Here is a 72,089-nt window from a genome sequence, read left to right as displayed (position 1 = left end):
GATCCCAGCACCCTTTGAAAATTACCAGTGGAATTTTGATCGGAATGGTATTAATAGTTTAGATTGCTCTAAGCAGTATAGACATTTTAACAATGTTTATTCTTACGATCCAAGAGCATGGAATGGTCTTCCATCTTTTTGTGTCTTCTTCAATTTCTTCATGAGTGTTCTGTAGTTTCTCAAGTACAGATTCTTTACCTCTTTGGTTAGGTGGATTCCCAGGTATCTTATGGTTCTTGGAGGTATAATAAATGGATTCGATTCTCTAATTTCCCTTTCTTTATTTTCATTGTTTGTGTATAAGAAAGCCATTGATTTCTGCACCTTGACTTTGTATCCTGCCACGTTTCTGAATTGCTGTATGAGTTCTAGTAGTTTGGGGGTGGAGTCTTTTGCGTTTTCCATATAAATAATCATGTCATCTGCAAAGAGAGAGATTTTGACTTCTTCATTGCCAATTTGGATACCTTTTATTTCTCTTTGTTGTCTGGTTGCTGTTGCTAGGACTTCTAATACTATGTGAACAAGAGTGGTGAAAGTGGACATCCTTGTCGTGTTCCTGATCTCAGTGGGAAGGCTGCAAGCTTTTTCCCATTGAGGATTATATTGCTGTGGGTCTTCCAAAGATAGATTTGATGAAGTTCAGGAATGTTCCCTCTATCCCTATACTTTGAAGCGTTATAATCAGCAACGGATGCTGGATTTTGTGAAATGCATTTTCTGCATGAATTGAGAGTACCATGTGATTCTTCTCTCTTCTCATATTAATTTGTTCTATCACATTGATTGATTTGTGAATGTTGAACCATCCTTATAGCCCAGGAATGAATTCCACCTGGTAATGGTGGATAATCTTTTTAATGTGCTGTTGGATCCTGTTTTCTAGGATCTTGTTGAGAATCTTAGCATCCATATTCATCAGTGATATTGTTCTGAAATTCTCCTTTTTGGTAGGGTCTTTGCCTGGATTGGCGATCAGGGTAATGCTGGCCTCATAGAGTCTGGAAGGTTTTGTTCTGCGTCAATTCTTTGAAAAAGCTTCAGGAGAATAGGGGTTAATTCTTCCTTGAACATTTGGGAGAATGTCCCAGGGAATCCGTCAGGTCCTGGGCTCCTGTGTTTTGGGAGGTTTTTGATCACTGCTTCAATCTCATTACTAGATTTCGGTCTATTCAGGTTGTCAATTTCTTCCTGGTTCAATTTTGGGAGTTCATAGTTTTCCAGGAATGCAACCATTTCATCTAGGTTGCTTAGCTTTTTGGCATATAACTGTTGATAATAACTTCTGATGATTGTTTCTAATTCCTTGGTGTTCGTTGTGATCTCTCCCTTTTCATTCATAATTTTATGAATTTGGCCTTTCTCTCTTTTCTTTTGGGTTAGTGTGGCCAATGGTTTATCAATCTCATTGATTCTTTCAAAAAACCAGCTTCTAGTTTCATTGATACGTTCTACTGTGTCTCTGGTTTCTACCTCATTGATCTCAGTTCACATCTTGATGATTTCCCTTCTTATGTGTAGAGTTGGTTTGATTTGCTGTTTATTCTCCAGCTCCTTAAGGTGTAGAGACTGCTGCTGTGTTCTGGATTTTTCAATTTTTTTGAGGCAGGCTTGGATGGCTGTGTATTTCCCCCTTAGGACCGTCTTTGCTGTATCCCATAGGTTTTGGACTGAAGTGTCTTCATTCTCATTGGTTTCCATGAATTGTTTTAGTTCTTCTTTGATCTCCTGGTTGATCCAAGCATTCTTAAGCAAGGTGGTCTTTAGCTTCCAGGTGTTTGAGTTCCTTTTGTACTTTTCCTTGTGATTGAGCTCCAGTTTCAAAGCATTGTGATCTGAGAATATGCAGGGAATTATCTCAGTCTTTTTGTATTGGTTGAGTCCTGATTTGTGCTCCAGTATGTGGTCTATTCTGGAGAAGGTTCCATGTGCACTTGAGAGAAATAAGTATTCTGTTGTTTTAGGGTGGAATGTTCTGTATATATCTTTGAGGTCCATCTGGTCCAATGTGTCATTCAATGCTCTTTTTTCTTTATTGATTTTCTGCTTCGATGATCTGTCTATTTCTGAGAGAGGCATGTTAAGATCTCCTACGATTAGTGTATTCATATCAATATGACTCTTTATCTTTATTAACAGGTTTCTTATGCAATTGACGTGTATCCTTAAGTTCAAAATGGGTCTCTTGTAGACAACATATGGATGGGTCCTTTCGTTTTATCCAATTTGCAACCCTGTGCTTTTTATGGCGGATTTATGCCATTCACTTTGAGAGTGATTAATGATTGACACGTTTATATTGACATTGTGTTACCTTTAAAGTCTTTCTTTCTGTAGATTGTTTCTATATTTCTGTTCAATGCTCTTCTTAGGATTTTTCCTCTTTTATAGGACCTCCCCTTAATATTTCCTGCAGTGTTGGTTTGGTGGTTGCATAGGCTTTTAAGCCCTGCCAGTCTTGGAAACTCTTTATCTCTCCATCCATTTTGAATGTCAGTCTTGCTGGATAAAGTATTCTTGGCTGCATGTTTTTCTCATTTAGTGCCCTGAATATATCTTGCCAGCCCTTTCTGGCTTTCCAGGTCTCTGTGGACAGGTCTGATGTTATACTGATGGGCTTTCCTCAGTAAGTAAGGAGTCTCTTTTTCCTAGCGGCTTTCAAGATATTATATCTACACTTATGATTCCTCAATTTGACTATCAGGTGCCTTGAAGTTTTCCTGGAATCTATAATCTTGGGTGGAGACCATTCGGCCTCTAGTACATGAACGCTGGTTTCATTCACGAGATTGGGAAAATTTTCATGAAGAACTTATTCTACTATATCTTCTAGACTTGTTTCTTTCTCCTTCCCTTCAGGGATTCCAATAATTCTGACGTTGGAACGTTTCATGGCATCATCATATGGTTTCAATCATATGGTGAAGTGAAGAAACAATCGAGCAAACTAACAAAGAAACAAAGCAAAACAAAAAACCACACAGACAGAGACCAACCAAGAAACAGACACTTAAATCTAGAGAACAAAGTGATCGTTGGAGGGATGGGTAAACCAGGCCATGGGAATTAGGGAGTGCACATGTGATGAGCACTGGATATTGTAGAAAGTGTTGAATCACTAAATTGTATATGTGCAACTAATATTACACTCTTTGTTAACCATTTGTTAAAATATTATCTTTGCCCCAATGCTTGTCTTTGTCAAAGATTGGTTGATTATATTACATATTTATTATGTGTTTTTAAGAACCTATTTCTGATCTCTGTATTTTCTTCTGAAGGTCTGTTTCATTCTTTTGCAAATACCATGTTGTCTTGATCAACAAAGATTTATAGGAAGTCTTGAATTCAGGTAGCACTAGTTTTCCAACTTAGTTCCTTTGATAATTTTCTAATCATATGATTCTGTTTTATAGTTCTTGAGTTGTAGGGTTTCTTTATAGATTCCAGATATCATCTCCTTATATTTTGCAAATATTTGTTTTTCAAATATTTTCTATTCTTCCATAGTTTTCCTTTTCACCCTGGGTGTTTTCTTTCCCGTGAGAAAAATTTTTCACACTTGTCAATTTTTGCTTTTTAATCCTTGTTCTTTTTGGTGTCATGTCCAAGCAATTTTTTATTAACATATAATGTGTTATTTGTTTCAGGGTTATAGGTCTGTGATTCATCAGTCTTACACAATTCACAGAGCTCACCATAGCATATACCCTCCCCTATATCCATTACCCAGTCACCCTATCCACACCACCCTCCTCTACTCCAGCAACCCTTAGTTTGTTTCCTGAGATTGATTCTCTTCAGGTTTGTCTCCCTCTCCAGCTTTGTCCTGTTTTGTTTGCCCTCCATTCCCCCTGTGATCCTCTTTCTTGTTTCTCAAATTCCTCATATCAGTGAGATCATAAGATAATTGCCTTTCTCTGACTTATTTCACTTAGCATAATAGCCTCTAGTTCCAACCATATCATTGTAAATGGCAAGATTTTGGGGTTTTTTTGATGGCTGCATATTCCTATATGCATCATATGTGTGTATAAATATGTATATATATACATATATATACACATATATATGTATGTATGTATCTCACATCTTCAATATGCATTGATCTGTTGATAGACATCTAAGCTCTTTTCATAGTTTGACTATTGGGGATGTTTCTGCTATAAACCCTGGGGTACACATGCCCCTTTGGATCACTAAATTTGCAGCCTTAGGGTAAATATCCAGTACTGTGATTGCTGGGTCATAAAGTAGCTCTATTTTCAACTTTTTGAGGAGCCTCCATGCTGTTTTCTGGAGTGGCTGCACCAGCTTGCATTCCCACCAACAGTATAGAATGGTTCTCCTTTCTCCGCCTCCTTGCCAGCATCTGTCATTTCCTGAAATGTTAATTCTAGCCATTCTGACTGGTGTGAAGTGGTATCTCACTGTAGTTTTGATTTGTATTTCCCTGTTGCCAAAGTGATGTGGAGCACTTTTTCATGTGTCTGTTGGCCATCTGGATGTCTTCTTTGCAGAAGTGTCCATGTCTTCTGTCCATTTCCTGATTGGATTATTTGTTCTTTAGGTGTTGAGTTTGAAAAGTTCTTTAGACATTTAGGATACTAACCCTTTATCTAATATGTCAATTGTGAATATCTTCTCCCATTCTATCAGTTTTCTTTTGGTTTTATTGACTGTTTCCTTTGCTGTGCAAAATTTTTTGATCTTTTTTAAAATTAATTTATTTATTCTCAGCATAACAGTATTCATTACTTTTTCACCACACCCAGTGCTCCATGCATTCCATGCTCTCTATAATACCCACCACCTGGTACCCCAGCTTCCCACCCCCCCGCGACTTCAAACCCCTCAGATTGTTTTTCAGAGTCCATAGTCTCTCATGATTCACCTCCCCTTCCAATTTACCCCAACTCCCTTCTCCTCTCTAACTCTCCATGTCCTCCATGCTTTTTGTTATGCTCCACAAATAAGTGAAACCATATGATAATTGACTCTCTCTGTTTGACTTATTTCACTCAGCATAATCTCTTCCAGTCCTGTCCATGTTGCTACAAAAGTTGGGTATCACCAAACTATGGAAAGAGCCAAGATGCCCTTCAATGGACGAATGGATAAGGAAAATGTGGTCCATATACACTATGGAGTATTATTCCTCCATCAGAAAAAAAAAATCTTTTGATCTTGATGAAGTCCCAATAGTTCATTTTTTGCCCTTGCTTCCCTTGCCTTTGTTGATGTCTCTCAGAAGAATTTGCTGTGGCTGAGGTCAAAGAGTTGTGGCCTGTGATCTCCTCAAGGATTTTGATGGAATCCTGTCACACATGGAAGACTTTCATCCATTTGACTCTATTTGTGTGTGTGTGTGTGATGTAAGAAAAAAAGGTCCAGTTTTATTCTTATGCATGTGCCTGTTCAATTTTCCCAGGACCACTTGTTGAAGAGATTGTCTTTTTTCCAAAGTACATTAATTCCTGCTTTGTCAAAGACTAGTTGACCTTACAGTAGATGATCTATTTCTGGGCTCTCTATTCTGTTCCATTAATTTATGTGTCTGTTTTTGTGCCAGTACCATACTGTATTGTTGATTACAGCTTTGTAATAGAGCTTGAAGTCTGGAATTGTGATGCCACCAACTTTGGCTTCTTTTTTCAACATTCTCCTGGTTATTCATAGTCTTTTCTAATTCCACATAAATTTTGTGATTATTTGTTCCTTTTCTTTGAGAAATTGGATGGTATTTTGACAAGGATTGCATTAAATGTGTAGATTGCTTTTGGTATCATAGACATTTTTACAACATTTGTTCTTCCAGTCCATGAGCATGGATTGTCTTTCCATTACTTTGTGTCTTCCTCAATTTCTTTCATGAGTACTTCATAATATTCTGAGTATATAATCTTTCCCTCTTTGGTTAGGTTTTTCCTAGGTATCTTATGGTTTTGGGTGCATTAGTAAATTACATTGACCCCTTAATTTCTCTTTCTTCTCTCTTGCCTTTGGCATATATAAAAGCTATCCGAACTGGCAAAGAAGAAGTCAAACTCTCACTTTTGCAGATGAAATGATACTTTATGTGGAAAACTCAAAAGGCTCCACTCCAAAACTGAGAGAACTCACACAGGAATTCAGTAAAATGTCAGGATATAAATCAATACACAGAAATCAGCTGCATTTCTATACATTCAATTGTTTTTATGTCCCAATTATATTTTTATTTACTACATAAAAGTATGCAACTTTATTTCTTATGTATGTTTTCTTTCATTCTTGACTAGTTTATATGCCTCTGATGGCATGGATTAGATATATTTTCTCAGTGAATCAAAGTACATACAGAAAATAAGTGTTGGTAATATCTTTTTTGAAAAAAAATAATGTATTTTAGATAAATTTGTATTTTATAATTTTCTTACATATATATATATATATATATATATATTTACTAACTATCTGAAGTAGTTACCACAGTTCAGCTTGATAATCAATAATCAGTCTGATATCAATAATGATCTATCTTCTATGGTTTTTGTAAAGTTAAAAAAAAAAACAGCACTTTTTAGAAGAATCCCTAATACAAAGTGAGTATTAAATAAATGTATATGGTGATTATGGTGATGAAGAGGATGATGATGATGATGATGATGATGATGAAGATGAAGATGAAGATGAAAACATATACCATGATATTTTATTGCAATTAAAGGACTGGTTCCTGTCAATAGCGTCTGCAATGACTTTACTGATTTCTTTTTGATTTTTTAGGCTCAATCTATTTCCTATAGAAGTTGTGTTTACAAGTTCTTTTCTAATTTGAGAAACTTATTTTAATTAGAATTGTCATAAATTATTCTCTGGAGTGTTGTTTCAGAAGAAGCTCTGTCCCTAGAGAAGCAGAAATAATGAACTTAACCTTCCCTCCTGTTTTTATATTACAATAATCTGTACATGTGATTATTGGCACACCATAGTATTGATTCATTCATTCCTACACAGAGTCCTTATACAGTGTCCTATAACCATAGTCATATACTTCTCTGCCTTGTTTCTTAACATTCTGAGACTTTCAGGAGAATTCAGTCCATAGAAATGATTCTAATCATAAATGACACCCAAACCATGCAGTTATAAAGGAGGAATACTCTGAAACCATGCACTTGCATGTTCATAAAAATTCTGAGGTACCCTCCAGCAGGTAAGCAAAGAATTGACAATATTATCTTCTTTCAACTGATGGTCTTTCTTTCTCCTCCATTTCTCACTTACTGATAACATTATGTAAAATTTTGGAATTGACTGAAAGGATTGTTATTGTCCTAACTTGGGTCTTTAGTGTTTATCTTATATTACTAGTGTTCTCAAGGCATCCATTGATCAAACCAATTATTTAGCAGATCACAGGAAAGATTCACAAATAAAACACCTTACTCCACAATTATTTTTTTCCAACTAAATCAATTAATATTTCCTTTCCCATCTGTGATTAAAGGAAAGTAAACTGTGTCCCTTCATAATATATAACCACATTAAGAAATTTATTACCTACTAACTAAACTACATAATTTGTGTTATTATATTAGAAATAGTCATTATAATGAATCACAGTGCAAACTCCCAACATTGATTCAATTTTTTCTCTTCTATCATAAAATGAATAATACACAAAACTCAGAAATTTATCTGAATAAATTCTCACTTGCTTCCTCATTGTGAAGTAAATAAATAAGAATAAAAGTCATCAAAAGAAAAAAATAAATATTTTAGGTCAGAAAAAAATGACCAAACCTAAATTAAAAGACACAAGATTTTGTCTTATTTCCAACTTTGACCCTTCAATGATATAAATTTTAGCTAATCTCTACAACATTCATCCATTACATCTATTGAAGAGCAGCGGTAGACATTCCTAATTAAATTAGCATTTCCAACACCAATCAGTAAGAACTTTGTGTTTCTTGTAATCTGAAATTTGAAGTCACTCCCTAATTCTAACTTTTAACAAAACAAACAAACTAAATTAATTAATTAATTAAAACAACAACAAAACAATTTCCTCTCCATGAATGGTGTGGTTTCCTCTGTCCTTTTTAGTTTTGATTTGCAGTATGAACTGTACAAAATTAGGCTTTGCTGCTTCTCTTAGTCAAATTCAAAATCATCAATTATTTTCTCCTTCTATCCTAGTGTTTTCTGTGTTTGAATTCCAAGATAAATTTAATCACAGTGATAAAGTCATATTTTGATTTTTTTCTCTTAAATGACCTCTGAACATCTTATCCACTATGAAATGTGATTCTATATAGAGATTACACGAGACTGACTTTATTTTCCTGTATTTAACTGTAACAGACATTAGAACCAGTAACTCAGGAGTCATGAACCTATTACTGATCATGTATATATTTGTTGTTGTTGTCTTTCTTGTTGTTCTTTTTAATACTTTTTCTTCCAATGAAAATAAAATAGCTTCTAAAAGCTATTTTTGTACACATATATTAATATAGAATTAGACTTGACTGCAACTCTGCCAGCACTCTGAAAGAATGCCTTTACATCTGAAGGGATTAAGGTCACTGTTTTATGTCTATATCAAAGGGCACACTACTCATCTGTTCACATATGCAGAGCTAACTTTAGTCTCAGAGTTCCTATACAGAGGGGAGCCTCACTGGCCTTTCAAAAGAGCACTTTTCACAATCTTACTGTAGTACTGTCTTCCATAGGTCATCTTAGGACTTATTTGTATATGGGGAAAATGTAATTTGTTTAATTTTTTCCATTATCATTCCTCCACAAAAAGAAACACGACTGATAGCTATAGATAGGGTACTTCTTTTTTTTTTTAAGATTTTTTATTTTATTTATTTGATAGAGAGACATCACAAGTAGGCAGAGAGGCAGGCAAAGAGAAAGAGAGGAGGAAGCAGGCTCCCTGCCCAGCAGAGAGCCCGATGTGGGACTCAATCCCAGGACCCTGAGATCATGACCTGAGCCGAAGGCAGAGGCTTAACCCACTGAGCAACCCAGGCACCCAGATAGGGTACTTCTAATGTTGAGTTGCAAAGACGAACCTTGAACGTATCTTTTTTATTATGTCAGGTGGAAGTGGCAACATTATGGATCACAGAAACAAGACCAGAGTCACTGAGTTTATTCTTCTGGGGTTTCAGAATGAGAAAGAAATAGAAGTTCTTCTTTTTCCTGCCTTCCTGCTCATGTACATAACATCTCTGATTGGCAATACCATGATCATCCTTTTGGTGTGTGGTGACTACCGTCTGCATTCACCCATGTATTTCTTTGTAGCCAATCTTTCTTTCCTTGAAGTTGCCATCACCTCCACAGTGGTACCTAAGATGCTAGCTAACACATTTTCCCTAACCAAGAGAATATCCTTTGTGGGATGTCTTACTCAGTCTTTCTTCTACTTCCTTCTGGGATCCACAGAATTCTTCATCCTGGCCGTCATGTCTCTTGACCGATATATTGCCATTTGCAACCCACTGAGGTATGCCATCATCATGAATAAACAGACATGCATATTCTTACTTCTAGGATCTTATGTGGGTGCATTATTGTCAATTTTAGTGCCATCGATCTTAACTGCTCCTCTTCCCTTTTGTGGGCCAAATATTATCAATCACTTTTTTTGTGACAGTGGCCCAGTGCTAAAGCTGGTGTGTGCAGACATCTCTCTGGCTGAGGTGGCTGACTTTATCTCCTCTGCTGTGTTGCTTTTGGGCTCTTTGCTCCTGACAGGAGTGTCTTATCTGTACATTATTGTTACTATCCTTAGAATTCCCTCTGCCCAGGGACGACAGAAAGCTTTCTCCACCTGTGTTTCACATATCACTGTAGTGACACTTTATTACGGAAGCTCCATCTTTATCTATGTCCGCCCAAAAAAGGAAAATGTGATGGATGTCAACAAATTTGCCACAGTGCTGAACACCATTGTAACACCAATGCTGAACCCTTTTATCTATAGCCTTCGAAATGAGAAAGTCAGAGAATCCCTGAGTGATGCCTTCAAAAAATGTGTAGGGATGATGACAAATTCAAGAGCTTTAAGATCTGAAAAATAATACCTCTGCAACAAAGATGTCTTCATATGGCGAAAAAAATGAATTTATCATGTAACTAAAAGTTACTATTATGGCAAAAGGAAGAAATTCAGGTGAACATAGATAACTTCTTAGCCATATCCAGGTTTACTGAAGAGTAATGCACATAGATCTGAAAATGTGTAATCATTGTTTCCATTTGTTTTTGTAACTCCAGTGTTTTAAAAATAAAATCCTAAGGGTGCCTGGGTGGCTCAGTCAGTTAAGTGTCTGCCTTCAGCTCAGGTCATGATTCAAGGGTCCTGGGATCAATTTCCACATCTGGATCCTTGCTCAGGCAGGGACCCTTTTTCCCTCTGACATCCACTCCCCCTGCTTGTGAACTTGCTCTCTCTCTCTCTCTCTCCCCCTTTCTCTGTCTCTTCCTCTTCCATTGACAAAAATAAATAAAGTCTTTGAAAAACACACTACTATCTAGTGATTTGAATTCAAACAGAGCTAGTATTAGGTGTTTCTGCCTTTGATATGCTCTTAGATTTATTACACAGTAGGAAATTACTTTAGCTAATGAACTTTGGACATATTTCTTGAAGACGTTATTGACTTATTTGTTAGAGAGAGAACGAGCACAGGCAGACAGAGTGGCAGGCAGAGGCAGAGGCAGAAGCAGGCTCCCTGTGAAGCAAGGAGCCCAATGTGGGACTGGATCCCAGGATGCTGGTGTTGTGACCTGAGCTGAAGGCAGCCACTTAACAAACTGAGAAACCCAGGTGTCCCAGACATAAAATAATTTATAATAAGAGGTTTGTTTTTTGTTTGTTTGTTTGTTTGTTTGTTTTTACCCTTGCTTCCCTTGACTTTGTCAATATTCCTAGGAAGAAGTTGCTGCAGCTGCGGACAAAGAGGTTGCTGTCTGTGTTCTCCTCAAGGGTTTTGATGGATTCATTTCTCACATTGAGGTCCTTCATCCATTCTGAGTCTCATGTGTGGTATAAGGAAATGGTCCAGTTTCATTTTTCTGCATGTGGCTGCCCAATTTTCCCAACACCATTTGGTGAAGAGACTGTCTTTACTCCACTGTACATTCCTTCCTGCTTTGTCAAAGACCAGTTGACCATAGAGTTGAGGGTCTATTTCTGGGCTCTCTATTCTGTTCCATTGATCTATGTGTCTGTTTTTGTGCCAGTACCATACTGTCTTGATGATGACAGCTTTGTAATAGAGCTAGACGTCTGGAATTGTGATGCCACCAACTATGGCTTTCTTTTTCAATATTCCTCTGGCTACTTGAGGTCTTTTCTGGTTTCATATAAATTTTGTGATTATTTGTTCCATTTCTTTGAAAAAAAAAAAAGATGGATGGGATTTTGAAAGGGATTGCATTAAATGTGTAGTTTGCTTTCAATAGCATAGACATTTTCACAATATTTTTTTCTTTCAATCCATGAGCATGGAACAATTTTCCATTTCTTTGTGTCTTCCCCAATTTCTTTCATGAGTACTTTATAGGTTTCTGGGTTAGAATTTGTGCCTCTTTGGTTAGGTTTATTCCTAGGTATCTTATGGTTTTGGGTGAAATCATATATGGGATTGACTCCTTAATTTCTCTTTCTTCTGTCTTATTGTTGGTGTAAAGAAATGCAACTGATTTCTGTGCATTGATTTTATATCCTGACACTTTACTGAATTCCTGCACAAGAGCAAAAATGAACTATCACGACTTCATCATGATCAAAAGCTTTTGCACAACAAAGGAAACAGTTAACAAAGCCAAAAGACAACTGACAGAATGGGAGAAGATATTTGCAAACAACATATCAGATAAAGGGCTAATGTCCAAAATCCATAAAGAATTTATCAAACTCAAGACCCAAAGAACAAAAAATCCAATCAAGAAATGGGCAGAGGACATGAACAGACATTTCTCCAAAGAAGACATCCAGATGGCCAACAGACACATGAAAAAGTGCTCCATATCACTGGGCATCAGGGAAATACAAATCAAAACCACAATGAGATACCACCTCACACCAGTCAGAATGGCTAAAATTAACAAGTCAGGAAATGACAGATGCTGGAGAGGATGCGGAGAAAGGGGAACTCTCCTGCGTCATTGGTGGGAATGCAAGATGGTGCAACCACTCTGGAAAACACCGTGGAGGTTCCTCAAAAAGTTGAAAAAAGACCTACCCTATGACCCAGCAATTGCACTACTGGGTATTTACCCTAAAGATACAAATGTGGTGACTGAAGGGGCATGTGCACCCGAATGTTTACAGCAGCAATGTCCATAATAGTCAAACTATGGAAAAACCTAGGTGCCCATCAACAGATGAATGGATAAAGAAGATGTGGTGTGTGTGTGTGTGTGTGTGTGTGTGTATATATATGTGTATATATATATATATATGATGTGGTATATATATATGTATATATACATATATGTATATATACATACATACACAATGGAATGCTATGGAGCCATCAAAAGAAATGTAATCTTGCCATTTGTGATGATGAGGATGGAACTAGAGGGTATTATGCTTACCGAAATAAGACAATCTGAGAAAGACAACTATCATATATTCTCCCTGATATGAGGAAGTGGAGAGGCAACATAGGGGGTTTGGGGGGTAGGAAAAGAATAAATGAAATAAGATGGGATAAGGAGGGAGACAAACCATAAGAGACTCTTAATCACATAAAACAAAATGAGAGTGACTTGGGGTGGGGGTGGGGAGGGAGAGGGTGGTTCTGTTATGCACATTGGGGAGGCTATGTGCTATGGAGAGTGCTGTGAAGTTTGTAAACCTGGTGAATCACAGACATGTACCCTGGGGCTAATAATACATTATATGTCAATAAAAAAATTAAAATGAAATTTAAGGAGGAGCCCCAAGATGGCGGGGAAGTAGGAGGAGGCGCCTTTTCAACTTGTACCCCAAAGTGAGCTGATTACCTACCAAAGAACTCTGATCACCCATGAAATCAGCCTGAGATCAGAATTACACACGTCTGGATCTCTACAGAGGGAGAAGATGCCAGTGGGAAGGTAAAGCTGAGTGGGGACTGATATTGGAAGATAAACAAAAGGGGGAGGGAGCCACGAGAGGCGACCAGTTGGAAAGTAATACTCCAATACGTGCGAGAGTGCCCTGCATCTGGGGACCAGCATTAACTTGGAGACTGGTTGAAAGCACTCCAAAATAGCAAAGGATCGCGGGGGGGGGGGGGGAGGATTGTGGGAATCAGGACAGCTAGGGACAGGGGCTTAAGTCCCTGGTCCTAGGACAGCCTCCCCTGGTGCTGAGGCAGATAGAGTGCCCGGAGAAACCAGCTCTTGGTCCCAAAGCCGCCAGCACTCCTGAGAATGCTTGGGGTCCATTTCCTGTGAGGGGATGGGAGCCACGCCAGCAGTGGAATGTGAGAGCCCTGCTATAGAGCCTGAGATACTGCCCTGAGAGAGGTATAAAGGCCCAGCTGGTGCCCTTTGATATGTGCCATTGTTTCAGAGCCTGCACCAAACTCTCCCCCCAGAGAGGTGCATTAAGGCCCAGCCTGGTGCTCTAGGACCTGCGCCCCGTTCTCAGAGCCTGAGACCCACACGTGAACCTCAGCCTCCCCTAAAATTGGTGCGCACAAGCCGGGCCCTAGTCAACCCAGAAAGACCAGGCACTCCCAGCCCGGGCCAGCGGGAAAATCTCACTGTGCGATTGCTGCTTGGAAACTTTCTGGCGGTCTAGAGCTGCCCAGACAGCGGCCATTGCCTTGGCTTTGGGTACAAGCAAAAGATCCTGCGTCCCCAGGGACCGCGACTTGGAACCTGCTCTGCCAGAGGCCAAGGGGGAACTTATTTAGGTCCTGCAGCAAGACTCAGGCTTCTCTCTGAGAGGGAGGGAGATCAGGGTTCAGTTTGTTATCTTCTAAAATTACAAAAACCATCAAAAGCGGTTAAAGTGAGAGAAAAAAAAAGTGAACAAGCATAAAAACCGCCAGAGAACAAAAGTGTGAAAAAAAAAAAAAAACAGTTTCCTCAGAGCCCACCCCCTTGAGGGGGGCAGGAGGACTTAAGTCAGGGAACATCATTGACTGAAAACCCACGTGGCAGGTCCCTCCCCCAGAAAACAAACCAAGAAAGAAAAAAAAAAGAGAGAAGAAAAAAAAAGGACTACAAGAGAACAACCACTACTTGATAGGCAAACTTATTTTTCATTCATTCCCACTATCCTGGTTCATTTTTATATATATATATAGGTAATTTTTTTTAAATAACCATCACAGCGAGCTGTCCAGTACATCCAATTCCATAATAACCTAACCTGACCTTTTTGATACATACACCTGTGTTTTTCTTTTGCATTTCTATTTTTTGAATTCCTTCTTTTTTTTTAAATTTTAGTTTAGTTTAGTCTAGTTTATTCCTTTTTATTTTTATCTTCTAATATCCATATAGAGTTAAACTTCAAAGTAATCCCCTTTCTCCAATCAATACTACCCTTATAGGTAAACTATTTTTTAATCCCCCTTTATCTTAGGAAGGTTGAGACCTTTAACAAAGATATCAATATACATCCAGGAAGAATCAAAATAACCTTCCTCGCACACACTGAGAATTTATTACCACTCTCCCATCTTTTTGTTCCACAAGTGTTTCTGTGTTTTTGTGTTTGTCCTGATAGTATATAAATCTTACACTTGGGGTTCTTTTTGACGAGGTTCTTCCTTTATTTGCATATTTTTTTTCCTCTTGTCGTATACTTTTATCAGTCTTTTTGTTTGTCTGTTTTTGTTTGTCTACTTCATAAATCTTACCTTGGGGCCCATTTGGGCTGAAACTTCTCTTTCATCTTCCCTTTCTTTCCTGTCTCTCTCTCTATCTCTCTTTTTTCTTTTTCTTTTCTTTTGTCTCTCGTTTGGGTGGGGAATCCTGATTGCTCAGAAGTGTTCCAGGGTGCACCTTGACTGCACCACAGTTAATACATCCAGCTACATCTGTTCAGTCATCTCCCACCAAAATTACTAGAAGGAGGAATGCCCAACAGAAGAAAAATACAGAGGATGGACCTTCTGCAACAGAGCTAAAGGATATTGATGAAGTTCTTGAACCTAGGTGAGGTCCAGTGGGTTGAGGTTTGGAGACAATGGCTAAGAAAGAATTCTTTAGACATCTTTGGTGCAAAAAGGTGGTTTATTAGAGCACGGGGACAGGACCCATGGGTAGACGGAGATGCTACTGTGCCAGGCATGTGAGCAGTGGCTGGTTCTATACACAGGTGTTGGGTAGGTGAGGACAAGGGGGTGTTCAGAAGGGCTATTGGGGTAAAGAAGACTGTCAGGATATTGAAGGCCTGGTTACTATCAAGACAAGGCCACTTTCCCTCTAATGAGGCACTAACATAAAGACAATTGGGAGTCTCCTGGTGGAATGTTACATTCCTGCTATCAAGTGTCCTTGTTAGTGAGAGTTAGGTTTAGAAGAAATTTAACTTTATTTATTTTTCCTTCTACCTCAGCCTTCTTCAGTTTTTATGGAGGGGAGGGTGACATTAGGGCTTGAGGAATTGAGTTATGTGCCTTTGGAAATTGGGCTATTGATAAGGTAACTTCTTTGTTGTAAATCTCAAGGACATTTGTAAGCCAAGGAAGACTCCTGCCTTGCAGGATTGTGATCTCTGCAAATTAACTATTTGTTTTCCTTCTAGGGTAGTCAGGGGTGCCTGAGGAATGTGTTACTTATTACTGAGGGGAGCAGGTGGAGAGGGGTGCAAGGTGCCAGCTTTTGTTTTGTCCTCAGCCAGCCTCCTGCTCCCTCATCATTACCCCTTGAACAATTTTGACCCTTAAATCTTTAAGGTAGTTGAAGGTGGACGGTCTCATCTTCTGTAATGTCTTCCTCGGGTCAACATTGATCAGTTGAGGAATGTATAGGGGAGTTAGGAAAGGTGGAGGCAGCTGAATCCAGCATGGACAGTGAAGAGGTGTCTTTGCGCGTGGTAAGGATCATCGGTCATTGTGAATTCATTGCAGCAATGGAGTCTTGGCACCAAGTAGAGAAACATTAAACAAAGCAACACATTAAGATTAATAAGGTGATAAAAATGAGAACCCCAAGAAAGAGATTTTTAATTGTTGGCCATAGTCCTCCTCCAAACTAGGAACTTAACCACTCACTGAGAGAGAGAGAAGGATCTTGTAGAAACTTAATCTGGGTATTCATATCTCTTATTAGTCCTGTGACATTTTTGTGATAGTCTGGGATGTACACACAACACTCTGTTTTTGATAATTGCGCATGCATCACCCTGTGCTGCTCGGCCATTCCATTTCGTAGGACTGCCTTGAGTATCTGTGAGATTTCGATATTAAGTAGGGAGATGCTATTTAGTGAATCATTGGGTGCCTTTGTAGTATATTTATTAAGGGCTTCTACATACCACATGACATCCTCTAGTCCCACAGATGGAACAAAAATGGATGCTAAGTGATCATACCATTTAAAAACAGATCGTGTCTAGTTTTGCTTTAAATCAGGGAGATTAGCTGGGGTGGTAATGATTTTAGTAATGTACCCATGAATCCAGGCAAATCCTAAGGTACAGCGACCTAAGCACCCTGGAGGAAGGCAGGGCCATAGGTTAAGTTCCACATATCTAGTAGGTTCCGTTTGGAAATGACCATCTAATGCCAGGTCATCTTACCCAATCAGTAGCAAACCCATCAGTAGCCTGGAGTACTATTACTTGGGAACACATTTCTAGTGATAGCCATCCTAGATATCATGTGTTATTTGCCCAAGTATCATACATATGATTTCTTTGTTCCCAGCATAAAACTGCCTTTTGACTGAGCTGTCCAATCATGGGTCTGAGTCACAAATACGTATCCCAGATTTGATATATGCCATCCTTAGTATAGCGATAAGGAGGGTTTTGGAACTTAGGCCCATATTTGATTGGGGAGTTATGGCTTGACAGCAATCCCTTTCCTTCCAAATAGCTCCATGGGCATGTAGTACCAGGAAGGCATATTTGGAGTCAGTGTTAATGTTTACTTTTAGGCTTTGGCAATTGCAAAGTGCTAGTGAGCACTACAGTATACTTAGCTTTTCTTTTTTTTTTTCATGAAAACTACTGTCATTTGTATTTTTAACAGAGACATCTTAAATCTGGCCAAATAGAGTAAGCAAGATCAATAACCTCTGAACAGTTTTGCTCTATAGAGAAAGAAGTACAGTGGTCAGGTTTAGGCATACAGGTAACTAGGTTTAAAGTTTGACAACTTTTAAGTATTATTTCTGGCATATCTGTAACTGTAGCCCAGTATTTAATAAGTCGGCCTCCATTATTCATTGGTGGCCTTTGGTTTCTAAGACAAATCTGGACCTGATGTGAAGCCATTACGGTCAGGGACTGTTCCATAGTGAGCTTTGAGGCTCTTTTTATGAGGAAGGCTGTTCTATGCTTAGCTAAAGCATCTATTTGTAATTGCACCTCAACAGAGGTAGCTTCTAGGATATATATGACTAAAGGATGAAACCATTAATTAGCCCTTTGAGTGGTCCAGCCTTAACAATATCCTGAATACAGAGGATCACTGGCAAGTGGGAGAAAACTTGTCAAGAGATAAGGGGAGTCCCACATGCATCATCCAATCCAACCATAGGGGAATCAATCCTATTTTCCAGTTGTTTAATCAAGTGCCATGGGGTCTTGTTATTATCCCCATGAAATAAAAAGCAAGAAGATCGTCTAAATGAGCTATTGTGTAACTTATCTGAAGTTTACCTCAAATTGTTTAGCTTAGGTAAACAAACATTTAAAGACAATCAAATCTAGAATTTAATATCCATAACGGTGTGTTACTAAACATAATTTTTTTCTCTAAAATAACCCTAATTTCTAGAGATAGCTAAATCAGGACTAATTCATTTGAAAAAAACAAGTCCAGTTTTAACAAACTTGGCCTAATTATTTACATAAGCTCACCAAGAACAGTGCATGATCATATAGATCTTTCAGAATCTGCTTTGCTGGAACTTTTTATAAGGAATCTCTAGGTTGAATGTTTAGTAGCCTCTCCGGGCCAGAAGCAAGCCACGTACTTGCCATCAGGCAAGCCTGCAATACCTGTTGATTTGGGCGAATGCTTCTTAATGAGACTCTGCACCTACCAAGGAGTGACATTCTTTACTCACCTGGTGAGTCTGCTGGGAACTCTGTAAGCAAGGTATCAGGCCAACAGTCCCAAGGGGCTTTATGGCTCCAGGTTTCATATAGTCAACCTTAGCTCCTTAAAGCTCTCTGGTCATATCTGAGTCTATGTATGTCTTTCTCAAATATGACATTCCAGTCAAAGCCTTGGTAAAATAACCCATGTTTCCTATGGTGTCCTGTTACAAGGAGAACAGATTCTTATTGAACTTATGCAAACGACTGATTGCCATGGAAGAAAGAATACTTACTGAGACCTTTTGGTTTCAGAGGGTTCAGATAGAGAGAAAAGTTGAATGCCTTGAGCACTTTTACATCTCTGTAAGTTACAGATAACTTAAGAAAAAGTGTCCCTAGTCTGGAAGAGCAAACATTAGAGAACCAGCAATGTCTAAAACAAGACAAAACATTAAGAGACACAACACTATAATCTTGTAGTTCATTTAGTCCCATGTTACTAAATCTGGTGAATGCAGTTTAGTTAGTTCTGGAAGTGCTTACCCATTTCAGTTTTAGGATTTTAAAGTATATCAAATATCTATTTGTACTGAAAGTCCTTTAAATGAATCTTCTTTAAGATAAAACTCATTTTAGGTCACTGAGGAGTCAAGATGGCGGAGAAGTAGCAGGCTGAGACTGCTTCAGCTAGCCGGAGATCAGCTAGATAGCTTATCAAAGACTGCAAACACCTGAAAATCCATCGGCAGATCGAAGAGAAGAAGAACAGCAATTCTGGAAACAGAAAAACAACCACTTTCTGAAAGGTAGGACCGGCGGAGAAGTGAATCCAAAGCGACGGGAAGATAGACCCCGGGGGAGGGGCCGGCTCCCAGCAAGCGGCGGAACAACCACGCACAAAATCAGGACTTTTAAAAGTCTGTTCCGCAGAGGGACATCGCTCCAGAGGCTAAACCAGGGTGAAGCCCACGCGGGGTCAGCGTGGCCTCAGGTCCCGCAGGGTCACAGAAGGATCGGGGGTGTCTGAGTGTCGCAGACCTTGCGGGTATTGGAACAGGAAAGCAGGCTACAGAGACAGAGCTGACAGTAAGCTCGCAGCTCGGTGTTACCTTGAAACGGTTGCAGGCTCGGTAAGCTCGGAGCGCGGCCGGAGGTCAGGCAGACGGGAGTAACTGGGTGCTATTCTCTGAGGGCGCACTGAGGAGTGGGGCCCTGGGCTCTCGGCTCCTCCGGGCCGGAGACCAGGAGGCCGCCATTTGTATTCCCGTCCTCCGGAACTCTACGGAAAGCGCTCAAGGAACAAAAGCTTCTGAAAGCAAACCCGAGCGGATTACTCACCCCGGCCCCTGGTAAGGGCGGTGTAATTCCGCCTGGGGCAAAGACACTTGAGAATCACTACAACAGGCCCAGAAGATCAACAAGAAATCCAGCCGAGACCAAGTTCACCTACCAAGGAGTGCGGTTTCAATACCAAGGAGAGCAGCAGAATTCCAGAGGAGGAGAAAGCCAAGCACGGAACTCATGGCTTTTTCCCTGTGATTTTTTTTAGTCTTGCAGTTAATTTATTTTTTTTTTTCATTTTTTGTTTTTTTTTTTTTTTTCTCGCCTTCGGGTAAAATTTTTTTTTTATTTTTTAACTGTTACCTTTTTCTTTTTTAACGATTTTTTACTAGTTTATCTAATATATATATTTTATCTTTTTTACATTTTTCTTAGGTGTTTTCTTTTTTTTTAATTCTTTTCTTTTCTTTTTTTTTTTCTTTTTTCTTTTTTTTTTTTCTTTCTTCCTTTTTGAACTCTTTTTATCCCCTTTCTCCCCCATCACGATTTTGGATCTCTTCTAATTTGGTTAAAGCATATTTTCCTGGGGTTGTTGCCACCCTTTTAGTATTTTACTTGCCTCTTCATATACTCTTATCTGGACAAAATGACAAGACGGAAAAATTCAACACAAAAAAAAGAACAAGAGTCAGTACCGAAGGCTAGGGACCTAATCAATACAGACATTGGTAATATGTCAGATCTACAGTTCAGAATGACAATTCTCAAGGTTCTAGCTGGGCTCGAAAAAGGCATGGAAGATATTAGAGAAACCCTCTCGAGAGATATAAAAGCCCTTTCTGGAGAAATAAAAGAACTAAAATCTAACCAATTTGAAATCAAAAAAGCTATTAATGAGGTGCAATCAAAAATGGAAGCTCTCACTGCTAGGATAAATGAGGCAGAAGAAAGAATTAGTGATATAGAAGACCAAATGATAGAGAATAAAGATGCTGAGCAAAAGAGGGACAAACAGCTACTCGACCACGAGGGGAGAATTCGAGAGATAAGTGACACCATAAGATGAAACAACATTAGAATAATTGGGATTCCAGAAGAAGAAGAAAGGGAGAGGGGAGCAGAAGGTATACTGGAGAGAATTATTGGGGAGAATTTCCCCAATATGGCAAAGGGAATGAGCATCAAAATTCAGGAGGTTCAGAGAACGCCCCTCAAAATCAATAAGAATAGGCCCACATCCCGTCACCTAATAGTAAAATTTACAAGTCTCAGTGACAAAGAGAAAATCCTGAAAGCAGCCCGGGAAAAGAAGTCTGTAACATACAATGGTAAAAATAAATATTAGATTGGCAGCTGACTTATCCACAGAGACCTGGCAGGCCAGAAAGAGCTGGCATGATATTTTCAGAGCACTAAACGAGAAAAACATGCAGCCAAGAATACTATATCCAGCTAGGCTATCATTGAAAATAGAAGGAGAGATTAAAAGCTTCCAGGACAAACAAAAACTGAAAGAATTTGCAAACACAAAACCAGCTCTACAGAAAATATTGAAAGGGGTCCTCTAAGCAAAGAGAGAGCCTACAAGTGGTAGATCAGAAAGGAACATAGACCATATACAGGAACAGTCACCTTACAGGCAATACAATGGAACTAAATTCATATCTCTCAATAGTTACCCTGAATGTTAATGGGCTAAATGCCCCTGTCAAAAGACACAGGCTATCAGAATGGATAAAAAAACAAAACCCATCTACATGTTGCCTCCAAGAAATTCATTTTAAGCCCGAAGACACCTCCAGATTTAAAGTGAGGGGGTGGAAAAGAATTTACCATGCTAGTGGATATCAGAAGAAAGCAGGAGTGGCAATCCTTATATCACATCAATTAGATTTTAAGCCAAAGACTATAATAAGAGATGAGGAAGGACATTATATCATTCTCAAAGGGTCTGTCCAACAAGAAGATCTAACAATTTTAAATATCTATGCCCCCAACGTGGGAGCAGCCAACTATATAAACCAATTAATAACAAAATCAAAGAAACATATCAACAATAATACAATAATAGTAGGGGACTTTAACACTCCCCTCACTGAAATGGACAGATCATCCAAGCAAAAGATCAGCAAGGAAATAAAGGCCTTAAACGACACACTGGACCAGATGGTCATCACAGATATATTCAGAACATTTCATCCCAAAGCAACAGAATACACATTCTTCTCTAGTGCTCATGGAACATTCTCCAGAATAGATCACATCCGCGGTCCTAAATCAGGACTCAACCGGTATCAAAAGATTGGGATCATTCCCTGCATATTTTCAGACCACAATGCTCTAAAGCTAGAACTCAACTACAAAAGGAAGTTTGGAAAGAACCCAAATACATGGAGACTAAACAGCATCCTTCTAAAGAATGAATGGGTCAACCAGGAAATTAAAGAAGAATTGAAAAAAATCATGGAAAAAAATGATAATGAAAATACAACGGTTCAAAATCTGTGGGACACAACAAAGGCAGTCCTGAGAGGAAAATATATAGTGGTACAAGCCTTTCTCAAGAAACAAGAAAGGTCTCAGGTACACAACCTAACCCTACACCTAAAGGAGCTGGAGAAAGAACAAGAAAGAAACCCTAAGCCAAGCAGGAGAAGAGAAATAATAAAGATCAGAGCAGAAATCAATGAAATAGAAACCAAAAAAACAATAGAACAAATCAACGAAAGTAGGAGCTGGTTCTTTGAAAGAATTAATAAAATTGATAAACCCCTGGCCCGACTTATCAAAAAGAAAAGAGAAAGGACCCAAATAAATAAAATCATGAATGAAAGAGGAGAGATCACAACTAACACCAAAGAAATACAAACTATTATAAGAACATACTATGAGCAACTCTACGGCAATAAATTTGACAATCTGGAAGAAATGGATGCATTCCTAGAAACATATAAACTACCACAACTGAACCAGGAAGAAATAGAAAGCCTGAACAGACCCATAACCAGTAAGGAGATAGAAACAGTCATTAAAAATCTCCAAACAAACAAAAGCCCAGGGCCAGACTGCTTCCCGGGGGAATTCTACCAAACATTTAAAGAAGAACTAATTCCTATTCTCCTGAAACTGTTCCAAAAAATAGAAATGGAAGGAAAACTTCCAAACTCATTTTATGAGGCCAGCATCACCTTGATCCCAAAACCAGACAAGGATCCCACCAAAAAAGAGAGCTATAGACCGATATCCTTGATGAACACAGATGTGAAAATACTCAACCAAATACTAGCCAATAGGATTCAACAGTACATTAAAAAGATTATTCACCACGACCAAGTGGGATTTATTCCAGGGCTGCAAGGTTGGTTCAACATCCGCAAATCAGTCAATGTGATACAACACATCAATAAAACAAAGAACAAGAACCATATGATACTCTCAATAGATGCTGAAAAAGCATTTGACAAAGTACAGCAACCCTTCCTGATCAAAACTCTTCAAAGTGTAGGGATAGAGAGCACATACCTCAATATCATCAAAGCCATCTATGAAAAACCCACCGCAAATATCATTCTCAATGGAGAAAAACTGAAAGCTTTTCCTCTAAGGTCAGGAACACGGCAGGGATGTCCATTATCACCACTGCTATTCAACATAGTACTAGAGGTCCTAGCCTCAGCAATCAGACAACAAAAGGAAATTAAAGGCATCCAAATCGGCAAAGAAGAAGTCAAATTATCACTCTTCGCAGATGATATGATACTATATGTGGAAAACCCAAAAGACTCCACTCCAAAACTGCTAGAACTTATACAGGAATTCAGTAAAGTGTCAGGATATAAAATCAATGCACAGAAATCAGTTGCATTTCTCTACACCAACAGCAAGACAGAAGAAAGAGAAAATAAGGAGTCAATCCCATTTACAATTGCACCCAAAACCATAAGATACCTAGGAATAAACCTAACCAAAGAGACACAGAATCTATACTCAGAAAACTATAAAGTACTCATGAAAGAAATTGAGGAAGACACAAAGAAATGGAAAAATGTTCCATGCTCCTGGATTGGAAGAATAAATATTGTGAAAATGTCTATGCTACCTAAAGCAATCTACACATTTAATGCAATTCCTATCAAATTACCATCCATCTTTTTCAAAGAAATGGAACAAATAATTCTAAAATTTATATGGAACCAGAAGGACCTCGGGTAGGCAAAGGCATATTGAAAAAGAAAGCCAATGTTGGTGGCATCACAATTCCGGACTTCAAGCTCTATTACAAAGCTGTCATCATCAAGACAGCATGGTACTGGCACAAAAACAGACACATAGATCAATGGAACAGAATAGAGAGCCCAGAAAGAGACCCTCAACTCTATGGTCAACTAATCTTCGACAAAGCAGGAAAGAATGTCCAATGGAAAAAAGACAGCCTTTTCAATAAATGGTGCTGGGAAAATTGGACAGCCACATGCAGAAAAATGAAATTGGACCATTTCCTTACACCACACACAAAAATAGACTCAAAATGGATGAAGCACCTCAATGTACGAAAGGAATCCATCAAAATCCTTGAGGAGAACACGGGCAGCAACCTCTTCGACCTCTGCCGCAGCAACATCTTCCTAGGAACAACGCAAAAGGCAAGGGAAGCAAGGGAAAAAATGAACTACTAGGATTTCATCAAGATCAAAAGCTTTTGCACAGCAAAGGAAACAGTTAACAAAGTCAAAAGACAGCTGACAGAATGCGAGAAGATATTTGCAAACGACATATCAGATAAAGGACTAGTGTCCAGAATCTATAAAGAACTTAGCAAACTCAACACCCAAAGAACAAATAATCCAATCAAGAAATGGGCAGAAGACATGAACAGACATTTCTGCAAAGAAGACATCCAGATGGCGAACAGACACATGAAAAAGTGCTCCATATCACTCGGCATCAGGGAAATACAAATCAAAACCACAATGAGATATCACCTCACACCAGTCAGAATGGCTAAAATCAACAAGTCAGGAAATGACAGATGCTGGCGAGGATGCAGAGAAAGGGGAACCCTCCTACACTGTTGGTGGGAATGCAAGCTGGTGCAGCCACTCTGGAAAACAGCATGGAGGTTCCTCAAAATGTTGAAAATAGAACTGCCCTATGACCCAGCAATTGCACTATTGGGTATTTACCCTAAAGATACAAATGTAGTGATCCAAAGGGACACATGCGCCCGAATGTTTATAGCAGCAATGTCCACAATAGCCAAACTATGGAAAGAACCTAGATGTCCATCAACAGATGAATGGATCAAGAAGATGTGGTATATATACACAATGGAATACTATGCAGCCATCAAAAGAAATGAAATCTTGCCATTTGCAACAACATGGATGGAACTAGAGCGTATCATGCTTAGCGAAATAAGTCAAGCAGAGAAAGACAACTATCATATGATCTCCCTGATATGAAGAAGTGGTGATGCAACATGGGGGCTTAAGTGGGTAGAAGAAGAATAAATGAAACAAGATGGGATTGGGAGGGAGACAAACCATAAGTGACTCTTAATCTCACAAAACAAACTGAGGGTTGCCGGGGGGAGGGGGTTTGGGAGAAGGGGGTGGGATTATGGACATTGGGGAGGGTATGTGATTTGGTGAGTGCTGTGAAGTGTGTAAACCTGGTGATTCACAGACCTGTACCCCTGGGGATAAAAATATATGTTTATTAAAAATAAAAAATTAAAAAAAAAATTAAAAAAAAAAGAGTATAAGAGAGTTCCCTTTGTCTACAAATCCTCGCCAACAATTGTTGTTTCCTGTCTTGTTGATTTTAGCCACTCTGACTGGTATAATATTGTATCCCAGTGTGGTTTTGATTTGAATCTCCCTGATAACTAATGATGAGGAATGTTTTTTCCTGTCTCTGTTAGCCATTCGTGTGTCTTCTTTGGCGAAGTGTCTGTTCATGTCTTCTGCTCATTTTTTACTTACTTGTTTTCTGGGTTTTGAGTTTGATAAGTTCTTTATAAAGCTTAGATACCAGCCCTTTATCTGTAATGTCATTGCAAATATCTTCTCCCTTCCCATGGGTTGCTTCTTTGTTTGGTTGACTGTTTCCTTTGCTGTGCAGAAGCTTCTTGGCTGTGTGGACACAAAAAGATGGAAAAACATCCACTCATGTATGAAAAGAATAAATTTTGTGAAAATGTCTACGTTATCCAGAGCAATGTACACTTTCAAAACCAAACTCATCAAGTTTCCACTGGCATTTTTCAAATATCTGGAACAAAAATTCTAAAACTTGGATGGAACCAGAAAAGACCTGAATCGCCAAGGAAATGTTGAAAAAGAAACACAAAACTGGGGTAACCATGTTGCTTGATTTCAAGCTTTACTACAAAGCTGTGATCACCAAGACAGCATGGTAATGGCCCAGAAACAGACACGTAGACCAATGGAACTGAGGAGAGAGTCTACATATGGATTGTAACTCTATGGTCAAATAATTTTCAACAAAGTAGGAAAAAAATACCCAGTGGAAAAAAGACAGTCTCTTCAATAAATGGTGCTGGGGAAATTGGAGAGCTATGTGTAGAGGAATGAAACTCAACCATTCTCTTACACCATACATAGACAATGATAAACTAAAAATGGATGAAAGACCTCAATGTGAAACAGAAGTCCATCAATATCCTAGAGGAGAGCATAGGCGGTAACCTCTTTGACATCGGCCACAGCAACTTCTTTCAATACATGTCTCCAAAGGCAAAGGAATCAAAAGCGAAAATGAACTTTTGGAACTCCATCAAGATAAAAAGCTTCTGCATTGTTTCTGATTTCTCATTCCCTCTGTTGTCCACTTGTAGAACTGTAGCTATAAAGCGGTTCTAGCAGCTTCCAAATTCTGCTCCAGGCCCCATAAGCACTCTTAGTGAAGCTATACAGAAACCAGTCCCAGGACTCCCCCAAGACAAGGAGAATATTGACTATACAGTCCTTTCTTTCTTTTAATCCCAGGGGAGGAATTTTGCTATGGGAACTTCCTCCCAGTTTCAACTGCAAGCAAGTTTCATGGAGATATATGCAAATGCTATGAATTTCCCTATCCCTTTTGTTTCAATCCCTTTGTAGTTTTTCATTGGCCTGTGTGCTGTAGCTACTCTACAAAGCATTTTTAGAGGGCTCCTTTTGGGATCACAGACTGAGAACACTTGAAAAATATGTTTCCTACAGGCCATGTTCTTGAGTCTTGAGAATTAATGGAGAGAAGCATCTGTTTCTCATTCCCAGAAGCCTTATCAATTTAATGAAAAGAGAGGTCAACAACTCAACAAAATAATTTTCCACATGCACCCCAACCTTTGGCCTCTTTTAATTTGAATTCAATAGGGAATTATCTAAGAGACTTTAAAAAAGATTTTATTTATTTATTCATCAGAGAAAAAGAGAATGCAATCATGGGGAGGGGCAGGCAGATGGAGAAGCAGATCCCCCTGAGCAGGGAAACATTTAAACAACTTAGCCACCCAGGCATCCTGTAAGAATCCTTTTTTTTCCCAAATACAGTGGTGCATGCTTATTAACCTAGTTTCCAGACAGAAGCAGATGAAAAGTTAAGGAACAGAATGTGTGGTAACATTGAGCCACTGCAGAAAAAGAAAAATAAACATGCCAAATGTGATATAAGATAGAGAAAAGGAAAAGCACACAAGCTTTCCATTTTGGAAAAAGGGGAAATTTGGAGATAATTTTTTTTAATTAATTAAATTTATTTATTTTCAGCATAACAGTATTCATTATTTTTGCACCACACCCAGTGCTCCATGCAATCTGTGCCCTCTATAATACCCACCACCTGGTACCCCAACCTCCCACCCCCCCACCACTTCATTCCCCTCAGATTGTTTTTCAGAGTCCATAGTCTCTCATGGTTCACCTCCCCTTCCAATTTCCCCCAAATCCCTTCTCCTCTCCAACTCCCCATGTCCTCCATGATATTTGTTATGCTTAACAAATTTGTTAATTAAATTATCTCCATGATATTTGTTATGCTTAACAAATTTGTTAAGCATAACAAATATCATGGAGATAATTTAATTTAGAATTTCTCAACATTCTCCTGAAAGGCACTGATTACCTCAATTTTTGTTGGAACAGATTTGGTATATAAATAGCTAATTAAAGTTAAAAATTATTTAATTTCAAAAATTAACTGAGGAAATGACTTCTGGTTTCCAGGTGTACATAAGAAGTTTAGAAGTGACCACTGCTTGCTAACACTAAGTAAAAAGCTGAACAGACTGGAAAATCAACAAGATTCTCTAATCCAGAGAAGAGTGAACATAGGGCAAACTATTGCCCCCCAAGACAGAAGAGATAGGTAAATATGTAGAGTCATAACTTACCAGACCAGAGGCTCAAAAGCAGAAACTACTAAGGGAACCAGTCTGGATAGGGAGGGCTAAAATGCTAATTTATTAGTTGCTGGAGTGTTAATGCAGACAGTTAATTAACTCTAAGGACATTTTGTCTTAAGAATGGCACTGAAATATCATGAGATTTACCTTCAGGAGTTCAACCACATTCCAATACTAAATATCTGAGAAAAGTCCCTCTCTACTTCCAATAGGGTGAGAAGAAAAAAGAGAGAGAGAGAGAAGAAAAGAGGTACGCCAAAGAGCTCACCAGTCGCAGTGGCACCAGTAGTAGTGGTGCTGATGGAGGCAGCAGCAATGGCAGCAGCATCACAGGTGGAAAATTAAAGTGGTAAGTGAAAGTCTGTCAAGCTGTGTGGGCTGCAGTTGGAGGTCCCTTTGCTGTTCAGCAACACCCAGATTTCTGAGAAAAGACCTCTGTGACAAGGACACAGCAAGGAAAAGGAAAAAGGCAGACCCTGACAAGAGAAAGAACATGATTCCTGCCATCAGTATGAGCAGATCAGATGGGAGACAGAAAAGTGATCTGGAAGAGAGGATTTAAATAATGCAAATAGAAGAGGAGAGACATAAATTTAAAAGAAGTGAAGAAACTCTGCAGTAGTTATCATAATTAATTATAAAGCCAACACAAGAATCACAGATATCAAGGAGGGTACGTCTTATGATGAGCACTGAGTGCTGTACTCAAGTAATGAATCACTAAATTCTACTGAAATGAATATTGCACTATATGTTAGCTAAATGGAATTTACATAAAAACTTGAAAAAATAAATTAAATTAAATTAAATTAATTAAAAATAAATTAAATAATTGTGGGTACCCAAGAAGAATGAGAAACAGAGAAGGAGGCAGAAATAGGGAAATAGAAGACAGGAATTTCCCAAATTGGGAAAAGACTGGGCATACAACTCCAAGAAGCTAATATAACACCACGTTATGTCAATGTGGAAGACCTTTTCTAAGGTCTTCTGTCAAAAGCTACATGTTATTTTTCTCTGCCTGGCTTATTCATCTTAGCATAACACTCCTTAGGTCAATACATATTGTCATAAATTGCAAGACATTATTTTTATGGCTGAGGAATATTCCATTATATTTATACATATGCCACATCTTCTTTATCCATTTGTCTATCAATGGACACTTGGTTTTTTCCATATCTGCTGAAATAGACACAGGAGTGTTGAATCCTAATTAAAAAAAAAAAAAAAGCAAAAGAATAAGCAAATGAAAAGCATAATGAGACCCACAAACACAGAGAACTGATGGTTGGCAAGGGAGGTTTTGTTGTTTTCTTTTAAGATTTTTTTTATTTGTTTGTTTGTTTGTCATAGAGAGAGCACGCACAAGCAGGCAGAGTGGCAGGCAGAGGCAGAGAGAGAAGTAGGCTCCCTGCCAAGCAAGGAAGCCCAATGCAGGACTCGATCCTGGGACCTGGGATCATGACCTGAGCTGAAGACAGCAGCATAACCGACAGAGCCACCCAGACATCCCTGGCAAAGGAGGGTTTTAAGGGGTTAGGCAAATGAGTGAAGGCAGGAGGGAGATACAGGCTTCTAGTGCAACAAATAAGTCATGGCAATAAAAATTATAGCATGAGGAATATAATCAATGGTATTTTAATAATGATTTGTGATAGGAGATGATAGTTACACTTGTGATAAGCATAGCATAACTTATAAACTTCTTGAATCACTGTACTGTACTATACTGTACCCCTGAAAACAATGTAACACTGTGTGTCAATTATTCAAAAAAAAAATCCTCTCAAAAGTCAATGACAAAGAATTTTAGATGAAATTATCAGTGGGGAATCAAATAATTACAAAGGGAATCAAGTAATTACAAAGGAACCACTGTTAGGCTATGAGGAAATTTCTCCATGAGGAAATTTCTCCATAGAAATTCTAAAGGCCAAAAGAGCCCGGAATTGCATATTCAAAGCATTGTACAATAAAAATTGCAATCCAAGAATACCTTACCTGGCAGTTATCCTTTAGATATAAAAAAAGGAGTAAAGCTTTCCTAGACAAACAAAAGCTGAAAGAGTTTACCACCATTAGACATGCCTTATAAGAAATACTGGAAGGAGTTCTTCAACCTGAAGTACAAAGGGAAAAATAGCACAAACTGATTACAGTGATGAATGGACAATTAGAATTTGAAAACAAATTCTATTTTAGAATAGTGCATTAAATAATTATATAATGCAAATTAAAGGAAAAATATAAAAAATAATCCTAGCTCGTAAATTTGGTAACAAATTCACAACAGGAAAAGAGCTAATTTGTAACTTCAAAAGATAAAACTAGAAGAGTACAAGGTTGGAACCTTTATAGGTGAATACAAATAAGTTACTATTACAGGTTTCATGTAAACCTCATGGTTTCCACAAAGCAAAAATCTACAGCAGAGCAGAAACATGAAATATTAAAAAGGGAGACTTCACAAATCATCATGGAAAACCACCAACTTACCAAGGTACACAGAAGTAGAAGCAGGGGAAAAGACAATGGAGTTATAAAATAACCAGAAGGCCCAAGATGAAATGGTAATAGTAAGTCCTTCTATATCAATAATCACTCCAACTGCAAATGTATTGAACTCACCAATCAAAGGCACAGTACCTGGATGGATTAAAAAAAATAAAACAACTCAACTATAAGAAGAGTGATTTCAGCTCTAAAGAAACAGTCTCAAAGCAAAGGATGGAAAGGGAGCAAAGGGAAACCCAAAATATGTAGGCCTAGCCATACTTGTATCAGACAAAATAGACTTGCTGCCCAAAAGAATAATGGGCAAAGAAGGCATTATATAATGATAAAGGGATCAATAACATCAAAAAGATTTAGCAATTTCAAATATGTTCAGTGCTCAACACCAAAGCACTGAAAGACTTTACGCAAATACTGTCAGATCTTAAGGGAGAAGTAGAAAACAATATTCCACCATGAACAATGAGTAGATTGTCAAGGTAGAAAATCATCAAAAAACCACTGGAATTGAACATTTTAAAACAAATGGACCTTATGAACACGAGCAGACTATTCAAAAGCAGTAGAACACATATTCTTCTCAAGTGTCATGGACCAGAACATTGCTTTTTCACCAATCTTGGACTATGTCTTCTGTGGTTGGCATCCACTAAGATGAAACCAAAGAATGTTCTCTCAGAGAAGAACTTCAATTTGTAGTCTTTACCACCCAGAGACTGAATAAGCAGTAAAACAAAGTCCATCTACTCATCACAGAATCAAAAAGGTAAAAGATGAGCTCCCCAAAGGTAATCAATAATTTACCAATTTCATACATCAATAAAACTCTTTTATCAGTAAAGCATAAAATACACGCTATTTTTGTTGAATTAACTCACTTATCAAACCCAATCCTTCATTTTATGTATGAGAAAACTGGAGGCATTTACAGACCACTGTGTCACCAAAGTGACAGAGCTGAGATGGCAATCCAGAACACCTAACTCCCAGGATTGGAGTCTCTTTCTCTGCTACTGTGTCTGTCTAAGGCTGTGACTGTCATGACTTAAAATGCAGTGCCAGTAATATTCATATTCAGCACCTATCAACTGGGTCAATATTACTTCTATTACTTAATTTTAATTGCCCTAAAATCATAGCAGTAGTTTCCTAACTCCTTTTTTTTTCCTCATCCAAATAAACCTATTGTGGACTCATCTACTTTAATATGCTAACTTAGTTGTCCAAGCCAATAACTAAGGTTATTAGTTAAGGTTCATTTGTTTTAAAATGTTCAATTCCAGTGGTTTTTTGCTGATTTTCGACCTAGACAATCTACTCATGAAGATTGTCCATGAATTTGTGGCCCAAAATACCCAAGAGGGTATGGCTTGGCCTTCATATTCTATGCTCACTGCATGAGCTTTTATTGACATTAATTTGTGTAATATAGATAAATATTTCAACAATAATTAAGATTTAGTACCTATTTCCAATACTGAAAAGGTCAGGTTGTTACCCTATGGAATTTCTTGTCCTGATAATCATGTTCTGCAATAAAATGAAAGACTGAAAATTTCAAGAAACTGTAGTTTTTGTTAAGGGATTGATCCTTTTACCCAATGCATTGTTCTCAGTTTATTTTTCTGAGGAAATTAATAACAGTAATTGAATGTTTGGTGCTAGTCTAATTCCCTGATATCTGACAAGGAAACAAATGACCCTCCAACTCCAAGGAACAAAATACAGCATACATAAATTATACAAGCAACCCCCTTCCTTTTATCTTTCCTCTTAGATCAACATATGACCTGATTGTAATATTAACTGTTCTCAGATTATAAAATAATACAAAAACTATATTTCATAGATCCTCCTGTTAGATTGTCCTGAAATTAATCCTTACTTGTATTTTTTTCTTAAATAAAACATCCACTGAAAATTTCTGAGAAATAATGAGAAGTTTTATAAAATATTATAAAGTAATCACTCATTTTATGACCACATATCTTAATTTTATAATTAGAACTACATCCATTGTTTTTCAATATTTTTTCATTAAGTCCACATCTTTAAAAATATATTTGACTTTCACTTTGTTGAGCCAGATTTTCTTCCCTGGGTTAAGCCATGTGACCTACTTGGGATGACTGGAAGTTAGTGGAAATTATGCAGAGACTGGGAAATTACTTTGCAAGTGATCTTGTCCACTTTTGTGCATTGATCATTGTTATAAATGACTGCAGGTAAGCCTGCTGGACCCAAAGATAACTGGAAAAATGCAGAACAATGTTTCCACAGAAATACTGCTCTAGCCAGGCTCAGAACACATCAGAGTTTAAAATCAACTCACAGATGCATGAGAAAGTCAACCATGATAGCACATGGCTTAGCCCATTATAGATTGGAAGAGTCTACCAACCATAGAACTTAGCATAACTTAACTTAGAACTTAGAACTTAACTTGTGGGAGTCTTTGGGTTCATCTGCCATCATCAGCTTGTGGTTTAGCTTGTGGGGTTATACCACTCCCTGTCCCAAACTTGCTTATAGAAACAGGCCCAATTTGCAACAAGAGTGGTAAATGCAGAACCCAGCCTGGCTGACCTAATCACCAACCCATACCAAGAGGCAACAGGTGTACCCCTCTTCTTGCCTATATTCCCTTTCCAGGTGTTTGACCTGAAAAACATGCTTGTCTACATCCAGTGACCAAAAAACAGTAAGGCACTAGTGTGTTAGGCTCTGCACTCAAAGGCAGAGTGCCATGCAGACCCACACATGCCTATATCTCCATCTAGCAACAGAATATGATCCAGGCAAGGGATTCCATGGCATTCCACCAACCACCAGCCATGAACTAGGACTAGGTTCACTCAACTGTCCACCTAGACCCTGTGTCTCCTGCCCTATATCTAGTAGCAGATGGGAATACAGGTCAGGACTTCTCTCCTTCAGTGACACCAAAAGAGATAGGGTGAAAAGCTCATAAGCACTGAGTAGGTGCAGATCAGATAAGCAGGAATAATCTCCATTTTATAAGTTCAGAATTCCTCAAAAATCATGTAATATCACCAAATGATAATGGCAGGAATCCAAAATATGTTTCAGATGCTAAGATTAAATAAGGTATAAATAGCTAGAAGACTCAAGTAGGTACTAGCATAAGCCCAAAATCCAAAATCCAAGTATACACATATAAATCACTCATCATATCAAGAACAAAGAAAATCAAAGAAATGAGAAGTCAGTCAACCAGTTTCAATACTAAGATGGCTGTTGGAATTATCTTCAGGTATTATAAATCAGGTATTACAAAAACATGCCAATAACAAATTATAAATAACTATAAAATGTAAACAGTGAACTTCAATAAGGAAATGGACATTATAAAAATAAAACCAAAGAATTACAAGACTATGCAAAGTGAAATAAGTCAAGCAGGTAAAGTCAATTATCATATGGTTTCACTTATCTGTGGAACATAAGGAATAGCATGGAGGACAATTTGGAGAAGGAAGGGAAAAGTGAAGTGGGGGAAATCAGAGGGGGAGTCAAACCATAAGACACTATGAACTGCAAAAAACAAACTGAGGGTTTTAGTGGGGAGGGAGATCAGGGAATGGGTTAGCTGGGTGATGGGTATTAAGGAGGACACATATTGCATGGAGCACTGAGTATTATAGGTAAACAATGAATCTTAGAACACTAAATCAAAAAAATCAAGGTACTATATGGTGACTAATATGATAAAAAATAAAATTTATTTTTATATCTAAAAAAATTATGGCATAAACAACAATAGCTGAAATAGAACTATAATTATGTCTAGTAGAATCATGACTTAAGACTAGTGAACATTATGGCAGATCAATAGGATTTACTCAATCTAGATAACAGAGAGAAAATAGAGCAAAAGATAAAATGAGCAGAGCTCAGGGATCTGTGTCACAAAAATAAAGTTCATAAAATTGGCATGAGTGAGGTACTGAAAGAAGAGGACACAGAATGAGGGACTGAAATCATTGCTAAAAATTCCCCAAATTTAGTGAAGGCCATAAACTTATAGATAGATAGAAAAAAAGAAAGAAAGAAAGAAAGAAAGAAAGAAAGAGGAAGGGAGGAAGGAAGGAAGGAACAAATCTCAAATAGGAATAACCAAAAGAAATCCATGCCAACACATAACATCATAAAAGTTCTAAAAATCAATGATAAAGAAAAAAAAATCCTATACAGGAAAACACATTTGAATCTAAGTGGATTTTTCATCTAAAACCATGGAAGTCTCTAGAGCGTATCATGCTTAGCGAAATAAGTCAAGCAGAGAAAGACAACTATCATATGATCTCCCTGATATGAGGAAGTGGTGATGCAACATGGGGGCTTAAGTGGGTAGGAGAAGAATCAATGAAACAAGATGGGATTGGGAGGGAGACAAACCATAAGTGACTCTTAATCTCACAAAACAAACTGAGGGTTGCTGGGGGGAGGGGGTTTGGGAGAATGGGGGTGGGGTTATGGACATGGGGGAGGGTATGTGCTTTGGTGAGTGCTGTGAAGTGTGTAAACCTGGTGATTCACAGACCTGTACCCCTGGGGATAAAAATATATGTTTATAAAAAAATAATAATAAAAAAATAAAACCATGGAAGTCAGAAGAAAGCAGCACCTTTTTCAAGTGCTGACAGAAAAACTTGTCATTCAGGAATTCTACACCCAGCAGAACTATCAAAAAGTAACATGGAGGATAATCTAGAAAATTTGCCCCTAGAAATCCTACATTTAGATAATGGCTGATAACATCACCATCTCCGTCCCCATTTTTAACAATGAAGTAGGCCTTTGTCCACAAGAGTGCCACCTGGGGAGCTGTGGGATGCAGGGATTCAGGGACCCTTGAAGAGTCCCAACCACTGTGCACATGGTAATCAGAGGGCAGACCTCAGTCTGGGCTGCAGTCAGGGAAAAACCCAGGGAGCATTGACTCAGGCAGGCTACCTCTAATGAAAGAGACTCTGCAGAAGTTCAGGCTTCAGAGATGAAATGAGAGAGTTCTGATGGAGTGAGCTTGCATACACTGGACAGCATAAGAGAAATTTCTCTAGGACTGTCCTTTCGTACATAAGCATAGCATGAGGCTGAACCAGACACAGATAACTTTTCCCACAGTGGGGGTGGGTCCTAGATCACCCACTGAGTGGGACACCGCTCCAGAAAACTGCTTCTGTCCTTCAAATACCCAAGGCATGGAGACCAGGCGTGGAGGTGATTGGAAGGAGGGAGGACATAAAGAAAGATGCAGGTAAGAATGTTGAAGAACATTAAAGGGACACAGTTCCTGTTGACTGGGCTCCTCATTTGGAAGCTGATATGCGAGCCCCTGACTTAACCTCACATAAGGATCCTAGGCAGGAAGATGATGTAAGGCCTGGGAGTGATATTCTGGTGAGGATTCTCAGGGGACGAGCCTCTCAGTGACCCTCCTGTGAGGATCCTCGGCAGGAAGGGCCTCTGAGTGACACTCATGTGAGGATCCTGGGCAGGGAGGGCCTTTAAGTCAACTTCCTGTGTGAATCCTCAGGAGGAAGCCCATGCACCAGGCCCTCAGTGAACTTCAGGCCTCCCCAGGCCTGCCAGTCTGCCCAATGCCCCATGTGTACACACACACCTTCCTTCATTCTGAGGCAAGCTCCCTCCCTCTATGTGCTCCTGAGTGCAGTAGTGAGAATGAGCTCCAGGAACATCAGACCAGGCTCTGTAGGAGGTTAGAAACTGCAAACTACACTGTGGAAAAAGGAGAACTTTCCAGACACCAGGTGGGTGAACAACCAGAAAAGATATAAAATGCTTACCAATTCTACCACAAGGGGAAGCAAGAAGTGTGGTGCAGTCCATCCATAGAAAATCAGAGAAAGCCAATATCTAGCAGGACTAACAGTGTATCCCACTGCCCAGGAAAGTACTGAGAAGATGTCTGCTCCTTCAAAGGAAAAACAAAAATGAAAACAAACAACCGCAAGTCACATGAAGAATCAAGGAAACCTGCCAATGCCAGAAGCTAACACTAAGCCTCAAATAATTAAACTCTGAAAGACAGAAAATGTAGCTATCTGACAGATACAGAATTTGAAATAGCTATTTTGAGAGGCACCTAGTGGCATAGTTGGTGGAGCATCTGACTCTTGGTTTTGGCTCAGGTCGTGATGTCAGTGTCTTGAGATTGAGCACCTTGTGGGACTCAGTACTCAGTGCAGAGGATGCTTAAGATGCCCCCTCCACTGCACCCCTCCCATGCTCTCTTTCTCTAAATATATAAATCTTGGGGGGAAAAAAACATTCTTAGGGAACTCAAGAGCTACAAGAAAGCAAAAAGAAAATTGAATGATATCATGGAAACAATATACGGAAGAATAGTACTTCTACAATGAAATGGAATTCATAAAAGAGAAACAGAAATTATGCAGCTGAAGATTTTACTAAATGGAATGAACAGTGAAATAAACAGCATCAAAATCAAAGAATACCAAATGGAAGACAGAATTAGTGAGCTACAGAATAGGAACTTGGAAATAAACCAATCAAGAGAAAATTAACAATAAATACATAAATAGAAAAAAATAGATAAATAGAGAAAAGCAGTGGAGAAAGACTAAAGATGTATGGAACACTAACAAAGAAAATGTACAAATAGAATCACTGGAATTCCAGAAGGAGAACAGAAAGGGGCAGAAATTTACTTAAAAATATGTGTTATTTTGTATTTTGTTTTACTTAAAAATATGTGTTAGTGGGGCACCTGGGTGGCTCAGTGGGTTAAAGCCTCTGCCTTCAGCTCAGGTCGTGATCCCAGGGTCCTGGGATTGAGCCCCAAATGGGGCTCTCTGCTCAGGAGGGAGACTGCTCCACCCCCCCTCTCTGTCTGCTTCTCTGCCTACCTGTGATCTCTGTCAAATAAATAAATAAAATCTTTTTAAAAATATGTATTATTTCTGAGAGCTTATCAAACTTGTGAAGACAATTGGACACCCAGGTTCACAAAACTAATATATCATCCTATTATTGCAATTCAAAACAACCTTCTCTAAGACATAAAATGATGAAACAGTCAATTATCAATGAAAAAAAAAATCCTAAAAGCAGCCAGAGAAAAATATACTGAAACTCCTGAGGCTATCAGTGGATTTTTGGCAGAAACCCTAATGTCAAGGGGGAATTGAATGGCATATTCAAAATGTTGAAAGAAATCAACTTCCAGACAAAACTGCTATAACAATGTTATCCTTTAGATACAAAAGGCAAATAAATAATTTCATGGACAAAAGTTGAGGCAAGTTCACCACTAGGTGTGCCTTGCAAGAAATGCTGAGGGATTTCTTCAGGATGAAATTAAAGGACAATATTCAGTGACATGAAAACATATCAAAGTATAGAACACATAGGTGAAGGTAAGTATATGGTTACATTTAAAAACCACTAATACTGTAATAGGATTTTGGGTTATTAAATTAAATTGAAGGAAAAAGCATTTTTTTTCAATTCTTGTTTTAAATTCAATTAGTCAACATACAATGTTGTATTAGTTTCAGATGTACCATAAAGTGATTCAACACTTCATGCAACACCCAGTACTCAACACAAGTCAACTCCTTAAGTACCATTATCTACTTAGCCCATCAACCACCCCTTCTCTCTGGTAACCATCAGTTTTTTCTTTACAATTAAGAGTCTGGTTTCTGATTTGTCTCAATAGTTTTTCCCCTGGCTCATTTTGTTTCCTAAATTCCACATATGAGTGAAATTTCAATGGAAATAGTGTGAGTGAAAAATAGTATTTTATTTAAAGTACTAAATTTTTAAAAATATATATGGAATACTTGATCTAGCAAAACTTACCCCAAAAAGATGCAAATACAGAGATTATTCTGTCATATAAATGCTAAAATAATTCATCACACCTGAAATACAAGAAATTTTAAAAGGTGTTCTCCAAAGGGGAACCTTCTTTCACAGCTGGAGGGAATGCATCCTGGTGCAGCCACTGTAGAAGAAGTATGAAGTTTCATCAAAAATTTATAAGTAGAACTACCCTGTGATACAGGAAATACACTATTAGGTATTTGAACAAAGAATACAAAAAATGATGTATATGACAGCATTATCTACAATAGCCAAGGAGCCCATCAACTGATGAATGGATAAATGAATGGAATATTACTCAGGCATTAAAAAAGAATTAAAGGGGAGACAAGATGGTGGGGAAGTAGGAGGAGGCTCCCTTTCAACCTGCACCCTAAAGTGAACTGATTACCTTCCAGAAAACTACGATCACCCATGAAATCAGTCTGAGATCAGAATTATACATGTCTGGATCTCTACCGGAGCAGAAGAAGACAATGGGCAGGTAAAGTGGAGTGGGAACGGTGGACTGATATCGGAAGATAAACAAAAGGGGGAGGGAGCACCAGAGGCGACCGGTTGGAAAGTAATACCCCAATACGAGCGAGAGTGCCCTGTGTCTGGGGACTAGCATTAACTTGGAGACTGGTTGAAAACACTCTGAAAGAGCAAAGGATCATGGGGGAAATTGTGGGAATCGGTGCGGCTAAGTAAAGGGGCTTAAGTCCCCAGTCCCAGTACGGCCTCCCCTGGTGCTGAGGCAGAGAGAGTGCAGCTCTTGGTCCCTAAGCCAGCAGCACGCCCAAGAAGGCCTGGGTTTGAGCTCCTGTGAGGAGATGGGAGTCACGCCGGTCGGAGAATGCCCGAGCCCTGCTACAAAGCCTGAGATATGCCTGCACGTCCCTCATACTCCCTTGTGAGAGTTACAAAGGCCTGACCTGCACTCTTTGACCCACGCCATTGTTTCAGAGCCTAAGACGTGCGCCCCAATCTCTCCCCTGATAGAGGTGTGAAAAGCCCAGCCTGGTGCTTTCGGACATGCGCCCCATTCTCAATGCCTGAGAAGCATGGGCACTACCCATAGCCACCCCTGAAAGATGTGTGCTCAAGTCTGACACTCTTAGACCCAGAAAGACCAGGCACTCCCAGCCTGGGCCAGCGGGAAAATCTCTGTGTGTGATTGCTGCTTGGAACCTCTATGGCGATCAGGAGTTTCCAGAAGCTGCCACTGCCTTGGCTTTGGGTACAAGCAAAAGATCCTGCATCCCCAGGGACCCTGACTTGGAACCTGCTCTGCCAGCAGCCAAGGGGGAACATATTTAGGCTCTGCACCCAGATTGAGGCTTCTCTCTGAGAGGGAGATCAGGGTGTGGTTTGTTTTCCTCTAAAACTACAAAAACCATCAAAAGCGGTCAAGGTGAGAGGGAAAAAAAAAGTGAAAATACATAAAAACCACCAGAGAACAAAAGCCTGAAAAAAAACCAGTTTCCTCAGAACCCACTCCCTTGAGGGGGGCGGGAGGACTTAACTCAGGAAACATCATTGACTGACAACCCACGTGGCAGGCCCCTCCCTGAGAAAAGAAACCAAGAAAGAAAAAAAAAAGAGAGAGAAAAAAAAAAGGACTGCAAGAGAACAACCACTACTTCACAGGAAAACTTTTATTTTTCACTCGTTCACACTATTTTGGTTCATTTTTTTTTTCTTTTTTACACATAGGTAATTTTTGAACCTATTTACCATCACAGCGAACTGTACAGTACATCAAATTCCATAATCCCCATCTAACCTGAACTTTTTGATACATACACCTATGTTTCTCTTTTGCATTTCTATTTTTTGAATTCCTTTTTTTAAATTTTAGTTTAGTTTAGTCTAGTTTACTCCTTTTTATTTTTATCTTCTAATATTCATATAGAGTTAAAATTCAAGGTAATCCCCTTTTCCAAATCAATACTACCTCTATAGCTAAACCAATTTTTAATCCCCTTTATCTTAGGAAAGTTGAGTCCTTCAACAAAGATATCAAGATACACCAAGGAAGAATCAAAACAACCTTCCTCGCACCCACTGAGAATTTATAACCACTCTCCCATCTTCTTCTTCCATCAGTGTTTCTGTGTTTTTGTGTTTGTCCTGATAGCATATAAATCTTACACTTGGGGTTCTTTTTGACAAGGTTCTTCCTTTATTTGCATATATATTTTTTTCTCTTGTCATATACTTGTATCAGTCTTTTTGTTTGTCTGTTTTTCTTTGTCAACTACATAAATCTTACCTTGGAGCCCATCTGGGCTGAAACTTCTCTTTCATCTTCCCTTTCTTTCTTGTCTCTCTCTCTCTCTCTTTTTTCTTTCTTTCTTTTTCTTTTTCTTTTCTTTTGTCTATCGATTGGGTGGGGAATCCTGATTGCTCAGAAGTGTTCCAGGGTGCACCTTGACTGCACCACAGTTGATACATCCAGCTACATCTGTTCAGTAATCTCCCACCAAAATGACTAGGAGGAGGAATGCCCAACAGAAGAAAATTACAGAGGATGGACCTTCTGCAACAGAGCTAATGGCTATCAGCATAGACAATATGTCGAAAAAGAGAATTCAGGCTAACAATTATCCAGGCAATAGCTAGGTGGGAGAAAGCCATGGATGACCAAACAGAACTGATTAGGGCCAAACTGAAAGCGACCAGACAGGATGTTCACAATGTTAGGGCAAAGGAAACAAAAGCGAAGATGAACTTTTGGGACTTCATCAAAATCAAAAGCTTCTGCACAGCAAAGGAAAGAGTCAAGAAAACAAAGAGGCAACCCACGGAATGGGAGAAGATATTTGCAAATGACAGTACAGAGAAAAGGTTGATATCCAGGATCTATAATGAACTCCTCAAACTCAACACACACAAAACAGACAATCATATCAAAAAATGGGCAGAAGATATGAACAGACACTTCTCCAATCAAGACATACAAATGGCTATCAGACACATGAAAAAATGTTCATCATCATTAGCCCTCAGGGAGATTCAAATTAAAACCACATTGAGATATCACCTTACACCAGTTAGAATGGCCAAAATTAACAAAACAGGAAACAACATGTGTTGGAGGGGATGTGGAGAAAGGGGAACCCTCTTCCACTGTTGGTGGGAATGCAAGTTGGTGCAGCCTCTTTGGAGAACAGTGAAGAGATTCCTCAAGAAATTAAAAATAGAACTTCCCTATGACCCTGCCATTGCACTCCTGGGTATTTACACCAAAGATACAGATATTGTGAAAAGAAGGGCCATCTGTACCCTAATGTTTATAGCAGCAATGGCCACGGTTGCCAAACTATGGAAAGAACCAAGATGCCCTTCAATGGACGAATGGATAAGGAAGATGTGGTCCATATACAGGATGGAGTATTATGCCTCCATCAGAAAGGACGAATACCCAACTTTTGTAGCAACATGGACGGGACTGGAAGAGATTATGCTGAGTGAAATAAGTCAAGCAGAGAGGGTCAATTATCATATGGTCTTAATTATTTGTGGAGCATAACAAATAGCATGGAGGACAGGGGGTGTTAGAGAGGAGAAGAGTGTTGGGGTAAATTGGAAGGGGAGGTGAATCACAAGAGACTACGGACTCTGAAAAACAATCTGAGGGGTTTGAAGTGGCGGGGGTTGGGAGGTTGGGGTACCAGGTGGTGGGTATTTTATAGGGCATGGATTGCATGGAGCACTGGGTGTGGTGAAAAAATAATGAATACTGTTTTTCTGAAAATAAATAAATTAATAAAAAAAGAATGAAATCCTGCCATTTGCAGGGACATGGATGGAACTAGAGAATATTAGGAAAAGCAAAATAAGTTAGCCAGAGAAAGACAAAAACTATGATTTCACTCATATGTCGAATTTAGGAAACAAAACAAATGAGCAAAGGGGGAAAAAGAGAGAGAGAGAGGCAACCTAAGAAATAGACTCTAAAATATAGAGAACAAACTGAGAGTTAGTGGAAGGCTGGCGATGGGGAGATGGGTTAAATAGGTTATGGGGGCACTCTGTTGTCTGCCTTCAGCTCAGATCATGATCCCAGGGTTCTGGGATCAAACCCTACATCAGACTCCCTACTCAGTGGTGAGTCTGCTGCTCCCTCTCTCCCTGCCCTGCTTGCACTCTCTCTCACACTCTGTTTCTCTAAAATAAATAAAATATTTTAAAAAAATAGGTGATAGGGTTTAAGGAATGCACTTTTTGTGATGAGCATAGGGTTCTGCATGGAAGTATTGTATCACTGTATTGTACACCAGAAACTAATTTTACACTCTGTTAACTAACTGGAATTTAAATAAAAACCTGAGGAAAAAATAGGCTTATTTTATTAAATGTTTTATGTGCACTTGAGGTGAATGTACATTTTGTTGCCCTTGAATGGAATATTTAATAAATGTCAATGAGGTCAATTTGAGAAAACCAAAAAAATGTTCTCTGATTATGAGGAAACTAGCAGATAGAGATCAGGATCTACAAAAGGAAAAGATGAAAAACAAGAAAAGTAGAGATAGCAATATTTTAATATTTACATATCTTCAGAAAATAAAGGAATGCTTAACAGAAAATGAGTAACATAGTAGTGATGTGGCTTTTCTAATTTAAGTGAAAGGGAAATATATATCAAGTATAGTGCAAAATCTAGAAGATGGGGAAATGGATGTAAATTTCTGCATGGATTTTAGCTGTAACTGAAGTAACGTAGTGCCACTTGAAATTAGACTAATTAGTCTAATTAGAAATATGTTTAATTAGTCTAATTAGAAATATGTTTAATTAGTCTAATTAGAAATATGTTTACTATAAACATTTTACTTAAGAATCTATCAGGCTGGGCGCCTGGGTGGCTCAGTGGGTTAAGCCACTGCCTTCGGCTCAGGTCATGATCTCAGGGTCTTGGGATCAAGTCCCGCATCAGGCTCTCTGCTCAGTGGGGAGCCTGCTTCCCTCTCCCTCTCCCTCTCTGCCTGCCTCTGTGTCTACTTGTGATCTCTGCCAAATAAATAAATAAAATCTTAAAAAAAAAAAGAATCTATCAGGCAATAAATGTAATTACACAAAAATATTTAATGAAAAATGAGGCCAAAATAATAGATAAAAAAGAAACACAAAACACATAGGTCAAATAAAATATATAATATTATATAATATATAGAATAGATATATATATATCTATAGAATAGATATATAGAATATAGAATATAGAATATTATATAATATATTATATATTATTATATATTATATATTATATAATAATATATTATATATTATATAATATTCTATATTCTATATGACCTATGTGTTTTGAGGAAACATGCTAGTTTCCTCATATATATATAATATATTAATATATATTATAGTTATATAATATATAATATATATTATATATATTATGTTATAGTTTCCTCATATATATGAGGAAACTAGCATGTTTTACCAAATAAACTCATATATATATATATATATATATATTTATTACATTTAATCGCAAATATATCACTTATAAATTAAACAGAACTGGCCCAAGTGACTCACCTAAAAGACCCCTGGGTGGCTCAGTCAGTTATGTGCCCACCTCTTGATTTTAGCTCAGGTCATGATCTCAGGGATCTGGGACTGAGATGATCTCAGTGTGGAGCCTGCTTATGATTCTGTCCCTTCCTCCCTGCTCCCTCTCCCTCAAAAAAAAAAAATTTGTTAAATTAGATAAAAATAAACATAAACATGATCTGGAGTTCCTGGGTGGCTCAGTTGTTTAAGCATCTGACTCTTGGTTTCGACTCAAGTCACAATTTCATGGGTCATGTCATGGAGCCCTGCTCTCAGCTCTGTGCTCAGTGGGGAGTCTGCTTAAGATTCTCGCTCCCCCCTTTCCCCTTCCCCTACTTGTTTGCTCACTCTCAAATAGATAGGCAAATATTAAGGGAAAAAAATGTTTAAAAAATAAAACAAATTAAATCAACAAATAAACATGACCCAACTATATTCTGTATTTAAGAAACTCACTGTGGAGAAACAAACTTACTAAAAAGAAAAGGATGGGAAAATATAGCATGCTAATACTAATACCCAAACAGCTGGTCTGGCTCTATTCAAATCGGGAAAATCAGATTTCAGAGAGTAGAATATCATCAGAAATAAAGAGCGCCATTTTAAATCATCAAAGGAACAATTTATCCCAAAAAAGAGAGCGATCCTAAATGTTTATGCATCAAATAGGCAACCTTCAAAATACATGGAGGTAAAACAAAATGAAACATAAAAGCAAAACAAAACTGATGGAACTGGAAGGCAAAACAGACATATCTATGATTACTACTAAATATTCCAATCTCTATCAATTGGTAAGAGTACAAAGATGAAATTTTAACATAAAATTCTGATACTTAGTAAACATTGCACAAAGCAATGGCAGAATACATATTTCTCATAGATTACTTACAAATACATGTTTTACCATAAAATTAAGTAAAATATAAACTAAATAAAAGGCATTGATCCAGTTTTGATCTTATTTACCATGACCCTACTGAAAATACCGTGAGATGATTAAAAAAATTTGACTAGTTACCAAAATATTAAGGAATCACTGTTAACTTTATTGGCAATAAAACTGTCACAGTGGTTTTATAAATTTTATTTATTTTGTAGATACACAATGAAATGCTTAAGGAAAATATATTGAAGTACTTAACAAATATTTACTTATTTTTTTTTATTATTATTATTATTATTATATTATTTTAATCTTCTGGTTTCTCTTAGCCTGTACTCAAAATAAGCCTGAAACCCAGAACTTCACATTGACAACTGACAGACAGAAGTCTAAGAGAAGCTATGCACTTCTGTACGGAGAAGTAAAATACAGTACTTTTCAGGTTAGAGTGAGTGGTGGAAATTCTTTCTCTCTTTTTTTCTGTTCTGTCCCAGAGCCTAGGCGATCCTGTAGCACCAGTGCCAACAGTGCACATAAAATGGGATCCAAGCAGAACACTTCTCTTTGACTACAGGCTCTCTGATCCCAATCATATGGGAAGCAAGCATCCTGTTGGTCTTTCATTCAGGGAGACAGACATAGTTGTGGGAAGTGCCCATAAGAGCAAGGTAACTAAGTCCCAATGACTAGTAAGAAGACAAGGAAAAGGCCCCCTTGGAACATAAAAATGTTGCAGACATAGCTGAGATACACAAGCAATCCCATGAATTTGTATATAAACTAAGCTCCTATACAGGCTGCAGATGCCTGAATCTAAAAGTAAAGAGCATATCCAAATCTTTGAGGACAAAAATGTGCATTAAACTGCCACAGACACTCCAAATCATCCACACTAATGCCTGTGTGGGATAGATAATAATCACACCAGAAATATTTTTAAATCGCATTGATGTGCAAAGGAAAACCAACAGGGGGCAGGTAGGACCTATGGCTGAACCCATCCAGGTCATATAAAAACCCAAAAATCAGCTTTATCCATAGGATGTATTCAAGATCTGGAGTCCCATATTACTCCGTTAACCAGAATATAATGCCACAGTGTCTGACAAATAAAAGGAAATGGAAAATCTTAACATCTCCAAAAAAAAAAAAAAAAAGATAGTTAACATAGGTCATTAAAATATAATTTAAAAACATATATATAATTTTAAAACCTCATGGAAAATGAAGAGGTTCATCTCAACAAAGTGGTACATCTACCAGTAATATTAATAAATTATGCATCCTTCTCTAATTGTCCTCAGGCAGTAAGAAGCCAAGGCTATTGTGGACATGGGGAGTCTTGTTCCCAATTAAATTAAGGTCATTAGTAGGGAAAGTAAGAATGGACAATGAGTGGTGAACTAGTAGTCTTTGCCTCAATTCCTCATATTTCCCAGTCCTGTGGTCCTAAATTAAAGTTATCTGTATCTTTACAAAGATGAAGGTAGGAAGACAGACAACAGATTCTTTACCATAAAATATATATATATGCAATAAAGTGTATATATATGTGTGTGTGTGTGTGTGTGTGTGTGTGTATATCATACATGTATAGATTAAAGCAAAAATCAGTATTTCACTTGAAGGATAATACTATCAGTTCCAAAGATATTATTTTATACATCATAACAAAGAAAAAATGTTGCCAACTAATACAATGATTTGTTACTGATTTGTATTCCATACTCATTAAAAGTTATCCTTCAGTCTAATTTTTGACACATATTACTTTTGTAAGTACATGAAAACCAAAGCTGCTAAAATAAATCATTTATTTCTAAGGCAATGATAACAAATGTCACCTAGAGATCATCCTTTCAGAAATGTTAAAATATGAAAATTAAATATTTGTCTATCCAAAACCTTATTTACGAGACCGGACAATTTCCATCATTGTTAGGTCTCTCATGTATATTTCTCAGGATGCCTCTTTTGCACCACAGAGATAACTTTCTCAAGAGAAACAACCAAATATGCAGTCATATCTCATTTTCTCTCATTTTCAAGCCATTCTGTAAATGAAATTCTCATTTTTGACTTGTTTCTTTTTTTATTCCACAGTGCCATTCATCCCTGCCAATGTGCATAGCTGCCCATATGGTGCAGTACCCCCCTGTACATATATACCCTAACTTATCAATCCTTCATTTGATGAACATGGGATCTATTTCCTGTGCTTTGTTCCAGAATTCTCAGTTTTCTTCTGCAACACAAGTAGGAGTTTCCTCAGGGTATTGACCTGGATGTGAAATTGCTCACTCCAGATGGTCGTTTTTCTTCTTCTTACTGAAAGATGTAGCTGTTCTCTTCCTCCCCGGCCCATGAATATCCTGAGTGGACACAAGTCCCATCCCTCCTTAATCTAATGGATGTAACATCTCTGATAGTTGACCTTCAGAGGGAAGGGAAAGAGGATGGAGAAATGGAGTGCCTCCGAGCCAACAGAATGTGACTTTGAGGACAGCCCAAGGAACCAAAGGCAGACAGGGCTTAAGGCAAGAGGCACCACTCCCATTGGCTCCGTTGAGCAAAGGTGTGAGCAGAGCTGAGAAGGAAGCTAGGGTCTCAGGCGACAGCTTACCTGATGTCACAAAATTTTCTGAGGTCATTTCCATGGAACATGTAAATGAAAGAAACAATAGTGTTTTATTGTGAAAAGGCAAGTCTTATTTATCCAACGCAAAAAGGAAGCTCTCCGGAAGTAGCTTGCTCCCCATGCCCAGTCTTTTGTAATGGGTCTTCCACAGCTATAGATGGCCTCCTTGGCCACAGATGCTAAGGTACTGGTGATTTCCTCAGCACACTCTGCTGACTGCATGACAACTCCTCTTACTCAATGCAAAAAAGGAAGCTCTCCAGAAGTAGCTTGCTACCCATGACCAGTCTCTTGTAATGGTCTTTTATGGCTATAGATGTCCTCCCTGGTCACAAATGCTAGGGTACCAGTGATGTCCTCAGCACACTCTGCTGACAGCATGAGAGCCTCCTCCACTACCGACCTCCACTCTGCTCCTACCTGACCTACTGTGGGCTTTATCATTTATTAGAAAGAGCCTGTTTCACTGAAACTTCGACTTTCAGACACTTGTAATGCAGTCTGTGCATTATAGAGAGCTTGAAGGTCTGAACAGAAAACCATATGGAGAGCTCAATTTCAGGATCCTGGAAATGAGTAAGGATGGTATACCATGAAGGTATCCCACAGACAATGAAGAAAGAAAGAGATTCTTAATTTTGAACCTCACTTAATTCACTCATGGATTCTGGTTCAAAAGCCTACTGATCATATCACTTGTTGCCAAAAACGAAAAACAAAACAAACAAACAAACAAACAAACAAAAAAACACACGAACAAAAACAAAACCACAAGGCCCCCAAACCAGTACAAACTTCTAAGTGTGGTATTTGACTGGTGTGGCAATATGGACCCACCCATTTCACAATCTTACCAGCTCCTTCCCGGCCATGCTGCATTGCAGCCAAACTTGACTAGAGACTGTCTCTTGGATGTTCCCTCTTTTCCTGTAAGCTGTGGTACTGGAAAAGTATCGCTCATATTCTGCCCCAAGCTGCAGTCTTTCTACCCTTAACACAGCTCATCTCCCTATAAAGACTGCACACTCCCTATGGCTTTGGTTCACCAGGCTGCACACCCCACTCACCCTACCCTGTCCAGAGCAAAGAAATGGACACATAGTAGGCACAAAGTCAATGTTTACTTAAAAAATAATGAATCAGGGGTTCATCTGGTATCTGGGTGGTTCTGTTGGTTGAGAATCCAACTCTTGGTTTCAGCTCAGGTCCTACTCTCAGGGTCATGAGATCAGAGAACCGTCAGGCTCCCTGCTCAGTGGGGAATCTGCTTAGGGTTCTCTCTCTCCCTGTCACTCTGCCCTTCCCTGATTGCTCTCTCTAAAACAAATACATAAATCTTAAAAGAAAATGATGAATGATCAGATACTGTCCTATCAAACTAGAACACCTTGAGATACAAAGGCTAAGTCACTTAATTGTGCATCCTCTCATCCTTCTTTATGCCCCCACGTGTATGAACAGCACCACCATCTCCGTGCCCAGGAGAAGATGTGTCATTTCATATTCTTGATTATCCCTCACTCATCTAATCCCTCCCATGTTCTCTGGGGTCTATGTTCATGTCCCCTCTATGTGCCGATTGTTCAGGGCTTTTATCATCTGTCTCTCCCCTATGTGGCCAGACTCCCAATGGGTTTCTCTGATTCCAGTTTTCCCATACATACTCAGGCAGTGGCCATTCTAAGCACAGGTGTGGACAAGTCCCTCCTTCATGCCCTACATCTCTGTAGGTCGTGTCCCATGACTACCTGAGCAGATCCTGCCCCCTTCATCTCCTGTCCAATGACCCTGAGCTGTGAGCGTCCTGAACTCCCCCAGCAGTCTCCACACTGTGAGAATGCATCTGGGCATGTACCCCCACTCTGCCCCACTGTTTATATATACCAGGTATTATCACAGGGCATGTACTAGGCATTTAATTGTTTCAAGAAAGGAATAAATTGACCCACTTTGAGAAAATTATGTTTCCCTATTTTGAAGTGGGTGGGTGAACGGTGTTGACATCTGAAATCCATACTAGTTGATATCCTTGAGTTCCATGAATGGCTCACGTGTGTTGCCTCGGAGACCAGACGAAGCTGCACAAGATGGGCTGGGACAAGGAAACCAACCCTGGATTATGGCACCCTACCTGACCTTGTCCTAGACAAGCTCCTCCTCAGTGTTTGAGATAACCTGCAAAACAAGACAGAACAAACCTAGTCATAACAAGTACCATGTAGTGACAACATTTAGTTACATAAGTGACATTTTCCAATAAAAAGAACTGGGACTTCCTGGGGAAGCAGTTGATTACAGAGCTGGGATGCGGAAAATATGACTTTTGAACATCTGGATATTCCAGAAATGCTACAAGAAACGATGGGGCTTGTTGAAGGAACTCGGGAAACAGCATAAAGGAGTCTGCCCTGATCTTAGTTAGAATAGCCACAGCACAAAAAGAAAAGTTGATTATAACCCAGAGAATAAATATCCATGTCATAAGTAAATAATGGAATAAACACATAAATGAGGGAGAAAGCATACCGCTTCCTAACAGTGGATTCTAATTAATACAGACAGCGTGAATCAGGGAAACAAATTCATTAGGGAAATACCACAAGCATAATGGGTACAGACAAAATCTACTTATGAACGTTAAAAATGGGGGGGGCAAACAACTAGGGGAAACTAGGTTTTTGCAAAGAAATAACCAGTAAATGCAGTGTGGGATCCTGGAAACAAAATGCCTCTGCAATCCAAGTGTTTATCTGAGTCACTATTATGTATCTGACAATTTACTATGAGAGGGGGCTGGAGAAGAAATCTATGGGAACTGTACAATTGTTTGCCAATTTTTCGACAAGTCTCATTTTTTTTTTTTTAAGAGTACGCCTTTCTGTCTTTGAAATGAGTGATCAGAATCACCCCCAAGTGCTGAGGAAAAACACAGGTCAGCTGCAAGAAAGACACTGTACAGTAACCTCTGAGTGTATCTTTGTCCAAATCACTCCTGGCCTCAGAGCCCCCAGCTCCTTCCTCTGCACCAAGCTCAATAGCAGTACTGCTTCTGGTTGTGAGGATCAGGTGTATGCACACAGGATGGCATCGACCAGGTAAGAAGCATGCCTTTCAGCTTCCTTCCTGAGGGGCCAAGCATGTCCCTGTCCTCAGAGCCCAACCCTATCATGTTCATACCACCCCTTTCTGTCTGCCCTGCTCATTGCCTGTGTCACCCAGGGTTCAGCAGGTGCAACGGTCTGCAGTAAGTGTAAAGGGTAAGTGAAACAGTGTGCAACCCCTTCTACTGGAGGGCACGGTCCTCAGGGTGGGGGGTGAAGATAGTGCTCCCCTCCTCTGAAAACGGAAACACTCTAAGCAGGAGGTAAGGGAAGTCAGTCCACCCACCTGGACCCTTTCTGGGTGAGGCTGAGGCTTATGTATTCCTGCAGCAGGGAACCACACCCTCGTTCCTTGAGGCTGCCCTGATTCTCCCTTTTGTCTCCCCATGGGGTTCCCTGTGACTTCAGGAATGATGTGTTTTCCCATATTCTGCTAAGAAGGTAAAGCCTTTCGGTGGGCATTCTCTCCTTGTCCTTACTCGTCCTCGGGGCTTTGGCCTGAACCGGCGAGAGTCTCTGGTGTCCATCTGGTTTGCTTGTGCTGCCTGCATTGGGATTGGCCCAGATGGAGGGTCCTGCGTCCGAACCGTCCACAGTGTTGCCAACAGGCCTGCTGTCTGTGCCGCCAACTGTGGCCCCCTTCATGCTAGCCTGCAGAGTTCCTGCTGCCCCTGGGGCCACCCTGCGATCCATCCTTGGAGGGGCTGGGCTAAGGACAGACGGCGTGTTCCTGCGCAGACAGTACGAGGCCTGTGCTCGGTTTCCTTCCCCACCTGTGTAGGCCAGGGAGGCAGCCAGGGACACATCGCTGAGCACAGAAAGGCTGCTGCTGTTGACCTGATCTTGATCCCCTTGTCCGTGGAGCTCCATGGCCTGTGTTGAGAGAAGAAACAGGAAAGTGGAGAAGACAGTGAGGGGAGGAGGGATGGTCACCTAAGCTAAGCTCCTGCAGGGCTGTAACTGGGAGAACCTGTGAGGTCCTCAAGTCCGGTGCACGTAGGAGGCAGGAGCACTGGGAGGCCATGAGGGCAGGGGGGCTGTGCCCACAGGGAGGCTGTGGCACAGGAAGGCGGTACAGGAAGGCCATGTAGGAAGGCCATTCAAGCAAGGAGGCCCTGCCATGGGGAGGCCTCCTAGCACCTCCATGATGGTCACTCGAGTTCTGTGCAGACACAGTTGTGCTGCCGGGAGGGTTCTCCCGCATTCAGAGGGCACCCTCAGAGGGCCGTTTGACACACTGGTCTTAGCATTTCTGCACAACAGATTCTGGGGTGGGTGGTGGGGAGACTCTGGCCAAGCTGTGCTCAGTGTACACTCTCATACAGAGCACAAGCTGTGCACACCTGCTATGCTGCTCACGAACAGAGCTCCGTATGCGGCTCCAGCTAAGGAAGGACTGCCACACGCTTGCCAGTGTCCCGTGACACATGCGCCGGCCTGGATTGTGGTAGCAACTCGTCCAGGGTGGACTGGACAGAGAAGGTGCTGTTGGGGGCACTGCAACATCAGCCATGACATCAGAGGAGCCGGCATGTGAGGGGCCACAGGTGTTCACAAGTACTGGGACCTTTCCAGTGAGGCAAGGTCTACGCATGGTGCCTAATGGGGCCTGAGCTCTTCTGAAGGCAGTGCTTTCTCACAGGGAGTCTCAGAGAGCTGCCTGGAAGGGCCCTCACTGCTCTTCTAAGTCATCCTGGCCCCACCACCCAGAGTCCACACAAAGGCTTACAGATGGGCTCCTCCTGTCCTCCGCCTCCAGCCCGGGTATGGAGACCATGTCACCCGCAGGCTGGGCCTGGGTCCCGCTGTACGCCTCCATGGGGGGCCTCAGTAGGCCCACCAGGTCCTCCCAGCAGGCAAACACATCTTCCTTTGAATTGGAAGGAGGACACAGCTGCAGGTAGAAAGAGCGGCCTGTGGCAAGCTTCAGCTGGAATTGCTTTTTGTCGTGATTATAGATGGATAACTTCACAAACTTCAAAGGAAGCAGCCTGTTGGGCAGCAAAGAAGTGGGGGATTAGGCTGAGACAAAGGGGAAGGAACAGGGAGGCAGTCTTCCGGTCCTGTCAGAATCTATTATTTCCTAAAGGATCTGCCAAATCCTGCTCACCCAGCTCAGCCCTCCTGCCAGAGCCACATTCCTGAGACATGCCGCCGTAATTTGTAGCTAGCCCTCCGCCTGCCAGGCCTCATAGGACACCAGGCCAGCTCCTGACCACCTACTAGGACCCCCCTACTCCCCACTCTGCCATGTAAGGGATGCTGCCATGTACCCCCAACTGTCCTCCTGGCCTTGAGCCAAATATTGCCCCCTCTGATTCTGACCTGCAGCCAAGCAGTGGTGGGCGTACCCACTCTGCACACATCCCACACAGAGGGACTCAAACTCCTGTACTTGCCTGGTCAGTTCCAAGCTCTCTGATGCCTTGAAGTCCGTTCTCTGGGTATCGGAGTCATCACTGGCACTGGCCACACAATGTGTGGCCGGCTGAGCCAGCAGCATGACATCGGGCCCTGGCAGGTGCTGGCCAGTGTAGGCCACGCCAATCGTCACCATGTTCACGGTGTTGTGCACGTCGATCACCTCTCCCCGTCTGTTGACCTAGTGGTGTTGGAAGAACATGGCTTGGCCGTGCATTCTCTGCTGTCTTCCTCGGCCCCATTCCTCAGAGAAGAGGCTACCGCAGTTCTCGGTGTGTGGCCGAAACTCAGCAGACCGGGCTCCAGCCGTGCACCATGCGGACAACCGGGCTCATGCAAAATAAACATTGTATTAAGACCAAGAACAGCTTTCCAACTCAAAAATACCAAGGCAAGAAACCCTAAAACATAAAGGGATTAAAGGTGGGACAGTCAAGTGCAACACATGATCTGGGCTGGGAAACCCTGCTACTGAGAACGCCATGGGGATGACTGAGAAAACACACACATACACACACACTACTAGTCAAAGGGCAGGAAATCAGGCCATGGTTACCTAAGTAAACATCCAAGTTCTTAGCAAACTCAGGAAGAATTTAGAGCTAAGGAGAACAAATGTCATCACTTACTCAATGAGGGTTGAGCGAGCAGGACAGTCCATGTCTTGAGTCTGGGTGCATTCACTGGCTGGAATCCCGCCCTCATATTTTGGGTAGCCAGGGGCTCCATGGCCCAGACCGCCCAGTCACGGCACCCAAATCCTGGGGAAGGGACCCGGCATCAGGGTCCTCGAGGGTTTTCAGGGGACTCCAAGGAAGAGCCAAGGCTGAGCAAGAGTGATAGCTGAGCGGTCACGGAGCTCTGGGTCAGGTGGCACCTATATCCTTGCACCCTCTTCCCTGCCTCACCCCTACAGGTGTAGTTGCTCATGCTGCATGGCCGGGACATACCGGATGCCACAGCCAACACCACCATCCTGAAAGCTGTGTAGACCAGAAACTCCCTGAGCTGAAAGCCTAATGACCTGGAATGTCACATCACTCACTAGGGCTCAGTCTGCCTCTCAGGACAAGGGGTTCTTCGTGCTGCCAACATAAGTAGATTGTTGTGAGGCTCACAGGGGATGGACACCAGACTGAGCTGGACCCTTTAGAGAACCACATACACATGATTGCAGGACCTGGATCCTTGAGTTCCTACAGAACATCCGGAGGGAGGGAAAGCAATGGCAAACAGCCCAACCAGCAGGACCTCATGGCACAAGTTCACCTGTCAGACCCACGGCTGGACTGATCTCCAAGAGTTATTAAGTGTTTAGTAAGGACACACACAGGACAACACCTGCCTGACAATAAGGGCATCACGTATGGCAAAGGGTGACACTGGATAAAACAGGCTGGAAAAATCATGTAGTGAAAAAAACAAACAAACAAACAAAAACAGTTACTTTCCTCTACCCACCTGCAAAGTCACTCAAGATATCATTACACACTCAGAACGTAATAGGTCTACAGTATTGTCATGGGAAGAAAAGAAGGAAAGGGAGGAAGAGGGGGAGCATTCATGAATCGGGGAGAACAGGGAGAAGGGGGCATATACATCAATCAGGGAGAATACTGGAGAAGGGGGCATATACATGAATCAGAGAACAGGAAGGGGGAACCATGAATCAGGGAGAAGTGGGACCAGACCGTGAATCAGGGAGGAGTGGGGGACCGGACCATGAATTGGGGAGGAGGGGGATGGCCCTTCACCTGTATGAAGTCACTCTCAAATGTGGGGACGTCTTTCAGGAGCGTATACTCTCCCTTGCCCAGCAGCTGGTGCAGCTTCCCTACAGAGCTGTGGAACATGGGCAGCACAGGACAGCTCTGGGTGCTGGGGTCTGCTGACTCCCTGTCGCTGTCCATGGCTCCCTTGCACTAAGAGACCTGCAGAGAGATCAGAGGTTTTCTTGCCCCTGTGACTTGGGCTGTTTCCCCAGCACTGGCACACATGTGCTGGCACAGAGTTAACACCCATATCCTGCCATGGTGTGACTTTGACACAGGATCCTCTGAGCTCATATGTCCCCCACACCAGCTGGATGGGTGCCCATCTGGGACCTGGAGGAAGGCCTCCTGTCCTTGGCTGAGGGAGGCTAGCACCAGGACACTTGCACAGCTCAGGAACCACAGGATAGGCCGGCGTGCAGACCCTTACCCTCAATCCTCAGCCACTGCCTTGTGCAGTGAACAACCTCTACAACCTTGTGGACAGGCCTGGCCTCAGAGACCCCAAACTTTCATTTTCCCACTCTCCCTGGCCCAGGCCTCTGACCTTCACTGCGGATTCACTGCATCCAAGAAAAGTGGCCATCACTTCTGTTTAAACAAAGACAGTCACCTGATCTGAGCTTTACATTACTTCTCCCCCTCGGGAAGGCTTTTCATTTAGACAACTGTCCCCCCCCCATTCTGGGTCAGGATTAGGACCAACCCCACCCTGACCCTGAACCCAGCTGAGGTCCACTTAGACCACTGTCCCTTCCCTCCTGGGTCAGGGTCAGGATCAAGCCCACCCCGACCCCAGCTGAGTTCCTATTCTGGTAAGGCGCTCTCCGACAGCCTTCCTGCCCTCGCCTCCTTAGGGGATCTGCACTCTGAACCTGGGTCCTGATGAGGTTCTGCCCCAGCCCACCCCAGGGGTCTCCTCCTGAGGCTCTCCCACGAAGCACGGGTCGGGCTCACCTAACCCTGGTCTACGTCATGGTCTTGGCGCGTCCACCCCACCGTCACATCCCGACCTGGTCTAGGTCACGGTCCTGGAGCGGCCACCCGACTGTCCCACCCCACCTCGTCCAGATCATGGTCTTGGCATGGCCACCGCACTATCAGTCCCCCGCCCAGGCACCCCTCCCTGCGCCCCGCAGTCCCGTGGGGCCAACGAGGACTGACCCCTGGCCTCCGGGTGGGCACGGGCGGGCCGCAGCAGACCCGACCTCTGGAATCCCAAGTGCACCGGCCGCTCCAGCGGCCAGGGCGCCCCCGCCCTGCCCCGAACACGCTCTCGGCCCGCGGTGCCCTGGAAGCCCTGTCTCCGCCCCACACAGGCCGCCCTTCAGCTCTGTCATTGTGAGCTGGAGCCGTCACACAGCACTGTGCCCTCATCCCCGCAGCCGCCCCTCCGCACAAACACCTGCCACCCACCAGGGACGCACCCAGCGCAGGGCGCGCAGATGCAGTCGCTGCCCGCGCAGGGAAGGGCAGCCCGCTGCGGGCCCGCGAGGAGCGCGCAGGAGCAGATGCCTGCGGGAAGGCCTCAAACTCCGCCCGGTTCAGGGCGGGACCCGAGGGCTGGAGCACCAGAGCCAGGGCCGCCAAATGTGCGTCTGCCCCTTTAAGAGCGGGCCAGCAGCTGCGCAAGCGCAGTCACCGCCTTGCAAGTGTGGTAGGTCAGAGCGCAGGCGCAGAAGTAGAGGGCACAATGAATGTTTCTAGGGTTTGGTGCTGGAGGGAGCAGGAACCGGGAACCGAGCCTTCCTGGGTTTACAGAAAAGGCGGCACAAGGGTGTCCCCGCTTGTCCGGGTGCCCTGCTCCTTTGCATCTCCTGGCATTGTGCGCTAAAGCTGAAGCAGGTCCCTGATGTTATCCCTCCAGGACTGGGTCAAGTAGGGTCAAGGTCGTCTCAGGAATAGAACCGGAAAACTAGCTAAGGCACAGCATCTAAGCAGTGTTTGTGAACAACCAGACAGGGTAGAAACGTTCTGTGTTCCGATGACTTCAGGGTCTTTCTTGTGTCTCTGGAGATCAAAACCCCTTGTCTTGTACAAACTGAGCAGATGGACCGCGTGGAAAGCAGGCATTTGAAGAACTGCTGGAGGAGCTCGTAGCCCTGGTTCATCTGAATCCACAAGCCCCAACAGCTGACCAGTTCCATGCATTCTTCAAGTGAGTCTCTGAGGCCGCAGCCCTCAGGAGAACCAGGAATAGAACATGCACTGACCTACTTTGAGGCGACTTTATTTCAGGGAACAGCAGAGTCGCATCTACCCACACACAGCCTGCTCTAGAGTACCGCCAACCCGTGGGGGAGTCCCCGTGCCAATCCTCCCTGCAGAACAAACAGGGACTCCTAGGGGACCATGCACAGTAAGTCCAAGGAGCATGGCTTCTCCTCTCCCCAAGGAATGTCAAGTACAAAGCTAGGACTAGCCCAGGCTCAGGCTACTTCTGTCAGAGAGGGCTCTTCAGACTCTGTGGGGCTGGGGTTGGCTATTGGTGAGGACTGAAGTTGTCCTCACTGCAGTCCCCTACCCTCCCTGGATCGTGCTCCCAGGCACACCAAGCAGGGGTGGACAGGATGATATCTTAGGAGCTGGTTCTTCCCTGATGTTCTCTATTCTTCATTCTCTATTTTATTTGTCTTGGTTCTAATATTTTATGATTCCCTTCTTTATGCTAGTGCATTAGTTTTCCCTATTTACTACCCGTTACATGTTTATATCCTTTAACATCTCCCTAACCCCACTTCCCACCCATGTTCATCACCAATCTACTCTCTTTTTTATAAATTCAGCTTTTTAGACTTCCACATATAAATGATGTCATGCAGGGTTTATCTTTCTGTCTCAGTTATTTCATTTAGCATAATGCCCTCAAGATACACCAGTGATGCTCCAAATGTCTTCTTTCCCATGTCCAGATATATTCCATCCCATGTAAACACCACATATCCTTTATCCATCCATCCATTCATCCATTCACTGACAAGCACTTAGGTTGTGTCCATATCCTAACTATTGTGAATAATGCTTCAGTGAATATAGGAGTGAAGACTTTCTTTGAGATACTGATACCATCTCCTTTCACTGTATTTCTCAAAGTAGGATTACTGGATCACAAGGTAGTTCTTTTATCTTTCTTTTTTTTTTATTGTTTTAGGAACTTCCACACTATTTTCCATATTAAATGAACCAACTTACCTTTTACCAACAGTGCACAAAGGTTACATTTTCTCCACATTCTCTCCAACACTGATTGTCTCTTGTCTTCTTCATGATATCTAGTCCAACATTCTGGTCGTGTGAGGCAACATGTCATTATGGTTTTGATTTGCATTTCCCTGATGCTTGGTAATGGTCACCATCTTTTCACTTACCTGTTGACTATTTGGATACCTTCTTTGGGAAAAATTCTGTTGAGTTCCTGTACCATTTTTTTTGATCAGATTGTTGTTGTTACTGAGTTTTATATTCCATTTCATAGGCTGTGTTTTTATTTTGCTGATTGCTTCTTTTGCTGTGCAAATGCTTTTGAATTGGATGCAGTCCCACTTGTTAATTTTTACTTTTGCTACTTTTGCTTTGATGTCATATCCCAAAAAGTCATTGTTCAAACCAGTGTCAAGGAACTTCTTTCATGTTTTGTTGTTGTTGTTGTAGAAGTTTTAAGGTTTCATATCTTATGTTACATCTTTAATCCATGTCATGTAATTTTTGTGAGTGATAGAAGATAGAGGTACAAATTCATTTTTCTGTTCTATACGGCTACCCAGTTTTCCCATCGCCATTTGTTGAAGACAATATCCTTTCTCTGTTTAGTTTTCTTTGTTCCCTTGTTGAATATTAGTTGACTGTATATGAAGAAGTTTATTTCTTGGGTCTCCATTTGCTTCTTTGGCATCTATATTCACCAGAAACATTGGCTTATAGTTTTATTTTTTCTTGTAGTGTTCTTATCTGGCTTTGATGTCAGGGTGACGTTGCTCCTGTGTCATTCTGGAATCTCCCTTTGGTGAGTTTTTATGGCTACAAATTCTTTATTATCCATGGTTGTCTGTCCAAGTCAGTAGTCTCCAGTATTTTCCCAGATAGATCTCAGAGTGTTTGGGGATGATTTGGTGAATCTTACTCTTTCTAATACCTATACCTAAGTCTGTCTACCTGTAAGCAGATGTACAGATTAGTGAGCCTTCTCCCACATCCCTTGGAGTTTAGTACCAGATCCAACCACTTCCACAGAGTATGTCTCTGTGTGAATGTCTCATTATCGTTAATAAAGAGAGGGGTGTGAAGGAGGGACATCTCATGTCACCACAATGCTGACTTACATTTCACATGGATTGAAAATTATTATAACATGCTTCCATTTTAAGTCATAATAAATAATAAGTAGAGTAAAATACCAAAATTATAATACTGTGTTTTATGTTTCTCTTTATTAGAGATCTTTATAGCTTCATATGACTTATACTTACTATCCACCTTTCATTTCAACCACAAAGACTCCCTTTAGCATTTGTTGGGCATATCTAGTTGTAACAAAAGTACTAGGCTCTGCATATTGAGAGAAGAAAGAGTATTTATACACATATGACAGACTTAAAAGAGTGATAACAAGTGGACAATTGGCTATATAGTTCTGGAGCTTAAAGTTGTGGCTGATCCATAGTTAAAATTTTTCAAGATTTTAACATATAGATGATATATGAAAATACAGGGATAAATATGATTTTTCAATAAGAGTGTGTAAACACAAATAAATAATGAGCAAGCACAGAGGGAATTCAAAACATAAATTTTAAGTGATAGAAGGAGACTAAATAAATAAATAAAGAGAGGGAATAAGAGATGGGAAGACATTTATGAGATCATTAAGCAGACTGTTCTAGGGAATGAGAGGCCCTAAGGCATTGAGTGTGGAAAGTGAAGATTAATTTTTCATAAAAGCTATCCACACAGATTTACTATTTTCCTGGGCAGTGTGGATTCTTTGGTCTGGGGAAAATGAACACCATTCCAGTCACGGTGGGAGAGGAAAATGGTTTTGTAAAGAATTGGAAGCAATTCTGCATGCAAAAAGTTACCCAGAAACACCTGTGTGAAGAGATTAGAAAAGGTGTGATGTTCAAAGGCTATGTGTATTTCTGTTAGATGGAAGACTTTATTGTCTAGGTGAGTTTGAAGTCTTGTGATAAGTATCCAATAGTGAACAAAAATCTGGGTGTGGTACACAAAGTGATCACTGGTAGCCTGAGGCTAGAAAGGAATGGGACTAGGGAAAATGTGGAGATACCCAGATTCAATAGGAAAAGTATGTACTGTAAGAGAGAAAGAGGATCATTGGAATCTGATAAGCTTTTAAAGAAATGGAGTCAAAATAATATGCCAGATCTAATCTGGGAATTGATGTGGATTACATTTCATCTTTCCAATTCTGAGATAATGCTATCAGCTCGTTTTACTATACAGAAGTGAGGATAGGATTCAACAAAATTACAAAGGCATTTCATACTCCTTTTGGAAATTGGAACTGACAACTAATTAAAGACAAAGGTGGATTTGGCATCAAAATTAATCACTCAGCTGTTGTTTGGACCCTGATGTGTTTGTTGGAAGCCAGGTTGACTTTGGGTTGAGGCTTAGCTCTGTCAGCCTAGTAGGAGATAAGAGCAAAGGAGTGACAGTTTGTAAAGAGTCTCAGATTGTAAAGAGCAAATAACGAGATATAAGTTAAAATTTAAAACTGCTGTTGTCATAGTTATTTCACCCATAGGGACTGATACAATGTGATATTTAGTAGTTTGCTTACCCAAATTAGTGATTTAAGACATAGTTCCATTAGGAATGACAACAAAGTCCAAAATATGGCTGAAGACAAATAAGATTTTAAAAAGTCATTATAGAAAGGAGTTAATGGGGAGTCAAGATGGCAGAGAAGTAGCAGCCTGAGACTACATCAGGTAGCAGGAGATCATCTAGATAGCTAATCTAAAGATTGCAAACACCTGCAAATCCAACGGGAGATCGCAGAGAAGAACAGCAGTTCTAGAAACAGAAAATCAACCACTTTCTGAAAGGTAAGACTGGCAGAGAAGTGAATTCAAAGCGACAGGAAGATAGACTGCGGGGGGCAGGGGCCAGCTCCCTGCAAGTGGGGGAGCAATGGAGCACTATATTAGGACTTATAGAAGTCTGATCCGCTGAGGGACATCGCTCCAGAGGCTAAACTGGAGTGAAACCCACGTGACATGAGCATGGCCTGAGGTCCCGCAGGGTTACAAAAGGATCAGGGGTGTCTAAGTGTCACAGAGCTTGCAGGTATTAGAATGGGGAAGCCGGCTACAGAGACAGAGCTGAGGAGTGAGCTCTCAGTTCGGGGTTACTTTGAATAGGTCACAGGCTCGGTGATCTCCGAGCGTGGCCATAGGCCAGGGAGATGGGAGTAATTGGGCGCTAATTCTCTGAGGGCACACTGAGGAGTGGGGCCCCGAGCTCTCGGCTCCTCTGGGCCGGAGACTGGGAGACCACCATTTTCATTCCTATCCTCCGAACTCTACAGAAGCATTCAGGGAACAAAGGCTCCTGAAAGCAAACCCAAACTGATTAATCAGCCCCGCCTCTGGTAAGGGGGGTGCAATTCTGGCTGGGGCAAAGACACTTGAGAATCACTACAACAGGCACCTCTCCCAAGAAGATCAACAAGAAATCCAGCCAGGACCAAATTCACCTACCAAGGAGTACAGGTTCAATACCAAGGAGAGCAGCAGAATTCCAGAGGTGGAGAAAGCAAAGCACAGAACTCATGGCTTTCTCCCCATGATTCTTTAGTCTTGCAGTTAATTTAATATTTTTTCAATTTTTTTCTTCTTCTGCTAAATTATTTTTTTTACTTTTACCCTTTTCTTTTTTAATGTTTTTGCCTAGTTTATCTAATATATATATATATATTTATTTATTTATTTATTTTTATATTTTTTATTCGTTTTCCTTTTTTTGTTTCTTTTTTTTTCTGAACTTCTTTTTATCCTCTTTCTCCCCCCCCCCCACGATTTGAGATCTCTTCTGATTTGGTTAAAGCATATTTTCCTAGGGTCTTTGCCATCCTTTTAGTATTTTACTTGCTCCTTCATATACTCTTATCTGGACAAAATGACAAGACGGAAAAATTCACCACAAAAGAAAGAACAAGAGGCAGTACCGAAGGCTAGGGACCTAATCAATACAGACATTGGTAATATGTCAAGATCTAGAGTTCAGAATGATGATTCTCAAGGTTCTAGCCAGGCTCTAAAAAGGCATGGAGGATATTAGAGAAACACTTTGGAAGATATAAAAGCCCTTTCTGGAAAAATAAAAGAATTAAAATCTAACCAAGTTGAAATTTAAAAAAAGCTATTAATGAGGTGCAATCAAAAATGGAGGCTCTCACTGCTAGGATAAATGAGGCAGAAGAAAGAATTAGCGATATAGAAGACCAAATGACAGAGAATAAAGAAGCTGAGCAAGAGAGGGACAAACAGCGACTGGACCATGAGGAGAGAATTCAAGAGATAAGTGACACCATAAGACGAAACAACATTAGAATAATTGGGATTCCAGAAGAAGAAGAAAGAGGGAGGGGAGCAGAAGGTATATTGGAGAAAATTATTGGAGAGAATTTCCCTAATATGGCAAAGTGAACAAGCATCAAAATCCAGGAGGTGCAGAGAACCCCCCTCAAAATCAAGAAGAATAGGTCCACACCCTCTCACCTAATAGTAAAATTTACAAGTCTTAGTGACAAAGAGAATATCCTGAAAGCAGCCCAGGAAAAGAAGTCTGTAACATACAATGGTAAAAATATTAGATTGGCAGCAGACTTATCCACAGAGACCTGGCAGGCCAGAAAGAACTGCCATGATATTTTCAGAGCACTAAATGAGAAAAACATGGAGCCAAGAAGACTATATCCAGTTAGGCTATCATTGAAAATAGAAGGAGAGATTAAAAGCTTCCAGGACAAACAAAAACTGAAAGAATTTGCAAACACCAAACCAGCTCTATAAGAAATATTGAGGGGTCCTCTAAGCAAAGAGAGAGCCTAAAAGTAGTAGATCAGAAAGGAACGGAGACAATATATAGTAACAGTAACCTTAAAGGCAATACAGTGGCACTAAATTCATATCTCTCCATAGTTACCCTGAATGTTAATGGGCTAAATGCCCCAATTAAAGACACAGGGTATCAGAATGGATAAAAAAAAAAATCTATATGTTGCCTACAAGAAATTCATTTTAGATGTGAAGACACCTCAAGATTTAAAGTGAGCGGGTGGAAAACAATTTACCATGCTAATGAACATCAGAAGAAAGCAGGGGTGGCAATCCTTATATCAGATAAATTAGATATTAAGCCAAAGACTATAATCAGAGATGAGAAGGACACTATATCATACTCAAAGGATGTGTCCAACAAGAAGATCTAACAATTTTAAATATCTATGCCTCTAACATAGGAGCAGCCAACTATATAAACCAATTAATAACAAAATCAAAGAAATACATCAGCAATCATACAATAATAGTAGGGGACTTTAACACTCCCCTCACTGAAATGGACAGATCATCCAAGCAAAAGATCAACAAGGAAATAAAGGCCTTAAATGACACACTGGACCAGATGGACATCACAAATATATTCAGAAAGTTTCATCCCAAAGCAACAGAATACACATTCTTCTCTAGTGCACATGGAACATTCTCCAGAATAGATCACATCCTTGATCCTAAATCAGGTCTCAACCAGTATCAAAAGATTGGGTTCATTCCCTGCACATTTTCAGAACACAATGCTCTGAAGCTAGAACTCAATCACAATAGGAAATTTGGAAAGAACTCAAATACATGGAAACTTAACAACATCCTTTTAAAGAATGAATGGGTCAATCAGGATATTAAAGAAGAATTGAAAAAATTCATGAAACAAATGATAATGAAAACACAATGGTTCAAAATCTGTGGGACACAGCAAAGGCAGTCCTGAGAGGAAAATATATAGAGGTACAAGCCTTTCTTAAGAAACAAGAAAGGTCTCAAGTACACAACCTCACCCTACACCTAAAGGAACTGGAGAAAGAACAAGAAAGAAATCCTAAACCCAGCAGGAGAAGAGAAATCATAAAGATCAGAGCAGAAATCAATGAAATAGAGACCAAAAAAAGAATAGAGCAAATCAACAAAACTAAGAGCTGGTTCTTTGAAATAATTAATAAGATTGATAAACCCTGGCCAGACTTATCAAAAAGAAAAGAGAAAGGACCCAAATGAATAAAATCATGAATAAAAGAGGAGAGATCACAACTAACACCAAAGAAATACAAACTATTATAAGAACATACTATGAGCAACTCTACGCCAAAAAAATTGACACTCTGGAAGAAATGGATGCATTCCTAGAGACATATAAACTACCACAACTGAACCAGGAAGAAATAGAGAACCTGAATAGACCCTTAACCAGTAAGGAGATTTAAACAGTCATCAAAAATCTCCAAACAAAAAAAAGCCCAGGGCCAGCCGGCTTCCCGGGGAAATTCTGTTGCATTTTTTACGCCAACAATGAAGCAGAAGAAAGAGAAATCAAGGAATGTATCTCATTTACAACTGTACCAAAAAACCATAAGATACTTAGGAATAAGCCTAGCCAAAGGATAAAATATGCATATTGTGAAAAATATAGGACACTTATGAAAGAAATTGAGGAGGACACAAAGAGATAGAAGAACATCCCATGCTCATGGATTGGAAGAATAAATATTGGTAAAATGTAAGTGCTACCCAGAGCAATCTACACATTCAATTCAATCCCTATAAAATACCATATGCATTTTTCACAGATCTAGAACAAACAGTCCTAAAATTTGTATGGAAAAAGAAAAGACTCTGAATAGCCAAAGTAATCAAAAGAAAGAAATAAAGAGGAAAAGAAAAAAAGTAAGAAAGAAAGAAAGAAAGAAAGAAAGAAAAGAAAAGAAAAGGAAAGGAAAAGAAAACCTGGAGGAATCACAACTTTGGACTTCAAGCTTTGTTACAAAACTGTAATCACTGGGTGTGGTGCATAAACAATGAATCTTGGAGCACTGAAAAATGAAATGAAATTAAATTAAAAAAAAACAAAAACAAAAACCTGTAATCATCAAGGCAATACGGTGTTGGCACAAAAACAAACCCCAAAATCAATGAAACAGAATAGACAAGCCAGAAATGTACCCTCAACTGTACAGTCAAGTAATATTTGACAAAACAGGAAAGAATATTCAATGGAAAAAAGACAGTCTTTTCAATAAATGGTGTTGGAGAAAATTGGACAGCTAAGTACAGAAGAATGAAACTGGGCCCTTTTCTTACTCCGTACATGAAAATAAACTCTAAATGTTTGAAATCCCTAATTTTGAGACAGGAACTCATCAAATCCTAGAGGAGGACACAGGCAAAAACCTCTATGACTTAGGCCACAGGAACTTCTTGCTAAACATATCCCCAAAGGCAAGGAAAACAAAAACAAAATTGAACCATAGTGACTTCATCAGGATAAAAAGCTTTTGCACAGCAAAGGAAACAATCCACAAAACTAAAAGGCAACCTGCAGAATAGGAGATGCTATGTTGAAATGACATATCAGATAAAGGATCAATATCCAAAAGAAGAAATCCATCGAGAAAGGGACAGAAGATATGAACAGACATTTCTCCAAAGAAGACAAACAAATGGCTGATAGACAGATGAAAAAAAAAAAAAAAGCTCAACATCACTCATCATCAATGAAATACAAATTAAAACCACATTGATATACCACTTCACACCAGTCACAATGGATAAAATGAACAACTCAGGAAATAGCAGGTGTTGGTAAGGATGCAGAGAAAGGGGAACCCAGGAACACTGTGGGAGTGCAAACTGGTGCAGCTACTCTGGAACACAGTAGGGACGCTCCTCACAAAGTTCAAAATTGAATATATATGCACATATATATTCATTATATTTTCACTAGATATTCATTACTTATAATGGACTATATTCATTATATATTCAATATATATTAAAAATTGAATGGAGATATAATGGGCTATTAGTCATCAAGAAGAATGGACTTTTGACATTTTTCCATGGAACTAGAACATAAAATTCTAAGCAAAATAATTAGAGAAAGAAAAATAGCATATGATTTCATTCATATGTGGAATTTAAGAAATATTCTGGTGACCATAGGGGAAGGAAGGATAAAATAATAGTGGATAATAACAGAGACAAACTGTAAGAGACACTTACCTATAGAGAATAAACTGAGGGCTGATGGAAAAGAGTTGAGTGGGGGCATGAGGTGATTGGGGTATGGGCAGTAAGGAGGACACTTGATGTAATGAGCACTGACTGTTGTATGCAACTGACGAATTCCTAAATTCCACCTCTGAAGCTAACAGTACAGTATATGTTAACTAATTTGAATTTAAATACAACTTAAAAAAAAAAAAAAGAAAAAAATAGATTATTTGACCATACAGTTATGGGTCAATTTCAGGGATTTCTATACTTTTCCATTGATATATGTGTCTATTTTTATGTCAGCACCATATTGTCTTGATCACTTCAGCTTTATAAAAGCTTGAAATCCAGTAACGTGACTCCTCCAGCTTACTTTATTTTTTCAGGATTGGTTTGGTTATTCAGGGTCTTTAGTGGTTTCATACATGTTTTAGGATTGTTCATTCTTGCCATGTGAAAGATGCTGGTGGTATTTGGATAGGGGTTGCATAAATATGTAGATTGGTTTGGGTAGGATATACCTTTTAACAATGTTTGTTCTTCCCGTTCATGAAAATGGAATGTTTTCCATTTCTTTTTGTCATCTTCAACATCTTTCACAATTTTTCTATAATTTTCAGAGTACAGATCTTTCACCTTTTTTATTGTGTTTATTCCTAGGTATCCTGTTATTTTTGGTACAACTGCATATAGGATTCCTTTATTTTTTTTTCTTATGCTTCATTATTGTTGTATAGAAATACAACTTATTTCTGTACATTGAGTTTCTATCGTGAAACATTTTTAAATTCATGTATTAGTTGTAGGAATATTTTTGGTTGAGAATTTCAGGTTTTCTATTTAGAGTATCATATCATCTACAGTTAGTGAAATTTGTACATATTCCTTCCTAATTTGGATGTCTTTTATTCCTTTTTGTTTCTGATTGCTGTCACTAAGAATTCCAGTGCTATGTTAAATAATAATGGTAACAGTGGTCATTCCTGTCTTGTTCCTGAATTTAGAGGAATACCTCTCAGTTTTTCCCATTGATGATATTAGCACTGTCTCTTTAATATATTGCCTTAAAGTTGTTGAATAATGTTCACTTTATCCCTAGTTTTTTGAGTGTTTTTATCAATAGTGGATGCTGAATTTTGTCAAGTGATTTTTTGGTGTTATTGAGGGGATCATATGGTTCTTACTATTTCTTTTATTAATGTTGTGTATCATGCTGATTGATTTGCAAATACTGACCCAGTCCTGCAGCCCAAGAATAAATCCCATTTGACCATGGTGAATAATTCTTTTAAGGTGTTGTTGAATTAACTTTTCCAGCTATGTGCATAGAGGTTTGCATCAGTATTCATCAGGGATATTGGTCTGTAATTCTCTTTTTTAGTGATGTCTTTTGTTTTGGAATCAAGGTAATGCTGGCCTCAAGGAATGAGTTTTGGACATTTTTATTCAATTTCTATTTTTTAGAATCTATTTTGATAAAAAAAATAGGTATCAATTATTCTTTAAATGTCTAGTAAAATTTGCTGAGAAGCCATCTGGTCCCTGGGCTTTTGTTTTTTGGGAGAGTTTTGATTACTGATTCAATTTCTTTTCTTGTATTGGGTCTACTCAAATTTTCATTTTTTTTTTCCATTTCAGTTTTGGTTGTTTGCTTCTGGGGATTTATCCATTTATTACAGATTTCCCAGTTTGTTAGAATATAATTTTTCAAAATATTCTTTTAATTATTTGCATTTTGGGGATCTTGGTTGTGGTAACTCCTCTTTCACTTATGATTTTATTTCTTTGGGTCCTTCCTCTTTTCTTTTTGATGAGTCTGACTAGGGTTTTATAAATTGTATTAATTCTTTCAAAGAATTAGATCTTAGTATCACTGGTCTGTTCAACGGATTTTGTTTGTTTCTTTCTATATAATTTATTTCTTCTCTAATCTTTATTATTTCTGTCAGCTGACTTTAGGCTTTAAATTTTTTCTTTTGTTTCTTTTTTTAATTTTTTTTTAATTTGACAGACAGAGATCACAAGTAGGCAGAGAGGCAGGCAGAGAGAGAGAGGAGGAAGCAGGCTCCCCACTGAGCAGAGAGCTCAATGTGGGGCTTGATCCCAGGACCCTGGGATCATGACCTGAGATGAAGGCAGAGGCTTTTAACCCACTGAGCCACCCAGGTGCCCCTAGGCTTTATTTGCTGGTCCTTTTCTAGATCCTTTAGGTGTAAGGTTAAGTTGTGTATTTAATATCTTTCTTGCTCCTTAAAGGAAACGTGTGTTTCAGTATATTTCCCTCTTAGGACTGCCTTTGCTACATCCCAAAGGTTTTGGATTGTCATTTTGTTGTTGCTTGCTTGTTGTTTTGTTATTTTTGTTTTTGTTTTCATTTTCATTCACTTCTCTTTACTTTTCTTTGTCTTCTTTAATTTTCTGGTTAGCTCATGGATGGGTTGTTCTTTACTTATGGTAAGATGTTCTTTAATCACAATGTATTTATGGTCTTTCCACATTTTTTGTTGTGTTTGATAGTAGTGTAGTCTGGAAATACACATGCTATGATCTCAATCTTTTTGTACTTGTTGAGGGCTTATTTGTGATGCAGTTTGTGATCTATTATAGAGAATGTTCCATGTGTACTTAAGAAAAATGTGTACTCTGCTTCTTTAGAAGGAAATAGTCTGACTATAGTCCATCTGGTCCTGTGTGTCATTCAAAGCTATTTTTTCCTTATTGATTTTCTGCTTAGATGATCTGTTCATTGATATGTATGGTGTTAAGGACCCCTACTATTATTGTATTATTATCAGTGAGTTTCTTTATGCCTGTTATTGTTTTATACATTTGGATGCTCTCAATGTGTATCATATCGGTTGATTTGCAAATACTGACCCAGCCCTGCAACCCAGGAATAAATCCCACTTGATTGTGTTGATCTTGTTGGATAGATCCCTTTATTATGATAATATTCCCTTTTTCATCTCCTATTACAGTCTTTGTTTTGAAATCTAGCTTGCCTGATATATGTATGTCTACTCTGGCTTTCTTTTTATGTCCAATAGCATTATAGATTATTTTCCATCCACTCATTTTCAATCTGGAGGTGTCTTTAAGTCTACTATATTTAGTAGAGTTTATATTTGTAGGGGATATATATTCAGAGCAATCTTGAGCAGTAACTACAGAGTGCCCTTATGAATCTTCAACCCCACACATTCAGTCTTGCCCATTATCAATCCCATCACAGTGGCACATTTCTCAAAAACCATGGCCCTACATTAACAAAGTATTGTCACCCAATGTTCATCATCTACATTGGTTTACTCCCTGATGTTGTATATTCTGTGGTTCTTGACAAATGTATAATGACATGGATACACATTTAAGGTGTGATAGGGAATAACTTCCTTCTTCTCAAAAATTCTCTGTGTTCATCTTGTTCACCCTTCCCTCCTTCCAATGCCTGGAATCCAATGATTGTGTGTAGCCTGCATGATTTGATCTTTTCCAAAATGTCATATGGTTGGAATCCTACAGTATGTAGCCTCTTCAGATTGACTTCATTCACTTAATAATACATAATTAAGGTTACTGCATGTCTTTTCCCCCCCTTGATAGCTCATTTCTTTTTAGCACTGAAAGTATTCCATTTTTTGGATGTACCACAATTTCTCTATCCTTTACCTACTGAAAGGTGTCTTGGTCACTTCCAACTTTGGGCAATAGTAAATGAAACCGCTGTAAAGCATCCAAGTGTAAGACTTTACCTGAACATAATTGTTTAACTCCTTTATGTAAATACTAAGAGAAGTGATTGATAGATTATTTAAGAGTTATTTAGTTTTATAAGAAATTACTGCACTGTTTTCCAAAATTGTATTATTTTGCATTCCCACCAGCAATTAATGAAAATTCCTATCCTTACAATCTCACTAGCATTTTATATTGTCCATGTCTTGGTTTGACCATTCTAGTAGATGTGTAGTAGTATCTCCTTGTATTTATAATTTGCATTTGATTCCCTAATTATATATGATGTTGAGCATATTTTCATTTATTCATACCGCCACATTCTTATGTTGCTTTGCAGGATTTAAATCCCTTTGAGCACTAAAACACAGAACTAACTAGAGCCAGAGAATTAATGATGCCAATCCTTCCTGGCCCTGGTGACTTCAATCAACCAGGATCCCTAATCTGTCAATTTAGGAAAACACTTGTCTCAATTCTACATTAAATTCTCCTTTGGCAATCCCCTTATGAATATATATGCACACTTAGCTTAAGACTTTCTCAATTTTGTTGTTCAGGGAGATACTTCTTTGGGAAATATCCCAGTGTGTACATGCTGTCCTACTCTCTCTCCATTTATGTTACGTTATGTTATGTTATGTTATGTTATGTTATGTTATGTTATGTTAATGTTATGTTATTTTTTGCCACTTGGGTGACTCCCTTGGCTAAGTGTCTGCCTTCAGCTCAGGTCATGAACCTAGGAGTCTGCTTTTCTCTCTCCTCCCCATTCATGCTCTCTTTCTCTTTCTCTATCAAAAAATATTTTTAAGAAATTTTAAAAAATAAGTAAATATGTATTTATTTATTTTAGAGAGGAGAAGGGGAAGAGGGAGAGAGAGAGAGAGAATTTCAAATGGACTCCTCACTGAGCAATATCAAATTTGATGTTTTGAAGCAAAATCCTTCCATTCCCAGACTTTGGCTTGTTTACATCTTTTGGCTTGATGGCCACCAAGAGGAAAATCCAGTTTTGGATTGCAATATAAATGTGATTGCATCCATTTTGTATGATGGTAGCAAAACTATCTTCCCACACTATGTGAGGTCCTATGTGTTCTAAACTGTCTTCCATCCCCTCCTTGTTTCATATCAACTAGAATTGATGTGTGCATCACTGTGTTCTGTTTTAAAGGTGGTTCCCTGAAGGGTAGATATCCAGGAACTGGAGAGGTAAAGACTGTTGGAATCCCTATTAGGAGATACACCTGCAGCAAGTGAGGGAGGCAGACATAGGCCAGTAGTGAAGCTGCCCCACAATTCATCTGTACCTGGGAATTCAATGGAAAACTAGGCCAAAAAGGCAGGTCTTTAGCTAGTCAGTGGCTACAGAAATGCCCCTGGGAGGGCATCAACTCAAATTCAGCAGTCCAGTGCACATTACATAGAGGGATGCAGGTGTGCACCATTATCAGAAGATGGTTGTTATGGCCTGAATTGGGAACTTGTATAGAACATCAACAGAGCTACTCTATAAAACTGCCCACTAGTTATGAATTACTAATGTATGTAGAGATCCCTCAGGGAATTTAAATAGAAACTATTATGGGTGAATATTATTTTTCTTTTTTAAATTTGAGTTACTTAAGAGTGGCATTGATTAAATGGTATGTGGCATACCATGGTCCCTGTGTGTGGAAGAGCTAGACTTTGAAGAAATGATTGATTTCCAAAATGTCTTTTTGACTGCTGTATTATGTAATATTTTCACTTTTTAACACTGTGCACGAAATGAATGTCAATCTAATCAGCCCAATTCCATTGACAGATATGAGAGTGGTTATAAGAAAATAGATCACTTGGAGCACATGAATATCTCCTTTGTTAAGTGACTGCCTTCAGCTCGAGTCATGATCTCAGGGTCCCAGGATAAGGACCTGCATTGGTCTTCCTGTTCAGCAGGAAGATGCCTGTCCCTCTCCCTCTGCCTGCTTCCCCCACTACTTGTGCTCTTTCACTCTCTCTATCAAATTAAAAAAAAAAAAAAGAAAGAAAATAGGTCAATGAGCATGAGGGCTGGTATAGGATTACCAGTAGCTAGTTCCTCCTGGTTCGCCTCTCTGGCCCTTCACCTGTGTCTACTTATGTGCTGCCTATTGAGAGTAGGACTATAAGTTAAAACCAAGCATTAAGTCATAGTCCTTGTTCTCAAATGACAGGTTTAGAGGTAATTTGATCCTCAGGAAAACATTTTAAGTCATGTGATTACATAAAAATGGTTCAGGATCTAGCTGGAGCCATTAGGGATTAAAGTTACATTTAGTTCTGTGTTTGTTAGAGATAGAAATGATCAAATGACAATTTC

General features: G+C 39.8%; 2 protein-coding genes across 6 annotated transcripts; one reads left to right on the top strand and one right to left on the bottom strand.

Moving 5' to 3' along the window:
* The first annotated feature begins 9,119 nt into the window (after nt 1-9,119).
* Nucleotides 9,120-10,088, top strand: LOC101673968 (olfactory receptor 6M1-like). The gene has a single exon (XM_004782018.2). It carries the CDS (start codon nt 9,120-9,122, stop codon nt 10,086-10,088), a length of 969 nt encoding a protein of 322 aa, XP_004782075.2.
* A 38,613-nt stretch (nt 10,089-48,701) lies between these two features.
* LOC101672456 (protein FAM71A) lies at nt 48,702-56,287 on the bottom strand. 5 transcript variants are annotated; one of them, XM_004782011.3, is made up of 6 exons: nt 56,133-56,287; nt 54,699-54,875; nt 52,923-53,125; nt 52,253-52,514; nt 50,810-51,396; nt 48,702-49,597 (listed from the first exon to the last, which is right to left on the bottom strand). In XM_004782011.3, exons 2-6 carry the CDS (start codon nt 54,852-54,854, stop codon nt 49,540-49,542), a joined length of 1,266 nt encoding a protein of 421 aa, XP_004782068.1. In that variant the 5' UTR covers nt 54,855-54,875; nt 56,133-56,287; the 3' UTR covers nt 48,702-49,539. The 5 variants fall into 5 exon arrangements, with proteins under 5 accessions (XP_004782068.1, XP_004782073.1, XP_012906203.1 ...); XM_004782016.3 differs by having other exon boundaries at nt 51,003-51,396; XM_013050749.2 differs by having other exon boundaries at nt 51,297-51,396.
* Between the last annotated feature and the right edge of the window lie 15,802 nt (nt 56,288-72,089).

The sequence above is a fragment of the Mustela putorius genome, unplaced genomic scaffold (assembly GCF_011764305.1).
Source record: "Mustela putorius furo isolate JIRA1106 unplaced genomic scaffold, ASM1176430v1.1 tig00001009_pilon_pilon_pilon, whole genome shotgun sequence".
NCBI lineage: Eukaryota > Metazoa > Chordata > Mammalia > Carnivora > Mustelidae > Mustela > Mustela putorius.
The sequence above is the reverse complement of the archived record's forward strand: the minus strand, read 5'-3'. Positions and strand labels throughout refer to the sequence as shown.

What these genes read in the sequence shown, in the direction of transcription:
- LOC101673968 (XM_004782018.2), top strand. Translation starts at nt 9,120, where the DNA reads ATGGATCACAGAAACAAGACCAGAGTCACTGAGTTTATTCTTCTGGGG.
- LOC101672456 (XM_004782011.3), bottom strand. Translation starts at nt 54,854, where the DNA reads ATGGACAGCGACAGGGAGTCAGCAGACCCCAGCACCCAGAGCTGTCCT. An exon ending in AGGACAGGAGGAGCCCATCT is followed by an intron (nt 51,397 to 52,252) that starts GTAAGCCTTTGT and finishes CTCTCAACACAG; the next exon opens with GCCATGGAGCTCCACGGACA. An exon ending in CTCACCCAGAAAGGGTCCAG is followed by an intron (nt 49,598 to 50,809) that starts GTGGGTGGACTG and finishes CTTGTTTTGCAG; the next exon opens with GTTATCTCAAACACTGAGGA.